Source organism: Manacus candei, unplaced genomic scaffold (genome assembly GCF_025592945.1).
Source record: "Manacus candei isolate 608988 ecotype Guabito, Panama unplaced genomic scaffold, ASM2559294v1 h1tg000071l, whole genome shotgun sequence".
NCBI classification, from domain to species: Eukaryota; Metazoa; Chordata; class Aves; order Passeriformes; family Pipridae; genus Manacus; species Manacus candei.
In genome coordinates this window covers 8867647-8928594 of record NW_026138119.1, presented here as the reverse complement: position 1 = coordinate 8928594, position 60948 = coordinate 8867647, and the positions used below count along the sequence as shown (strand labels likewise).

The window sequence follows — 60948 nt, the reverse complement described above, 5'->3', positions numbered from 1 at the left end:
GAGAGGTCAGAAGCCAGCTCTGTGTGGTGTCTGGTGCCTGGAACAGCACGTGGGATCCCCACCACCCCAGTTTTAGTCATGGGACGGTGACAAAGCCCTTCCACAGCAATATTGTCCCTTGTTTTGTGTCATTTGGGCAGCGTTGGATGCTCCTTTTGAACATCCGGTGTGTGATGAATAACCTTGTGTTTTCACACAGTCTCAATCAATAAATACAATGAGCTTGAACAGTCTGGTGCTGTGAGCTCTTTAAAATCATATCCTCTATTAGAGACCACAATCAATAGTATTTATTCCAGTTTAACACTGATTATGTTCTGCTCACTGCAGAAAGCCACCAGCAGCCCCAAGTGGGGACTGTTACCTTCTCCTGGTTTGCAGCACACCTGCCTTGCTCCATAAATGTTAGTTTTTAATTAAAGTGGATAAAATGCTTTAGAAAATGCCGTGTGCTTGTTTAAATACCAACCATCATTCATGGGAAAGGGGTTTTAATAGGGAAGCCTGGGCTTTTTTGTAATGAAATATAGATCTGGCTGCATGAGGTGTCTCACTTAGCTCCATGCAATCCATCCAGTGTCAGCCCCAAATTACATGTGCTCTCTAAATTAGAGGGAGAGGAGGAAAGGGATGCATGTGTGTGTATAGGTTGTCTCTCTAAATGAAATGTTTGGGGTTGATAACACAAATATTTATTGAAGTGAGGGAAATAGCACAGGAAACAAAACACAGCTGGGAGCTAAACCCCTTCCCTGGCAGCACAGTGTGTCCTCCTGACATGAGGATCAGCAGGGAGCTTGAGCTGCCCATTGGCAAAGAAAATTCCAGGAATTCTAGGTGTGGATGTAGCAGATGGGAGCATACCTGCTGTTTTGAATCTTAGCTGGTGGAGCACTGGAGAAAGACAAACTGAATTCCTCTTGAGCAAAATCAGGGATTGAGGCCTCGTCTACCAAGAAACTTGGACCAGAATTGGAGAGGTGGTTTGACCCATCACAAATGTGTTTTCCTGTACCAGTGACAGTGGCAAGACCAGGTTTCCTGGAGTGCTGGACCAGGTGTCTGTGGTTGGGACAGCAGAACTGATCCCATCCCTATTTCTGGGCTGGCTGCAATGGAGCTGGAGTTTAGACTCCACCAGGAACAGGAGGAGATGGCAAAGAGAAACTCCATGTTTGGTTGGTTGGTTTTGGTTTGGCTTTTTTTCCTTTTTATTGCAAATTGAGTTTATTGTGTTTTATGTTGAGCAGAACAACCAAGCTAACAAGCAGCAGGGCAGGAGCTGTGCTGCTGGTGCCAGGTGGGCTTGATACTGCTCCAAAGGGATGCTTCAGGCTGCACCAAGAGGTGGGGCAGGACATCAGTGTGATTTTTGGATATAAGGAGACAGGATATTGCTGGGCTCTGCTCTGTGGGTCACTGGGAGGGAATTCAAGGCTCCTGCAGCTCTCAGGGCTCGCTCTGACCTTGCTCTGGGGCAGGCTCTGCAGTGAAAGGCTGGCAGTGTGGAGCTGATTTGCTGCCCAGGCTCAATTCCCTGAGAAAGCAGCAGCTTGTCCACTGTTACCTGAAGTCTGCTGCTCCCCAAAATGTGGGGACTGAGGGCTGGAGGGTGGCAGCTGTGTGGATCAGCTCAGTGGTTCCTGCAGTGCAGGAATCAGAAGGGAAGCAGGATGTGAGTCTCACCCCTCGGGGAGCTCTGCTGCCGAGGCTGGAAGAGATGCAAGTTCTCCCACCTGCATCCCAGTCTTTCCAAGCCCTGACTCCACCACCACTGCAGTGTGTGACAGATTTTGAGACACCCAAGCTGCCAGTCCCTTTCTGGATTCCTCCTGGCCCAGAAATGTCTATAAAAGGCTCCTTCTGGGAAGAAGGGGTGCAGGGGAGCCTTGTTGCAGTTCCCAATAGGTCTCAAAGCCCAGTGGGTGTTTTTCCTTTGGTGCCAGTATTAATCCAGGTCAGATCTTGTGGTACCAACTTACCCTGGCTCAACCCCTGGGTGTCTTAGTGATCTCCTTGGCTTGGATCTGACTTTTGTCACTGGCTGTAAATTATTGTGAAATTAAAGCAGTGAGCTGTGGCCCAGGGATGTGAATTGGATGGCCAGACTTGCTTTGACTTGTTAACAGCAGCATTTGGCACTTCTTGTCCCATCTGTCTCTGGGAAGGCTCCTGCTCCACTCTCAGCCTGGGTACAAGGAGCAGCTGTGTAACTCCTTGTGCTCTGGGGAGGGCTCTGTCAGCTGCTAATTCCCAGTGTGGAGCAGAGATGATGGAAGGGATGTGGACAGGGGCATTCTGAGCACCTTCCTACAGCTGACATACACTTGGGAGCACCCAGGAGAGACCTGGAAGTGGAATAAGCCCTGGCACTGGTGTGTTTTTAAGTCCTGCTGGTGCCTCCCTGCATGTGGATGTGGACTGGGTGTAGCAGAGGCCTCTGGGTGCTGATCCCAAGCCAAATGGCTGTTTCTCTGCTGCTGCTTCTGTGCCTGATTTTAAAATTATGCCCTGGAATGTTCCTTGATGTTATAAATAGCCTGCTCCAGAGGCTGGGAGGCACATGCCTTTTCCCTCTGCAGCTCTGTGGATGTGGACACGTGCAGGGCAGTGCCCCAGCCCATGGTTAATGAACCTCCCAGGACAGGCAGTGCCCTCCCCAGGGCAGGGCTGTAACTCTCCCTCCCTGGCTGTGAGCAGGAGTTTGTTTCCCTCACTGATGTGAGCAGATGACCTGTAGTCCCTGTGCAGGAGTTACTCACTTGTGCCTCAAAGGAAATGAGAGCTCAGATTCCAGACACCCAAATCCACTCCATGGATCTGGTGCTTTCCTGCCCTTCAAACACTGCAGCACCACGAGCCCTGTTGGATCCCTGCTACCGTGGTGGGAATGCAGCTGGATCCAGCAGGGCTGAGCCTTTAGAATCCTTGAATTCCAAGGGCTGTGTATGGAAAACTGCATGAGCCAGTCCAGGGAGCTCAGGGCTTTGGGATACAGGGGGGAGCAGCCCATCCCTCAGCTCCTTGGTGTAATTTGTCTCTCTGGATTGCTCAGTGCTGGGGACATTCCTGCCTGTGTCCTTCACACCCAGAGCAGCCACGTCTTGTCCTGGCTCCAGCCCTGCAAAGTCATTCCCAAAGCCTTCTGGAAAGGACTGGGCAGCAGGTGGAGAGGAGCAGAAAAAGAAGCCACATGGCTTGTATCCACATCTTAGAGATGTAAAAGCCAGCAGCCTTCTCCTCCTTTGCCTTCTGCACCCCCCAAATAGTTTAAGGAAGTTTTGCTTGGCCTTTTCCAGGCTGTTGCTCCGTGCTGGTGGTTGTTCCAGTCCTGTGGATGGACTCATGGCTTTGCAATGCAAAAAAACCCCAAAAAACAAACAAACAACCCCCCACAAACCTCAGGCTACCTGTGTGTGTGTGTGTGTGTGTGTGTGTGTAAGATGATATATTGCTCTTGATAATCAATTTGTTACTGTGGTTGTTTCAGGTTAATCACGTTATTAATATCCTGAAACCTGCTGGGGTGTGACTTCATCCCATGGAGCCCGAGCTGAGCTCCTGTGCCCCTGCCCATGGCACAGTCAGGCAGATCATTGCAGCTCTGGAGCTCGCTGCCCACATGGCCCTGGGCTGCTTTGGTGGTGGCCAAGTGCTGCAGAGCTCATCCTGCCAGCAGAAGGCTCGATGCACGAAGCTGATGGATGAAGTAGTGGAAAAACAGATTGATTTCTCTTTTTCCCTGCAGCGAAGGGCTGTCTGGCAAATCACAATGGAAATCAAGGGGGATGGAGCAGGGTTTGATCTGGGGAGGGAAGAGCAGGGAGAGAACGGGGGGTAATTCAGGTAAACTGGGTGTTTTGCTGGGCTCTGCAATGAACTTTGTAATTAACAGTCAAAAACTGGGTCTACAGCGTGGCCAAACAGAGCAGCAGCCTTTGGGTCATGTCTGACAAACATCAGGGCCACGGGAGGGTTGTGCTGGCTGGGAGTTTATTTTTGGCTTTTTCCTGTAGCCCCACACGAGTGGAAGGGGACAGGAAGCACAGGGCTGTTGGAGCTTGGATTTTTCAAAGGCACTCAGACTAAATATAGAAATTGGTTATTAAGATTTTTTTTCCCGTGAACGCTGTAAACAAATTAGTTCCACCAGGCAGCTCTCTGCGTGCAGAGGTGCTTGTGTACCTCCGAAAAAACCCTGATTTTAGGAGCTATTTGTTGCCTGACTTCAGGCTCCGAGCTCTGCCGAGCTGGGAGGGAGGGAAGTTCACCTTCCTGGGGTAACTCAGAGCGTTTGGCTGAACTTCTGCAGCGAAGGCTCCATCGCTCCACTGACTTTATGGAGACAAATCTGCTCCATTTAGCAGGCAGGAGTGATGGGAGCAGTCCCACGAGGAACCTGCACACCAGCAGCTCTTGTTATACATCTCCTCAGGCCCCAGAGGCAAGTGGGATGTTTGCTCCAGCCCCCCACGGTGTCCCTTGGATGCTTCTCAGCACCGTTTTTGTTGGAACAGGTGAGAGGAAGGATCCCCCAAGCACCCCCAGCTCTCCCTCTGTGGCCTGGAAATGCATCAGCTGCTCGGTGTCGCTGCTGCAGTGTTTTGTTCTTGTCACACATTTCCATTTCTCTCGAGTTTATGATAAGCATCCAAATTAAACTGCGGCCTCAGACGTTTCTGATATTCCCAGGCAGTGCTGATAATGAGTCTGATGCTGTGGTTGTGTCATTTGCTCCAACATCTCCGAGCATCAAACAGTCTGTGTGCACAGGGGCTGTATCATCCATCACGAGCCCAGCAGTGGCACACAGTGACATTACTCAGGGGGTTGGGGCAGAGAAAGCAGAGCTGAAAAGCTGAAAGATCCTTTTAATGTGGAGAAAACAAGATTTTCTGTGTGTTTCTTCCCAGTGGAGCGACAGTAATACTCCTGTTCTTGCAGGAGCTCGTGAAGAACTGGCAGTTGCCTTCAGCACTCCAAGCTTTTGGGCTGGTATTTCTTATTTTGTGTACCAGGACCTGCTTTGTTTTGCTGCCATATCTAAAAATCCAGATGACCTGTACACTGTAGGGGTGTGGCTGAGTCCATAACAGCTCCTCCAGTGTGTTCCCTGGGGCAGGAATCCTGATGGCTCCGTGGATGTTGGGCACACCATGTCCCTCAGAGGGGCAACTGCCCCCTCAGTCAGGTGTCACACTAAGGAATCTTTCCAGACACGTCCTTTGTCCTTTGCAAGGGACATTTGACCTCTGATTAAGAATGGATGCCAGGAGGTGTCAAGGAAAGATGACTGGGAGGTTTCTTTTGGTACACAGGGAATTAATAAGGTCTGCTGACATTTCATCACAACAGGAGAACACATAAAGAGAGCTGCCAGCTTCTCTGGCTCCCATGAAAAGATCCTGATTTATGTGGAGCTCAGACTGGTGGGTGGAAGGATTTAAAGATCACAGCTGCCTGTCTCAAACGCTGCTCAGGCCAACAGAGGGACTTTGTCATGAGATAAGCACAGAATGAAGCAAAAGGGAGGCTCACACACCCTGGAAAATGCATGCAGACCAAAATTCCCCCTGTGGAAAACTGGCCACAGATCACTGGTCAAACAAAGCTCACCCCAAGCTGTGGGACATGTGGCATCTGTGACCACCAACACCCACCAAAGCCCCCCTGAAAAATCCTCTGTGGATACCTGGAACTTGGACTGTGAGTTAAAGCACCACCACGAGACCTTGAGACAGGAAAAAGGTGGTACAGCTTGTCTGGGGGGTTATCTCAGCCCAGGGTGAGCAAATCCCTTTGTCCTGCAGGTTTTAATGATGGCAAATCAGATGTGTTTATATAAAATTAATTATTCATTATGACAAATGAGCGGGCAAGCGAGCAGATGAAAGATCTTGATCAGAATTATTTATTACAGAGTGTAAAAGCTAAAAAGCTGCTAGTAGGGTATGATACAGCATCAAATAGTGTAGGGCACTATATCAAAGCAATTTTATTAAAGCAGCTGTATCAAAATAATTATATTAAAGCAATTGTGTCAAAGGTAGCAAAGAGAAGCAACCACTAAGCAGAGTTTGATGTAACTCACTATATGACCACAGCAGGTTTCTCTCTTTCTCTTGACCCCTGGGAGTGACCAGGAAGAGGTTTCCCAGCTCCACACACACTCCAAGAGAGTCTGTGGAAGAATCTGCCATATGAAAGTTGGACTGGGCTTTTATGAAGTGTTTGACTGCCAGTCACAGATTTCCAGGCCAGCCAGCAGCTTATCTGTCAAATCCTGCTTCAAAAAGCAGGATGTGTGTTTGGAGCTGGGTGAGCCAGGCTGATTTTAGGATAATTCACCACCCAACCAGTGTCAGCAATAACTCACCCCAAATAACTTGCACTGTTTGCGTTTCTCTGACTGGATTTTAGGTCTTGCCAGGGTAAATTATCCTGCCACAGAGGCATCTCTCACTGTTTGGGTCCTAACAGTGGGTGATGCTCCAGAAGGGAGTCTCCAGGCTCCCTGGTGAACACTGCTACCAGCTCCCCAGAGCAGTTTGCTTATCCCAAAGGAAGGTGTAACAAGAGCTGACACAGAAATATGGCTTCTTGAACTGCTTTTAAAAAAAAATCAATTCTTACCATATAAATGTGAGTCCATTGGGGTGTAATTCCATCACTGCAATCGGGTTACTCCAGGCTTTAAATTGTCCTTGATCACAAAGGAACTCCAAATGATGAATGAAACGTTCTTTGTTATTTTGGGGTATTTGAGCCAAGTTCTTGGTGTAGGTCAGGTACAGACAAGTTCCACAGGCTTGTTCACTTCAGGGTTTAATTGATTTCTATGTAAATCTACTGCTGTGCTGTACTTGGATTTCTAATACTCTGCTTATAAATTTAAAATATCCCTTTGAACTATTGCTAATTGGTAATTATTCACTGGTTGTCTTTTAGTGATCAATTAGTGATTGTTTATCAACATCTGGCAGCTGCATCATCTCAATGCCTTGAAGTGATTTGTGTTAATGAATTAAACCTCAGAAAATAGAGACCACTTTGGTTCCCAGGCATTGACACAAAACCTCCTCAAAAGAGTAACAATTGCACAGAATAACAGTTTAACTTGGGGAATGGAGAATAATAACATATCCAGTCGAAAGTGTGAGGGAATTTAGAGGGGGAAAATGTAATTACCTGATCTGGAAAGCAGCCAGAGACGGTGTTTAAAAATCTCATTCATCTGAAATGTGTCTGGGAATCCTTAATGACTGAGGGATCATAAGACATGGCACATGTTTGCTGGGCTTGCAAACTAAAAAGAGAATAAAAAAAATAATAAAGACAAGCTGTATTTTTTTTCCTGCTTCTAGAAACATCTTCTGCTATTTCAGGAACCTGTGTGACCCACACTTGGAATTATGACCCAGTGCAGGAAAAAAAGCAGAAGGAGGAAAGATGCAGCTCCAAAATGAAAAATAAGTCCTCAACACTTGCAAGAAAATAAAAAAAAAAAAAAAGCTTTTGGAAAAAGAAAGAAAATTAAGAAATGCATTTAATTTAATTTTCATTACTCTGACCTGTGGAAGAAGGCAAAGAAAATGCTTTTATTTCTTTATTTTAACAATTTATTTCCCCCTGTTAGAGAGCAGGACTAGCCTTAATCTTCTAAAGATATTCTTCCTCCAGTCTCTGCTGAATGTGAGGTACGTGAAATTTAGGATTAGTAAAGTTTATCATATTAAGAAATCAGTGCTGGACAAATAAGGGGATGCCATTATCAGTGTCAGTAATTGCTGCTTTCTTTAATAGCAAATTACAAGCTCCTGTTCAATGAATCTGAGGGAATAAAAGCCAAGTTCAGAAGTACTTGTGATGCTAATTAATTATAAATCCATTGCTGGCAGATTTAAAGCTGTACCAGCAGCTCTTATCCACACCTGGGCAGGTTTGAGGATTGGAAACTTTTTTTTTTCTTTAATGCAAGAAGGGAAAAGCAATTTTGAAAAGTTTTAAGGGACTGGAGAAGTTAATTAAACAGCTTTGGGATTCACACGTGTTGATTCACACATGACACACACCATGAGGTTTCAAGTAGTTTTTTGGGCAGTAATAAACTAGAAAGCAGCACAACCAAGCAAAGGATTGTTTTTAACAGAAACTGTTATTGCCTCATTTGTTAATGGTGGAAAACTCATCACATGTTTCCTAAAGCAATGCAAAGCTGAAATTTGGAGGGGTTTTTATCTGAAAACTCGGTGTGATCGTAGCCAGGGTAGTTCTAGGGTAGAAAAGGGCACTGTTATCATCATCACCTTGCAGAGAGAAGCTGTGAGTCTAAAAATCACCATCACCCAGGAGAAAAATAACCCCCCCAGTGCTGGCTGTGTTTGATCCCTGGTATCCCTTCAGAGCATCCAGCTCTGGGATCATCTCTGGGTTCAGCTCCAGTGCTTTAATTAGCAGCAGGGGACATCCCTGAAACAACAATTGCAGCAGCTAATGAGGATGGGGGGTTTCTGGATGGGACTGGGATTGAGGGCTGGGGGAGTCAGGGGGAGACCTTAATGATTTTAATGATTTTGTGGCCTTTGGCAAAGGTCTGAGGTGAGAGGGGGGCAGGGGCTGCTCAGGTTTGGGGTCAGATAAGAAGGATCTCATCTCTGGGTCGTTACTGTTTAAAAGCAGCCTGGGTCTGTCCCAGTTGAGCCCCAGCAGGTTTTTTGGCTGTGCTGTATTTTGGAATAGAGACAGAATATCAGGGAGGGTTGGAACTGGAGAAAGTCCCTTCCAGCCTAAGCCCTTCTCTGGTGTTTCTCTGATTTCCCATCCTTTCTGTGCTCGCTGATAACCAGCACAACTGAGCTGTGTCCTCTTGGCCAAACCTGCCCTGTCTGTGACAGATGATGTGGCACCAGATTTGCTGGATTTCCCTTCTGCCAGCACAGACCAGTCCTTTGCTCCCAGCAGCTCTTCTTGATCCTTTTGCCCCATCCCAGAATCCCAGGCTTGCTTCAACCCCCAAACTTGCAGCTCCTCTCCTGATATTTCCTTTTCTCTTTGTTTTCCTGAAGCAAATACACCCCTGGATGGACAGGCCTGCTAAGCCCATTTAGTTCATCGCTGGGCCCAGCTGAAGGTCACCCTGAAAACACTCAGAATTCCTACTGAGCACTATAAATATGCTTTTGATTCATCTTCTCCTGTCCCTTCCATCACGGGGGATGGAGGAGGTGGCCCAGCAGCCCCTCGGCAGCGATGAGTCACTGTCCTGGCTCTCCTGCTTCATCAGAGCACTATTATTCAACAATAATTGTAATTTATGCCTTGAAAGATGCCGGGGAAGCTGCACTCAGGGCTTTAAAATTGTCCCCAGGGTGTGATGGGTGAGGGTTGGGTGGCACAGGGTGAGGTGAGGGGATGTTTGGGGGCAGTGGGAGCCCCTGGAGAAGGGGGTTCTTGGTGGTTATAAACTCTCCTGTGTGTCAGTGGGGTCTGTGCTTGGGGTGGCACAAACACTGGAGGGGATGGCACAGCCCAGAGGGGACCAAGGCATCCTGTGGGGAGCACGATGCACGTGCTGGGACTGCCGCGCTTCCAACCAAGAAAATAAATAATTTTAAAATTAAAACTCATGAAATAAATAAAAATAAACCCCCAACACCGCCTTCCTGAAGGGGTTTAAGGTGGGTTACCTGCAGGTTTTATGGTGGGGGGGCAAAGAAACACCTCGGGACTGTCGATAAAGGGCGGTGGGACCTCACTGATCAGGTAGTAGATTAAATGAACCAAAGTCCTACATCCCATTCCCAAAAGCAGAAAACAGTTGACTTAGATTCAACAACTCTGATGTTCAAGAGCTTCTTAGGAACAATTCTCTTAGACCACACTCGGGGGCAACGCCCCTGGAGTGCTGTGCCCAGTTGTGGCCCCTCAGCTCAGGAAGGACATGGAGGGGCTGGAGCAGGTCCAGAGAAGGGCAACGAGGCTGGGGAAGGGTCTGGAGCACAAGAGCTGTGAGGAGAGGCTGAGGGAGCTGGGGGGGCTCAGCCTGGACAGGAGGAGGCTCAGGGGCGACCTTCTCACTCTCTGCAACTCCCTGCCAGGAGGGGGGAGCCGGGGGGGGTCGGGCTCTGCTGCCAGGAACCAGCAGCAGGACAAGAGGGCACAGCCTGGAGCTGCCCCAGGGCAGGTTTAGGTTGGCCATTGGGCAGAAGTTGTTTGCAGAGAGAGGGATCAGCCCTTGGAATGGGCTGCCCAGGGAGGGGGGGGAGTCCCCGTCCCTGGAGGGGTTTGAGCAGAGCCTGGATGTGGCATCAGTGCCATGGGCTGGGTGACAAGGTGGGGTTGGGTCACGGGTTGGACTTGATGACCTCAGAGGTCTTTTCCAACCCGTTTGATTCCGTGATTCTGTGATTCTGTCATACAGTTAAATTAAAAATCCCTCGGGGGGCGGAGCTTGGGGCGGGGGGGCGTGGCCTGGCGGGGGGCGTGACCTCCGCCGTGGAAACGTTACAGAGGGGGCGTGTCCCGCGCGATGGGGGCGTGGTCAGGCCGTGTCCTTATCTAACATGGTGCGCCCGTGGGCGTGTCCCTGCCGGTGTGGGCGTGCCCGGGCCCGTGTGGGCGTGTCCCCGTGGCGCCGCCCGCGGCCCCGGCGCTCGGTGGGTGCGGGAGCCGCCATGGCGAGCCAGTCGCAGGGCATCCAGCAGCTGCTGCAGGCCGAGAAACGCGCCGCCGAGAAGGTGGCCGAGGCCCGCAAACGTGAGTACGGCACGGCGCGGCTCCTCCAGGCCTCGCCGCGGGCGCTGAGGCGGCGGCGGAACCCGGGGTAGCCAGGCCGGGCCTGTGCCGGCGCGGCCGCCTCAGGCCTCGCGGCCCGGCCGCGGGTGCGCTGTGTGGGCTCGGTGTGGGCTCTGTGACCGCTGAGGGACCCCCGTGCCAGGTCTCGGAGCAGCCCTGTGACTCCTGGCCCCGTCACCGTCAGGCCCCGGCCTGGGCACGGCAGCGGCGTCACTTGGGGGTGCCTGCGCTTGTCTCTGTCCTTCCCACCTTTAACTCCTTTTTTCTTGGTGGAAACTGTGTTTCCCATCCGTGGTTAGGCGTTTCGGAGAGCTGAGAGGTATTCCTTGGCGATCCAAGTTAGATTTTATTGTTAAATAAGATAAATTCTGGTTACAAAGAGCCCCAACTTTGCAAATTTTTCCTACTTCAGACATACCTATATCTGTCTATATCTGTCTGTATCTAGCTATATCTGTATATCTATATCTATCTATATCTATGTCTATCTATATATCTATATCTATCTATATCTATATACCTATATCTATCTATATCTATCTGTATCTATCTACCTATATCTATCTATATCTATCTGTATCTATCTACCTATATCTATCTATATCTATATATCTGTATCTACCTTTATCTATCTATATATGTCTATCTATATCTGTATATCTGTATCTATCTACAGCTGTCTATCTGTATCTGTCTATATCCATATTTATCTATATCTGTCTATATCTATATTTATCTATCTGCCCTTACTTCTTGTTCAACCCCCTGACAGTGTTGCAAGAAGCAGACTTGTGTAGTTCACTCCAGTGATGATAAATCTTGGAGGGGAAAACGAGCTGGGAAGTCCAAGAGGGGAAGTTGAGGCAGTGCCCAGTTTTGCTCTGGGTTTCACAGTTGGTCTGGGGCAAAGCTAAGACTAAGTGTTCTTTTCTGCTGGGCTCTTTTGGGGTCTCCCAGAGAGGCTGCAGGCTCGGGTGGGTTGGGGCAGTGCCAGGCATGGGTACAGACTGGGAGAAGAACTCGTTGGGAGTGTCCCTGTGGAGGAGGATTTGGGGGTTCCCGTGGATGAAAAGCTGGATATGCACTGGCAGCCAGAAACCAACTCTGTCCAGGGCTGATCCACAGTGAGGGCAGCAGGACAGGTGGGATTCTGCCCCTCTGCCCCCTTGGGTGAGACCCCCCTGCAGAGCTGCTCCAGCCCTGGGGAACAGCACAGGGAGGACATGGAGCTGCTGGAGAGAGTCCAGAGGAGGCACCAGGATGATCAGAGGGATGGAGCAGCTCTGCTCTGAAGATAGGCTGGGAGAGCTGGGGGTGTTCAGCTGGAGAAAAGAAGGCTCTGGTGTGACTTTAGAGCCCCTTCCAGTGCCTAAAGGGGGCTGGTACAAAGGAGGGAGAGGGGCTTTTTTATATGGGCAGAGAGTGACAGGGCAGGGGGCAGTGGTTCTAAACTGCCAGAGGGCAGGGTTAGATGGGATACTGGGAAGGAATTCTTCCCTGTGAGCGTGGTGAGGCCCTGGCACAGGTTGCCCAGAGAAGCTGTGGCTGCCCCTGGATCCCTGGAAGTGTCCAAGGCCAGGTTGGACAGGGCTTGGATCAATCTGGGCTAGTGGGAGGTGTCCCTGCCCATGGCAGGGGTGGAATGGGATGAACTTTAAGGTCCCTTCCAAGCAAAACCATTCTGGGATTCATTGTATGAGTAAGGGCAGAGCTGACCATTGCCCAGGGCATCCAGTGCCCCAGAGAAGCTCTCATTGCTCAGAGGGGGAAGCTCCTGGCCGTGGTTTGGTGGGGTGACCCTTGTGCCCCCAGGATCACTGAGGGAGGCTTGGCTGGTGCCTCCTACACAGGGGGCTGCTGCAGTAGCAAACTCTGTGGTGATAGCTGTGCACTGGGGAGCTGCAGAGCTGTGGGCAACAAGCTCTGAGTGCTTTCTCTTCTGTCTTTCCCTTGTTTGATTCTCTGGAGCAGGGAAGAACCGGAGGCTGAAGCAGGCCAAGGAGGAGGCCCAGGCAGAGATCGAGCAGTACCGCCTGCAGCGGGAGAAGGAGTTCAAGGCCAAGGAGGCAGCGGTTGGTTTTCTACCTCATTCCCTTCCCTGCAGCCCCTCAGCCTCATGTTTGTGGTTCCTTGCCCTGAAACAGCCCTGGGGGTGGAGTGTGGTGCAGGAGCAGCACTTCCCTAAAGTGCCTTCCTGTGATGCAGGGCCACGTGGCACGGAAAGAACAGGGGGAGTGACTCAGAACAGGGTGTTGTGCATCTCAACAGCAGAACCACTGACAGGCAGGGAATTAGATTAATGCACTGGAATTAGATTAATGCACTCATGGGTTGGCTGGTGCCCTGATGGGTGGCAGCCCCCCAAACCTCCTGTGTGTAGCAGGGGCCCATTCCTCCCGTGACAGGCTGGTTTTTGTGGTGCTGGTGTGGTAGGAGCCACTTGCCTCGTAGCTGCTGCTCTTGCTGAAGCAGCTGTAAGGCTTGTGTTCTGCTTAGCACTGTTTCCTTCTGTATCCCATGGCTCTATCCTTCCCTTCTGAGCAAGAAGAAGTATTCCCAAAAGGCACAGAACTGAGGCCCTCCACCAGCTGAGGCTGCAGTGCCTGGGTGCCCCTGACAGTTCCAGAATCTTCAGAAAAATGCCCTGGCATCCTCCCCTCTGTCCATCCTCTAGATAGCACATTTCCACCTCCTCTGCTGCTGCATAATCACCTCAGTGGGTCAGGAATAATTTTAACCATTGCTTGTTAGCTTGGCTCACTGGGCATGTGATCCCAGGCAGTTCCCACAGACTTCACTGCCTCTCAGCTGGTTTGGTTTTACTCATCCTTTTCCAGAGGGAAGAATTTGACTCCCAGGGTGTCAGTCTCTTCTTCTGGGCCATTTTCTCTTTTCTTAATGGGAATTTTCTCTCTCTGTCCTTGCTGATGGGGCGAGAAGGACATTGTAAGCTGGGAGAGACCTCCCTCCCTGGGATGGTGTGAATTGTGCTAAAAGTAACTTAATGGTGTTACTTTTCTTGCCCTCTCTAGTGCCCAGGAGTTCCAGGTTCCAATTATCTGTCCAGCAGGGCCTTTATTTTGGGCACTCTTTAAATGCTCATGCTCTTAACTGCTAGTGAATAAATGCTCCCCTGAGTTGGAACAAGATGATCTTTAGGGTCTCTTCCAACCCAAACCATTCAGTGATTCTCTTTTAGAGAATAAAAGGCAGGGGCTGAGGCTGAAATACAAACTTGGACAAGTTTAGGGCAAAATCTGAGCAAAAAATCCAACAGTTCTTTTGGTGTTTTAACATAAACATGCACATTAATTTTCCCTCACCAAAGACTAATGGCTGAGATGCCCCGAGACAGTCCAGAAAAACCAAACACAGAGTTTGGTGTGGTGATTTCTTGGTCACACTGCTCACACAGGAGCTTCCTCTTTCCTTTGCTGCCTGCAGGCACTCGGATCTCATGGCAGCTGCACCACTGAAGTTGAGAAGGAGACCCAGGAGAAGATGAGTGTGATCCAGCAGAACTTCCAGAAGAACCGTGAGGTGGTTCTGTCCCAGCTGCTGTCCCTGGTGTGTGACATCAAACCCGAGATCCACGTGAACTATCGCATCAATGGGTAGTGGGGGAAGGAGGAAAACTGTGCTGGGAGTCGTGTCTGAGCTTCAGGTGGAATGTACAGCCCTTGGCCATCCCTTCCCTGTCCTTATCCATGTGTTAAATTATTGCAGTGAGCTGTTGGAGTTCTCTTAGTTTCTGTTTTGACCCGGGTTCAGAGCTTAATTCAAACATGAAATGGCCACATCTCACATCTGGGATAAGTTATTAAACAAATATAATCCAGTTGGCACATCAGTGCTGCCTGAAGGAGAAAGGAGAGGGAGATTCTGGCCAGATTGAAATGGAGAGCCCGTGTCAGTAATTGTTAAACGTGTGTAACTGTATTTTCATTGACCAAACTGCATTTTTCAGTGTGTTGTTAAACCTTTGCACAGGGTTGAAACCCTGGGGAAAGAGCTCTCTGGCTGTACAGTGCTTGCTGATCATTTTGAGGTGCTTGTGTTGAACATCCTCTGTATATTCTGCTGTTGCTTGAGGTCCAAGTCTGGCACTGTGACACCTGCAAGTAAAAACACTTCACTCCAAAGCCTCCTGTCAGTCTGGTCGTTCCTGCTAACGTGTCCTGGGAATGTTGACTTGTCCTGGGAATGCTGGCAGGTCTCAGTGAGCACCATGGGAGTCTGGACTCCTCAGAGTGGCCATCAAGTATTGCTAAAGAAAGAGTAAGAGAGGCAGCAACTCTCTGAAGGTCACAGCAGGTAAGTTCAAACCCATTACAGGGCTCCTCCTCTTGGCTCCAGTCTGATGCTTTACCTGCCAGATCATTCTGAAAACCTTCAGGAACAAATGTTCTTGTGAGCATTAGGGGGAAATAAAGTGGTGCCAGTTGATTGGAATAGTTTGATAGCCAGGTGCTGAGCAGTAATTATCCTTCTTTTGGTCCAGTACTGGTCACTGAGTGTTTGTACCAAGGTCATCCTGAATCCTGCAGCATCCTGGACCTGGGAGCAGTGGGAAAGAAGTGTTTTGGGGTTGTCCTGCATCACTTTCTAGCTCTTTAATCAAAAATACACACAAATATATCAAGGGGTTTCATGTTTTATTGGTTTCTTCCTCTCCCTGTCCCACCAGCAGAATGTTAACTGCAGCTTTGCTTTTTTTGTTGAGTTTAATTTCAGGCTTTTTGCAGAAAAGGGCCCTCAGTCAGTGTGTCCCTGATCAGATGCACAATTTGTGCAGTCAGGATTTCCACAAGGAACCTCATTGATGATGTTCTGTTCCTCAGACAGGACATCCTGTATTTCCACAGCCCCTCAGCACTGCAAAGCCTCTTGGACCTCTGGAGTTGGGTTGTGACTGGGAGGGGGGAAAAAAGCAGGATGGATGTGAATTCTGCAGTCACACTGAAGGAGCAGAGTGCTGTAGTGTCCCCTGGAATATTTTACAGTGCTGCACTGCACTCCTGAAAGGTTCTCTTCAGGAATTCAAGCCATTAAACAAGTAAAACTGAAACAAAAGCTTCCTGCAAAGTCAAACGTGCCAGGCTGGGGGAAAAAAACCCAACCAGGTGGGTACGAGGAGAGCGGGATCAAAGCAGTTTGAATCAGTGTGGTGGGATGACTGGAGAGGTGCTATGGCCTCATAAAAGGTTACAACCATGTTAATTCTGCTGTGTCCTTTGGAGATGAAACATTTCTGCCTGTGGAGAGCAGGTGCTCAGGCTGCAGCAGGACACTGCTCATGAAAGCCCTCCTGGCCTGGGGCTGTAATTAGTGATTTCATCCCCTTTGTTCCCAGTGACAGACTCCTGCTCTGGCCAGGAAGGCTGCAGTGTGTGCCCCACTTTCTCCTTTTGGTTCTTAAGTTTCCCTTTGTTAATGAGGACTTTATCCTTCCTCTCTAGAGCAGTGAGAGGCAGGAGAAAAAGGGAAAAATAACCCTCCCTGATTGTTTCTTCTTGGCAAATGTGCTGTGAAGTCACTCCCTTCAGAACATGCAGAAGTGCTGCAAGAATAACAATTTTCTGTAATATTTCCCTGAAACTTAACTGTTGAGAATAACTTTGTACTGAAGGAAGGGTTTCCAATTACTGCTCTCCAGGAAGGCTGGCTTTGTTAGCAGCATAGAGATTTTATTTCAAGTTGACATTCTTTTATCTTGCTCTGGGAAAGGTGTCTGAGTGCCTAAGCCAGGCTGTGCCAGGAAAATACTCTGCAGGGAACATTCTTCTGACAGAGATATAGAGTGGGAAATGTGGCTTCTTGCCTCTGAAATCTGATTTTCTAGATGTTCTGCAGTGAGTCTGATGAGTAGGAGTGAGACCCAAACCCAGCTGCTGGTACAAATCTGTCCCCAAATTTCCCCTGCTGCTCCTCTGCACAGAGAAGCTGTGGCTGCCCCATCCCTGGAAGTGTTCAAGGGATGGATAGAGCTTGGAGCATCCTGGGCTAGTGGAAGGTGTCCCTACCTGTAGCAGGGGTGGAATGAGATGAGATTTGAGGTCCCTGCCAGCCTAAACCAGTCTGTGGTTCTGTGATAATCCCTGATGTCTCTTTGTACCACAAGCCTCTCCTGTACCACAGAAAGAACCAGAAGCTGCTTTGGGCACACCCAGCACTGCCTGATACCTTTGATTTGAGGTCCCATCCCTGGAAATCCCACCTGAGTGCCAGGAATATCAGAGTCCTGGTGCTGGAGGGAGGTAAAGAATGATCAGCCCTCGTGTCTTGTTGCTGCAGTGTCAGTGAGGGGCTGCTGCTCTCCATTCCTCCCAGTTAAAACTGCTCACAAACGAACACCTTCCTGGGATCAGACCAGGAGTCACACAGTTCAGTTTGCCTCTGGTCACATCCCTGCTCATCAGCAACGGGTTGGAGTTGATTTTTGCAGAGGTTCTTTTCAGGCATTATCTGTCTATTTGTAGAATTAATACTTGTCGCCTTTCCCGTGCCATTGAGAAGGTGTGTCACCTGTACAGGCACCAGATGGACACATGACACGAACACCAGGACATGAGTGTCACCTGGATGGCTTAACATGCAGCCTGAGGTGCAATCAGGACACATATTTGTGCTGCTTGAAGCCAGAGTTCAATTTTGAAGGCAAGTCTGTACTGACAGAGCTCGCTCCCCACTCGGCTCCCACTGTCCAGTGAAGGTCTCTGTCTCCTCCTCACTGTGCCTGGTCAAGCAAGGAGTTGAAGAGCTCAGCACCCCTCTGGGAGGGGGACAGAGGGGAAATCCCCCCCAAGGAAGGTTGACTCCCTCTGCCCTGTGTAATGATGCTGGATATGTGTTTGGTCAGTTCAGAGCCAGGGTGGGTTTGATCCCCTGTGCCTTTGTTGCAGTTCAATCCAAAACCATGAGAGAAAGGGCTCGTAATGAACAGGAGGGATGAGGGGAGGGGTGGGCAGTGAGGGCAGGGGGGTCCCTGGCTGATCCCTCTGGGGGCTGTGGGCACAGGGCCAGGCAGTGCCCTGCTGGGACAGTCATTCAGCCCGTGTGACATGGCAGGGGAGCTGGCTCTGCCTGCCTTTGGGCTTCCTGGGGCATAAAAATCATCATTTTATAATGTTTAGAGGAGCATTTTGTGTGCTATTTACCTTTTTTTTTTTTTTTTTTTAATTTTTGGTTAGTTTTAGAGAAGTTTTTACCTCTAGAGATCTTCCCTGATCTTTTCCCTTCCTCCCTTCCCAGGGGTGCGGCCCCACTTCGAGTCCTGCATCCAAAACTCCTGGATGCAGTTTTTGGTGTCCTCTGTAGGTCATTTCCTTCTCTCTGCCTGCATTAAACTTGCTCAATTTTCCTCTTTCCCTCTTATTTTCCTCCTCTGGAATCTCCCATTTATCAGACATCACTAGTTCTTGCATTAATAAGGAGAGAGGCAAGCTCAGAACCCACTAATCCCAGCTGAGGTTTTGACTTCAAGGTACTGAAAGCCCTGTCAAGAACCCTCAAAATCAACGTTTTGGTGAAAAAGTTCCCCCAGCTAACCCAAGCAAGGGGCAGAGTGTAATCTTTCTTTGAGGTTGAAAGGAGAAAGTGCTAATTTCATGCAGAAAAGATTGTATCTGGGACTGGCATAGGAACAGAAAATAAATTGGTATTAAATTACATTCGTCTGCCTCAAAATAATCTAATAAAGCATCTTCTGGATCAATAGCTGAATCATTATCCAAGGCACACAGTGAGCTTTCCCTCTTCTAATTTGAGATGCAAGAAAGAGGTTTTTGCATTACCATACTAAAAAGAAGAATACTTTAAGTCTTCATAGGAAAGAGGCAGAAATAGGGGAAAAAAAGATGAGAACTACACTTTGTGCCTTAAGCAAGTGTCATTTCTCATTTGAAACTTGTAATTTAGGGGTATTGTGCAATAAATTTTTACATTTAATGACTGTCAATCTGTCAGCTTTGCTGAGCTGTTTGAGAGAAAAAAAACAACCAGCAACTTAGAGCCTGCAAAAGGACTTTGTGTGCAGGAAGGGCAAGACAAGGCTTTCAATAACTTTGTTTTCCTAATTAGGGCTCACTAGGAAAAAAATAAATAGGGAAAAGATGGCACAGTTCTCCACTGAAAATGCAGTTTCATCAAAAGAAAATGAGATGTGCCAGTGCTGGCTGCAGTGAGCACAGTCCAAATGAGGCTGATGGAGAGAGAAACTGTGACTGGGTGCAGAGCGTGGCCAATAAAGCAGGAATCCCGGTCAGGGCTGTGTTATCAGCCTCCCAAACACTGCAAAAAGAGTTCACTTTATCAAAACATCTAGCAAATGTAGAGGAGATATGGTCTTAGGGCAGGGAAAGCCAGACTAAAGTGTGTATGTCTTGTGTTTGAAGCAGTAGGACTTGCAGTAGGTAGCAAAGAGCAACCTCAGAAATGATGTTAAGGACATGATGGGGGGGGAGTTTATCCCTGAGGGCAGGAGGGGTCAAAAAAGTCTGGAAAAGCACTTCAAACAGCAGGTTTGTTTTTTTTTTTTTTCCCCTGGAATCAGGTTCCCTGTAATATATTCATTAATGCAGCATGTGGAACAGGGAGTACAAGGTATGTCCCAGGCACCAAGCTGGGAAGAGATACAAACAGTACAGAGGAACTGAATCCCAATTCCAAATGATCTTGAGGAATGGGAGAAATGATCTGAGACCAACAGCATGAGGCTCCCTTCAGAGGAGTGTAACACCAACCTGGGGAGGGGGAAATCAAATACACCAGCCTCAAGCAATCCATTACCTGCTACAGCACTGCAGGAATTGGGAAAATGGGGGGAAACTCCCCCAGAGCCAGCAAATAACTTGGTAAAGTCAGGTTGGGGCAACCTGGGCTAGTGGAAGGTCCTCTGCCCGTGGTTGGGGGGTGGAATGAGATGGGCTTTCAGGTCCCTTCCCCCCCAAAGCAGTGTGGGATTGGAGCCTCAGCGAGTCTGGTGATCCCAAACTTCCAGAGGAGCAGGAGTTTTCTGCTTGTGCTGACGTGCCAAGACCCCATGGGGTTTGTGGGCACCTCACAGGTGATTATTGATGTTGCTTTCAACTTTATTGCCCCCCCAGGGTTTGGCCTGGGGCATTTTCCCGTGGAGAGCTGACAGTGCTCTTTGGAAGCACTTGGGTGATCCTTCCCTGCTGGAATCTTTGTGTGGGTGAGGAGAGGAGGAAACAAAGCCAAAGCTTTTGATGAGGAGCATTTGCAAAAGAGCCCAGAGCTTTTCGTGGGTGGGGAGTGGAGCTGGTGCCAGCAGCAGGGTTTATCTGATTTTTCTCAATACCTGGATGGTGTTGCTGTGCCAGTTCCCAGCTCCCAGTGTCCCAAGATCCCATGTAAGCAGCTTTGGAGTCATTCCTGTGGCCTGTGCAGCCACGTGGTGAGATGAACACATCACTCAGCAATGCCTGGGGCAGGCAGGGCTGCAGAAACCCATCCCTCCAAGAGAAGGGTGGCCTTTGCTCCAGGAAGTGTCCACAGGCACTGCAATAAGCTGCTTTTTTTTATTATTTTTTTCAACCATTCGTTAAAACTAACAGTCCTCAAGACGCTGGATTCGCTCTGTTCCAACCCTCCATGGATCCTCCAGCTTTTGGTGAGCTCTGAAACCACAATTCCCATGCCAAGGAGCCTCCTTTTCGTGGTTTTTCTCAGCATTGTCTCTTTGCATGGAAGAAAAAACTTCTCCCTCACGTGAAGCTGCTCTGGAGGGTCCATCTGACCACGTGCCTGAGCCTTCTGCTTTTCTCCTGGAGCTGCTGGAGAGGAAACTTGCTCCCTATCAGCCCAGCCTCCTGGAATGAGGAGGTCTACAATTCCTGCCCTGCGTGTTATCCCTGTTCCTCTGGGCTTTGACGTGACCTTTTGCCAAATGTGAGTGACCTCTTGTCAGCCCTGAGATCTTCATTTGCCTCTTCTGGTGTCTCCAGCCCTGTCAGGGGTGTTTGGCTTTAATATTCCCACAGCAGCTAATCTGATGCAACTGTGGGATTTGTGCTTTGTTAGTTCTGCCTGGCTGATCGAGGAGGAGGAGGAGAGGAGTCTTCTGTGACACTGCACAGGCTTCAGGGTCCAGCTCCAGCTCTGGCCCCCCACCCTGCCAAAGGTGAGGATAATTCCTGGAGGGGGGAGGGTGTTTCTGCTCCCATGGCTGTGCCTTCAGCGTGGAAACACTTTTGAGGAACCACAGAGGGTTAAAACCACATTTCTGAAAGCAGCCCGGGGGAACAGTCACATGCACAAGGGAGATTTTGCAAGTTGGTGCTTGCAGCTCGGGGTGAGGAGAGGGAGGCAGGGGCACAGGCTGAGCTGTGCCTGGTTGGTCTGTGAGCCAGGGAGACACAGGCAAGAGAGGGAACTTTCCCAGCACAGGCTGGGGCTGCAGGACCAGAGACTTCCTGCTTGGTGGTGGCACCTGGGCAGTGCAGAGTGGGACAGTGGCACAGAAAGGCCAGGCAGGAGGAGGAGCAGGGGACTGAGCTGCCTTCCCAGGACCAGGAGCGAGCTGGACCAGGTAAGGCTCTGCTGGCAGCTCAGGAAATGAAGCAGGACTGGCTGAATGTTTCTCTGCTGTTTAGTGAGGGCTTGGAGGTGCCTGAAAAGGAGGGTCCACAGCCTGAAGGAGGCAAAGTCACCACAGAGACGTTGGCATTGCATAAAAAATAGGAAGAGATGTTGAGAGACAGAGCCTGGGAGTGCAGGAGATGAGAGGCTGCTCCTCCAGCTGGCACAGGAGGCACCAGAGGAAGATTTGGGGGGGACAGGGGGGCCCCACCTCCAAAATGGGCAGTTCTGCAGTAAAAGGCAGCAGAGCCACATGAGGTCTGTGCTGCACAAAGAGGCAAAAGCAAAGCTGCTTTGGGCACAGAGCTTGTCCTGGCTGGGAAAGGCTGTTCCTTCCTGCAGCTCCCTGATGGGCTGGGAATGGCTGAGCTGCCCTGGCCTGCTGCACCTTCACTGTCACCTCCTGGGGACTGTCCTCCAGAGACCTCAAATTCTCTAAGACATCTAAGCCACAGAGCCTTGATTCACCTCTAACTTACTGTGCCAGCAGCAGCAACAGGTTGTTTGATTTTAAGTAGGTTTTTCTTTAGTTTCTAATTAGATTTTCCTTTAGTTTCCTCTGTTCTTTCACTCTTTGCTGCTGTTTTCTCTGGGCTTTTCTGTCTTGATTTTTGTTTTCCCCTCTTGTCTGATTCTAACCTGAAAGGATCGATGGCAAAAGGGGGGAAGGAGGGAGAAAATTCACTGTCTCAATCCACCTTTTGGTGCTGGTTGATGTGCTCTGTAACAACATGGCTGCCCGTGATGCTGGTGGGAGGGCTGTGCTCAGAATTTCGGGGAATTGCTCCTCACCTGAAGAGCAGGTGCTGTGCCCACCCTGTGCACACACACACTGCCCACCTCCTGGGCAACATTTATCGTGGTTTGTCCCCTTTAAGGGTGAGTTTCCAGCCCTCTGAGGGGTTTTTCCCGCCAGCAGAACCTCTCCTGTTGTTTCTCTTGCCTCCTTTCCTGCCAGGGACTATCCTGGCTGTGTGCAAGGGGGGGGAACTGCAGCAACAACCCCCAGTCAGAGAGAAAACAACCCTCTTTGGAAGGAGGGTGGGTGAAATCCTTGAGGGACCCTCACACCAGGGGACAGCAACAGGCAGAGGTTAAAAAGAGGGTGATGTTTTTGGAGAGCTGGTGCGGATGTAGCCGAGCCACGTGAGGGGGAAGATAATTGAAAAAGTAAACTTCAGCGTCTTCCAAGCTTTAATAGCCACCCACAAGTCTTGGCAGTGGGTTAGAGGCTTACATCAGCAGGCAAACCCGTGGGCACAGTGCCTGCTGTGAGAACTCCCCCTGGCACTGAGGGGAGAGGAGAGCAGAGCAGAGACCCTCAAAGGCTTTGCTGCTCCGGGTGAGAGCTCCTGCTTGGCTCTGCCTTCAGCAGAGGCATTTTTTCTGCCTGATCTGCGCTGCTCCAGCCGTGAGGAGGGGATTTATACCCGGCACGGTGAGCGGGGTGCGGCGCTTCCAAGGAGGGGCTTTTCCACCGGCTCTGGCAGAGCAAGGAGCCCTCTGGCTTCACAGGGACAAATCCTGCCTGTTCTTGGCCAATTGCTTACAAAATACGAATGCTTAAGGATGTCAGGATAATTTAAGGAATATTTAAGGACAACCTTCCAGCTGTTAACGAAAAACCAAAAGGTAATTGCAGCAGGAGGCGAGTCTGTGCTTACTGTGCTCGGGGCTGCCCAGCACCTGCCAAGTGCAGGGTCCAAGGAGCAAAGTCACTGATGTTATCCCTTATTTGCTGTCTCTGCAAGATTTAGGATTTTCTTTTTCTCTTTTCAGGGCTAAAAAAAAAAAATGCCTCCTGGCTCGTGGAAAGCAGGATCTCGAGGCAGGCAGCAGTGGGAGTGGGAGTGAGGGTTTCACAGTCTGCTCCCCAGCCGGCTGCCGGGGGAGCTGAGCTGGTGCTTCTCAGCAGGGAGAGAGATAAATGCTGAATTTCTCACACCACAACAGAGAATCCCTCAGGGAGAGGCACCTCCAGCATGGCCCAGAAAAGCCAAACTGGTGGGACTGGGAAAAATGGGTCCTCCCTCCTCTACTGTAAGAGTGATTTAAAGGAAGAATCCCTGCAGTGGGTGACAGGTGAGTGGTTTGTTGATAAGGAGAGAGGCAGATCTGAGCACGGGGCCCTTAAAATAACCACAGACAAACTTTTTCCAAGATGCTCTTTAACAGCATCTCATTTGCCAAAGTGACTGAACAGTGTGGATGTTTCAGCATTTTGGGAAGGGGATGGAGACACTGACTTTTTAGGAATACCTGATATATAGGAATGAATGGACATCAACCTATTGAAAATCAGGACCCTGGAAGTCCTTTTCTCCTGGCCTTCCAAGACAAATTTGGGAAACTTGACTTGTAGTGTGGGCAGCAGGGGAGGGGGGGATTCTGCCCCTCTGCCCCTCAGGTGAGACCCCCCTGCAGAGCTGCTCCAGCCCTGGGGAACAGCACAGAGAGGACATGGAGCTGCTGGAGAGAGTCCAGAGGAGGCCCCAAGATGATCAGAGGGATGGAGCAGCTCTGCTGGGAGGAAAGGCTGGGAGAGCTGGAATTGTTCAGCCTGGAGAAGGGAAGCTTTGGGGTGACCTGATTGTGACCTTCCTGAACCTGAAGGGAGCCCATGGATGGAGAGAGACTGTTTCCAAGGGCCTGGAGAGACAGGACAAGGGGAAGTGGCTTCACACTGTGAAGAGAGTATGTTTAGATTAGATTTTAGGAAGAAATCCTTCCCTGTGAGGGTGGGGAGGCCCTGGCACAGGTTGCCCAGAGAAGCTGTGGCTGCCCCATCCCTGGAAGTGTCCAAGACTAAAGCCCTGGAGAACAGGAGAGCTGGGCCCAAGGCTGAGGCCATTTGCTTTGTTTTTGCTTTATAATCACCATCTCCACTGCTCTGTGCCAGGAGGAGATGAAGCTCAGAAAACAAACAGCACCTTGTGATCCTGGAGGTTCCAGGCGCTCCTGCTCTCCCCTTTTTGGCTCAGTGCAGTCACTCCCTGTTGGAATTGCCTCATTTCATGTGGCATCCCCTGCTCCTGAGCAGTGAGGAGATGAGGAGGAGGGAGGATGGAAATGAGGGAGAAGGGAAAGGTGAACATGTGGTGTTCCATCAGCACACAACAGCCTGGGAGAGCACGGAGTGTCAGCGGGAGCAGCCCGGGGGACACCCGGCTGACCCTGGAGCTGCAAAGGGGAAGGAAAGCTGAGGGGAACATTTCAGGGAAACAGGATCTGAGCTGAACAAACCACTTCCTCAGACCTGGACTCTTCCTCCTGCCGTAGCACAGCTTGTGTAAGCTCTAGGTGGGTGCCAGATGGGATGCCTGGAGATCACAGCTCTCCTGTGCTGCTCCAAGGCTGCTCCTCAAATCTAGGACAGGCTGTCCTCATGGTTTTTAGGCTCCTGGCTGTGACTGGGATCTCTAGCTTACACCTCTGAGGTGACACTGGGAAGCTGAGGGCCTCGAGCTGATCCCAGGAGCACTGCTGGAGTGGGGAACTGGGCACTGGAGGATGTGGGGGGGAGGTTCCAGGGTGGCCCTGCCACATCCCAGGCAATGTGGTTGCTGGAAAGCACTTTAATTTGATTGCTCCTGCTGTTGTTTGGGGTGGGTGGGGTGGGCAGGCCGAGGGGGGATCTCTAAGAGATCTAAGATCAGCTGATCTAAGATCAGCCTTAGCAACCCCCAGCAGCCTGAAGCCATTGTCCTTTCAGTCAGGGATTGGTGAGGCAAGACATTATCTGCCAGAAGATCAGAGCATCATGTTATCTCTTGTTATCTCTGCTCGCTCCTGGAACGTTTGGGGTTTCCTCCCTTTTTGTGGGTTGTCTCCTTACATCAGGCTGCTTCCAGAGCTCCTTAGGAATGTCCAAGGGGGATTCTGGATCCTTTTCCAACACATCAGGGTGGCCTCAGTTCCTCAGCCTTCCCTTTGCCACGTGTTTCTTGGCTGCTGGGAGAAAACCCCCCCTGCAGTGGGGTGCTCATGGCTCCTTTGGGCTCTTGCAGAACCCCTCAAAGACCAGGTGCTACTGGTGCTCAGCATGGACAACACCTGCTCCACCTCCTCCTTTGACATGGAGCTCTGTGCAGAGAAGCTGAAGGCCCTGGGGGTCCAGGTGAGCTGCCCTGGGGACGCTGTGGGAGTTTAATACCAGCTGGGTTGGCATCATTTGCATTCACAGCCACATCACAGAGGGCTTTGGGGTTTTTTTGTCTTGAGAGGTGCTTGTTTCAGTTGAGCTTCAGCTGCAAGTCAGCTGGGGTGATCTTGGATTAAATATCCATGAGGAAACTCTTTGAACACGGGTTGGAGTTAATTTTGCTTGCAAGTCACTCTGATGGGTCAGGGAATCCCTGGGACAATGTCTTGTCTTGTCCTTCCTTGTAAAAAGGCATTTTTCCTCCTGTGCCTTTTCCTACCCTTTCCAGGTAGATATTCCAGGCAGATTTTCCTCACTGCAAGTGGGGCAAGAACACAAGTTTTTGGTCTGTGAGAGCTGTGTGGGTGGGATTGGAGATGCTCTCTGTGGGAGGGGACACAGCCTCGGGTTGCAGTGCCAGGCTGGCCCCACCATGTTTGCCCAGGCTGGGTTTGGTGGGACTGGGAGCCCAAACTGGAGGGTGGCTCTAGTTCTGTGTTTGCTCCCTGAGCAGGTGCCATTGGATCAGTGGAAAGACTTGATCCAGGATGGTGTCCTGAAGCCTGAAGTGAGGAGGTACATGTTCTACAACTCACGGGCATTCCAGATTGCCATCGCCGTGGTGAGGACAGGGGGGATCTCCAGGCACTGCCCGAGGGGCACCAACACCTCCCCCTGGTTTCCTTGTGCCCAAGGAGGGGTTGGGCAGGGAGGAAATACTGGTTTTCACCATCCTAGTGGGTTCCTTTGGCACCAACCCCCTCCAAACACTGAGCCCCAATTCCTACACTATCAGTGAAAGGAGAAGAAGGCAGGTATAATGGCTGTACAAAAAAACCCAGGAACTAAAACAAGGAGCTGGATTTGATCACACCCTCAGCACCCTGCAGACAAAGTACTGGCCTTGCAGCAGATGGTGGGGTCTGTGGAGGAGCCTCTCTCACCAGAAGAAGATGAGCAGCTCTAGGCAGTCCCCTCAGTAACCAGAGTTAACTGGTCCATCAGTCTGAAATAGCAGCGGGACCAGAATATCTTCAGATTTTTAAAATCAAGTTAAAAAGCAGATCTCCCAGCTCACAGAATTTCTGTAGATGGAGTGCAAGGCACCTCCTCCAACCTCTTGCTGGTACAGTCCCACCAAAGCAGGTTGTCTGTGGCTGAGGCAGCTGAGATACCTACAACAGGCCTGGTTTTGAACTTTTTCTCCTTTCACTAATAGTGTAGGGATGGGGGCTCAGTGTTTTGAGGGGTTTGGTCCCTGTTTAGTGCAAGTAAATTATGTTATTACAAGCTGATGTACACATCATACTTGGTTCCAGGCAATCTCCTGCCCAAATACTTGCTGCCTGAAGTAAAGAAATTCAGTTTTTCCCATCTTTATGGAAAGACCAAGTTTGTCAGCCCTTAACATGGTCCTTGATGCCATTTCAGTGTCCACTGTTTGAGCTTTATTGTAATTGAGTGGTCCCTGCACCACCTTGACACAGGTCCTTTCTAAATACAGGACTATTAGAATTATTACTAATATGCCTCAGTGAGTGCATTTCTTCTCTAAATGGAAGAACTCAGTTGAAATCCTTCCTGGGTATGAATCATCATTAATAATTCACTCTTTCTGTCTTTGGTGACTGGTGATTTTTTGCAATAAACTAGAGCTCACTCAGTCCTTCCAGTCCTTTCTTTCCCTTATTTATTATTGGAAAGCACTTCTGTCCTTCCTCACCCTCTGAAAAATCTCGTGTGACTCAATTTATGACGAGAGGGAAGGGAGGGGGACTGCTGGTTTTCTTCTTTGTGTGACTTTTCTCACTTTCACGGGTTTGTGACTATCCCCAGTCTCTATTTAATTATTTTTTTTTCCCCAGATTTTCTACATGTCTCTCTGGACAAACCTTTACTCCACGGTCCAGCTGTGTTCCTTTGGACGCTCCTGGGTGTCCAGTGTGCTGGTGACACTGGCTGCTGTGGCAGTCACTGTACTGGTCATACTGGTCATTGATCGGCGCCAGAGGAAGGTGAGAGGAGGGAATTGTGTGTGGGAATGTGGGGCAAGAGGAGCAGGACTCCTGAGGGGAGTTTCTTCCCTGGATGCACACTAAGAATATAAATGATCCAGGGAGGAGGGAGTATTTTTACAGCGTTCAGGGATCAGGTTGAGGTGAGGGGTGTTGTACAGGCAAGGGAGGGGTTGTGGTGGCTGAAATGTTGGGGCTGCTCAGGTTGGCTCAAAGCTCCTGCTGTGGCTGGAGGTCACGGAATGGTTTGGGTGGGAAGGGACCTTAAAGATCCATCTCCTTCCAGGGACACCTTCCACCAGCCCAGGTTGCTCCAAGACCCCTCCAACCTGGCCTTGGACACTTCCAGGGATCCAGGGGCAGCCACAGCTTCTCTGGGCAACCTGTGCCAGGGCCTCCCCACCCACAAAGCCAAGGATTTCTCCCCAATATCCCCCCTGACCCTGCCCTCCCTGTGTGATGCCATTCCCCCTTGTCCTGTCACTCCAGGCCTTTGTGGAATTCCCTCTCCAGCTCTCTTGGAGCCCCTTCAGGTACTGAGAGGCTGCCCCAAGGTCACCCTGGAGACAAAACCCTTGCAAAGCACAGTTCCTGCTCCCACAGCTGGTGGGAAGGCACAGGGGCTCACCAGCAGCTGTGGACAGTCCTGGCAGCCTCTGCTGCCTCTGGAATTAATGGAATTGTTTATTCATGCTCTGGGGTCGAGGTCCCACAGCAGCTGCCTTGTAACAGAACAAAGAGGCAGCTCCCAACACACAGAAGTTGCAATAAAATGATAAACCCAAGGTAGAGTGGGCAGCAGAAGGAAGCAGGGAGGTGATGCTGGTGTGAGAGAAAGCACCCAGAGCCTCCACTGCTTGGTGGAGGAGTCACAGGAGTGTGGAAATTTCTATGGAGTTGCTTGAAGAATAATAGTGCAAAGGCTTCATTCAAAGTCCAGAGCGGGCTTTTTAAAGGGATTTTGGAGCAAATGATTCCTCCAAGAGGAAACCTGGCAAATGTAGGGGTGCATAGAGGTTCAGGAAAGGAGTCCTTCCCTCAGGGGCTGCTGGGGGATGGAAGGGAGAACATGACACTGGAAGTGAATTCAGCTTCAGAGATTTTGTCTATGACAGAAATAAACCTTAATGGAATTTCTGTCTGCTGGTGGTGAAGAGGCCAATCCTGATGGCTGGTGACACCCTGCCCTGCCCACACTCTGCTCATGTCAATGTTTTCCTGTCAGAAACCCAGGGTTTGGGATTATCCAGCTGCAGTTTGTAGCTTGACCCAACTTTTCTTTTGTAGAGATGTCATTTTTTTCTTTCATTCTCTCACAGATAAACGTGAACACGGATGTGAGGCTGGCAGCTGTCAATGAAATCTTTATCAAGCACAGTTTAATTCTGGGGATTACAGATGTCCTGGAGGGGCCACACAACATCCTACAAGTATCCTTTGTGTAGGGAATCGTTCATATCCCTCCTGGGGTGATGTGGAGGTATTTAGTGATGTTGTGATCCAGAGGGTGGGGTTTCTAGGATGTTCTTTTTATTGCATGGCCTGAGGAATGGGGTATTTTTATTTCTCCTGTAAGTGGTGATTGAGTTATGCCCAAAGTCAGTTGGGAATAATGGGTGTAAAGGATTGAAATGAGATTCCTTAGGGCAGACAATTATTCCTGGAAGTGTGTTATACTTAAGGGACAGTGATGATTCTCACTGTAAGCAGAGTGACAGCAATGTGCTTATGGCAAAAAAAAAACAAAACAAAACACCCCAAAAGAACCAGCACAGAGAAAACCAGAGTGTCCCCCCAAAAATCCAACATGGAGAAAACCAGACTCCCCATCCCTGGCTTCAGAGATACCTTTTCTGGACTAGCCAAAGATTTAGGGGAATCAAGAGAGTTTTAAGATCCCATTAAGGTGTAAAAGGAAGGTGAGGGAGAGATGTTCAAAGAGGTAAGAAATACAAATGGTGAGGGAAGCCAGGGTGGAGCACAGGGGCAGGGAAGGGAGCAGGGAATTCTGCAGGAGGGCTGGCAGGGACAAAGTCCTGCAGGATGAGGGCAATTACAAACCTGAATTACAATAATTGCAAACCTGAATTACACATTTATTCACGCCAGGATAGTTCCACACCTCAGTAAGTGAGGACTAATCCAAGGAGCCTTCACCTTTTTGTGTCCCAGAACTGCCTGAGAGCAGCAAATAATTTACAATTTCCCTGTCTGCTCAATGTCAGATCTATTTTAACCCTCTGGCTTTTCTGCTGTTCCTGGATCCCCTTGATGGTGGCAGGTTGAGGAGATGTCCAAGGGCAGACCTTTGGCTGCCTCTGAGCTGGCAGGACTTCCAAGTTGCTCTTGGAAGACTCTTCCCAGCAGTGTCTCTGTCCTGCAGACCAGCACCAAGTAGGGGAAATTTTGCAACAAATAAAGGGGAAATATTATCAATAGTTGGATGTAAACACAAATATAAATGGAATATAAATAATATAAATATAATGTGAATAATATAAATATAAAATACATTTAGGATATAGAAATAGAAAGAGAAACAAAGCCAAGAAAGCAGGAAGGGGGTTAGGGTTTAGGGGAGCTAAGTCTCTGTGCCCCACCAGTTTATTTGGATATAAGGCCACTGAGATGAGTGATGGGCAGTGACCCTGGGTTATCCCTGTTGTGCCCCCACCCCAGGCTGCAGGAGGGGAGGGAGGAGGACTGCACTGGGGTAATGTCCCCTTTCTCTGCCAGCCCTCTTCTTGTCCCAATAATTTGAAGTTTTGTCTTAGACCAGACATGGCTTAAAACCAGCCCTAAATGGCACTAGAGCCTCGTGGCTTGAAACGAGCCCTGTGATGTGTTTTTTGGCTCCTGGCTGTATCCTGAGCACCCCACAGGCTCTGCTCCCCGTGAGATCCCACCTCCCATCCCCACGGAGCTGGGAGGGGGGATGTGGAACCATTCCCTCCTTGACCTGCCCCTTCCAGCTGTGGTTTGTGCACTTCAGCCCCGAGCGCTGCCTGCGGGCCCTGTCCTGCCACCTCACCCACCTGCAGAGCACTGCACAGGTAAGGGGGTGGGCACAGCCTGGGCACAGCCTGGGCACACCTACAGGTCCAGCCCTGGGCCCCGGGGTTGGTGGGATGGGGGGGGAGAAGTGTTTTGATCCGGTTATTAGAATTATTAGAAATGCCTCTGCCTGAATTAAGGTGCAAACGAGACCAGCTGCCAAAGGCAGGAGTATGGATTTTATTTAACAGCACATGTGAATAATTTAACAGTTAATAATTTAACAGTACCAATTGATTTAATATTATTTAGTTAATTATTTAATTATTTTAATAATTAATTATTTAATTAATATTTAATATTAATTTAATTAATGTTAAATATTACTTAAATTAATATTAAATTTAATAATCAACATCTAACATTAATTAAATATTAATTATTAAATTTAATATTAATGTTAATACTTCACATTAATTAAATATTTAATTAATATTATTTAAGTAATATTATTTAATTAATGATTAAATAATGACCAATAATAATAAGCTACTAAGGATAATCAATTAAATAAATAAATAAAACGATTAATAATTATTAATTATTATAACAAATAATTTATTAATAAAATAATTAATTTTTAAATAAAATATTTTATCATAAAATAATAATAAGAGAATTAATAAAAATTCATAAATTATAGCAAATTGCTCTTAATTAAATAATAAATTAATAGTTATATTAATAGTTATGTTAATTAATTAATATCTTAATAATTAATAGTACCAATTGATAATTAAAACGGTAACAATAATTTAAAGAGTAAATGTGTAATTTCCTGTTATTTAACAGTAAACGTGAGGCAGGGAAAGAGAGAATGAAACAGGAAAAGGAGGAGGGGGGGAAGAAAGAGAGTGACAGAGAGATGAAAATAGAAAATTTATCATCACTCTGTGATGATTTTGACAATATTTAAGAGATTACCAACATTTCAGCCCAACACAGCAAGGACAACTGAGTGTTTGAGTGCCCTCCTGAGCTTCTCCTGCTGGGAACTGGGCACACTGGGAGGTGGATCAGCTGCACCTGCTGGTGCCCAGTTCAGCAGGAACTTGTTTTGATTTGTTTGTTTGCTATGTGGGTGTCTGGGTAATTAACTGCACAACTTTAATGAAGGAAAGTCATCAGGAACCAAAGAGAGGCCAATTTTGGAAGCACGTGTCCCAGCCTGAAAGAGCTGACACCTTGAGCTGTCCTCCTGGAATAAATGGGATGGCCTGAGGGAGAAGGAAATGCTGTACTGGGTTAATTGGATAAAAATGTTGTCCTCTTGGCCTCCAAGGGAATGTTTGTCTCTCTGTGGGTGTATAAACATCCCCTGAACTGCCCTTGGTGGCTGTGGGATGAGAGGTGAGGGGGTACAACCCTCCCAAAACCTCCAGGTTGCTCATCCCCCTGCTGAACCAACAGCTGCAGCCTGGGGGGATGGACAGTGACCCCCCCAAATCCACACACGGGGGGTTTTATAGACTTACATTTAAAACCTCAGATTTTAAAGACTCAGATCTTTAAAAACTCAGATTTTAAAGACAAGGCTCCCCCTGTCAGGCCGTGACCATCGTGCTGGGAACAGTCACTGCCACAAGAGCTCCTGGTTGTGGGATGGACACCCACTTCCAAGTGCTTGGGATGGTCAATCCCAGGAGTGAAAAACATGCAGGAGGAAATTCTTTAAGCCCTTTAAAGGCTGTTCTCAGCCACTGCCTTTGGAGAACCCGAAATCTTTCTCTTCCAGGCAGGATTGAGGCACAGGCTGGACAAGCTCTGTGTGGTCCTGGAGGCAGCAGTTCAGTCTGACCTGGGGACAGAGGATGAGGAGGCTCCACGTGAAGAGTCCCCTCTTTTATCCACTGGGGAGAACCTGAATAAAAAGCCTGTGACATGCAATGAGCTGCTCTGCCTCGTCCCTGAGGGCCCACCAGAGGTAAGGAGAAACATCCCTCCCTGACAGCCCGAGGCACCAAATCAGCTCCCCAGGCAGCTCAGCTCCAAAACTCATCCCAGCACCCACCAGCCATGGGAGACTGGAATTCCACACACACCTTCTCCAGCCCTGCTGCTGCTGAGCAGTTCAGTCAGCCAATGCTTAATCCTTGAGGAATTCATGGCTTGGGCTTTTCCTTCCTGGTGGCCAAGGGGTTCCAGTTTGGAAGACAAACTCTACCCAGGGTCTGTGCAGGGACCTGGTGCCCCTGTCCAGGCTGGGGATGAGTTATGGATGTGCCCAGCCTCTGTTCCCTGCACAGAAAGTGCCTTCAAAGACTTGTGCCACGCTGAGCAACAAATGTGTCCTCATTCCTGCTCAGCAAGGAGCTTCAAAAGGGATGATTTTGATTTATTTTCCAATTTTCTTCTCGCTGTGACTAAGTGAATTCTGTGCAGGTGCCATCCCTGCAGATTGAGGCTCTCTGGCTGTCTAGAGGCCAAAAAAAAAAAAAAAAGCCAGAGGAGACAGTGACAGAGTGGGCAGGTCTCCAGGCTCCCAGGCCACCCATGGGTCATTTTCTGTCCCTCCCCTGTGGGGACAGTGCTGACCAGAAGGGGATCTGGGACAGTTATATGTGCCATTGGCTGCTGTCCTGCTCCTCTCAGAGCAGGACAGCCCTTGAAGGAGGGAACAAATGGTGTTTGATACCACTCTCTCTGCCCAGATGCTCTGCCCTGACACCTCTTTGCTCGTTCCAGGCCATGGCCCAGCAGCTCCTGGTGATCTTCAGTGGGTTCTACGTCCGGCTCCTGGTCACGGGGCAGCTCCCTGGGGCCGTGGCAGGGGGGCACCTGGAGCACAGCACCGTGCCCTGTCTGTGCCAGTTCATCCAGACCACCGTGCTCGACTCACAGCAGAGCTGCTTCAGGGGCAGGTGACCCCCAGAGGGGGCTGGAAAACACCAAAATAAAAGCTGTCCCTCCACACCAGTGGGGCTGTGATCCCTCCTCCTGGATTTACCCAGATGGACATGTGGAAGTAGGACTCCAATAAAACATGCAAGACACTCACAGAAAAGCCTTGGAGACCTGCCTGCCCCTGGCTCAGGGGGAAGGAGCTGCCCCAGGGGTCACAACAACCCAGGGACAGGCTGGAAGTCCTGTGGGACATTTCTCACTGCTCTTACCTGGGGGGCTCAGAGAGTCACAGGGAACACCCACAGGTGCCTTTGGAATGAAGCATGTGGGAGTTTCCAGTACAAGGAAGACAGGGAAAGGCTGCCTGGAGGTGTTGGAGATGTGCTGCTTGCTCTGGGCTGTGTTGGTGTCACACACTTGTCAGGGACAGTGTCTCTGCCCTGTGACACGTGGGCACTGTCCCAGCTGATGGCTCAGCACACCTTCCACTCAGGAGCAAGCTGGGGACAGTGCTCAGTACCTGCTGCTTCTGCTGCCTCCACTGGGAAGGAGGTGATGGGCATGGAATCATGGAATCAGGAATCACAGAGCTGGAAGGGACCCACAGGGATCATCGAGTCCAACTCCTGGCTCTGCACAGGCCCATCTTCCAGAGTCACATCTCATAGAAACACAGAATGCTTTGGGTTGGAAGGGACCTTAAAGCTCAGCTCATTCCAACCCCCTGCCACGGGCAGGGACACCTTCCAGCAGACCACCAGAGCCCTGGGTGATCCTTGGGATCAAACCTTGGAGAGGGCACTGGGTAGGGCATCCTGGGGCACTGCTCTTTTCAGGCTCCCTTTTCTGCTCCATTTGCAGGCTGATTTCCTTTGTTTTTCCTTTCCTCCTCTCTCCACGCTCTCCATTTACACACAACACGTGAGAGGAGCCAGTGGAGAGCAGGAGCAGTGTGTCCATGGGATCCATGAGGGAATGGCAAAGGAAGCACTGTGGGTTGTGTGCTCAGGTGGTGCTGGTGTCCTCCTGTCCCACAGCCAGGCCCTTCCATGACATTCCATTTTATCCTTGCACTGCTGTGACCACCTAACCCCCAGTTTGGTGGTGACACCTGTCCCAGGGAGTGGCAATGTCAGAATAAAGAGCCCAAGGTGTTCATTTTCCAGCCTTGCTGTGGCTGTTCTCCACCTTCCAGCCTGCCTTCCCCCCTTCCCCCCCATCCCCTGCAGAGCCCCACAACCCCCAGGGCAGGGTTTGTGCCTCTCCCACCTTCACAAAGCCCAGCATGGCCCACACAAAGCCAGGAGGGTTTTGAAATCAAGGTCAGTAATTTGTGTACATCCCCTCCTGCCACCAAATTGTACCAGCAAAGGCCAAACCATTGCTGAGGGCAGCATGAGGCTGAGCCCTGGAGCTTTGGGAGCTCTCACTCAGCTCTTCCCAGGGGTGCAGGATGACTCTGTTCCCTCTCTTCTTATTTCTATCACAAGCAATAGCGAGGCAAGAGCCACCTCTGCCTACATGAGCAGCCAGAGGACCCTCAGCATCGAGTCCCAGCACCACAACGACAGCAAACCCGTTCCAGGACAGAACCCACCACTCTCCCAACCAGCTGCTTTTGATCCAACTTTACTTCTGGCTCAGTTGTCACAGGAGGGGGTTGGGCAGAGTCTCCCCCTCGAGTGTGGGGTTTGTGATTCTGCTGTCACTGCTCTGTGACACTGCAGGGGTTGGGGGGGTCCTGCTGTGCTCCTGCAGCCTCTGCTCTGGGGGAGCTGGTTGTCTGTTCAGGCTGGGCATGGGGGAAGGGGTCGTACAAAACATCCTGGGATTTCCACAGCCCTGAGCTCCCAGACTCCTCACTCCAGCTCAGGGACTGATTTGACCTTCACGGAAACTGTCTGATTTTATACCAGTATCATCAGGAGCACAGTTTGGTTTCACAGGATGAAATTCCAATTTGCTGCTAGGATGCAATGGCTTGAGCTCTTCTCCTGGTATTCCATGGCCCAGATGTGCCAGGAGCACCTGATACATATTGGGAATCTTCTTTTTTTGTCTGCCAGCTAGAAAATTCTGGTAACAGGAGACCAATTAGGGTGTTTTCTATCGTTGTGCTTCTGTGTTGAGAGCAGATACAGGAGGGATTTGCTGATATTTTCCAATCCCTGTGCTGCAAGATTCCCAGCAAATGGATTCCCTGGAGAAATCAGTGGGAAGAAATCTTGTGGCCTTCCTGGGAGGACCTTGAGGGCTTTTACTGTCAGGACCTGCACTGGATGGGTTTGATGTTCCTGGGAAGGGAGGCTGTTGCTTCAGGGGGTGCTGATACCTCTGCCTTTACATCTGCAAATGCACAACAAAAGGAGAAAAGAGGGGGATTTGGGATTAGCCAAGGGGAAAGGGAAAGGATTTGAAGTGACAAGGCTGGGATGTGAACAGGGAAGGTGCTCCAAAAACCATAAATAGCAGTAGGTGTGAGGAGTCAGGCCGGGTTTGTGACATGGAGAGCCCACCTTGCTGCAAGGAGGGGATAAAAAGCCACAGATTCCAAGCTGTGACCCCACCAGTTTCTCTGGATCATCCACATTTCCCAGCCAGCCCATTCCTCTGCTGAGCCACGTGCTCCTGGCACCCTGTGCTGGGCCAGCTCTCCCTGGGGCACCACAGAGCTCCTGGCTGGGGAATGCTGTGGGATAGAGGGATGTGCAGCCCCCCCATTGCCCTGGCACAGCTCCTGCAGCCACAGATCTGAGGGGCTGCTGTGCCCAACCCACACAGAGCCAGACCCTCTGCTCGTGCCAGCCTGGCATCTCCCCTGACTGCAATTAAACACCCAGCAATTAGCTGCAGTGAGGAGCTGAACCTCTTTGCTCACAGGAGGAGTTTGATTTCCCTCACTGATACACCCAAGTGCCTGCCCTGAGCTTCCCAGCTGGAGCCTCTGCTAAATCCTGGCTCCCACTGCAGGGTGATCAACAAACACCCTGTTTTTTCTTCATATGCACTTAATTAAGGCATTAGTGAAGGGAGACACTCCCTTTCCCTTCCCCATTAAAGATCTACCTGCTATTTTAGGGAACAGGTGATATTCTGGAGACTTTATAGGAATCCCTGGGCACGCAGTTTGCTTTCCTTCCCCTCCCCACAGCACATGGGAGCAGCAGGGAGGGAATGGCTCAGCCCTACATCTTCCCTGGAGTCTCCAGTGACAGCTCCTGGCAGAGGCAGGAGATCCCAGGCATGAGATGACCACTGTGGCAGCTGCCTGGGAATGTGCTCCTGCCTGGGAATGTGCCCCTGCCTGGGTGCAGCTCTGGGTATGTTTGCACAGGAGCAACCAGGAGTGACTCAGCCAAACCAGTACAACTGGTATTTGCAGGGCAGATCTCTCCTGTGCTGAGATTCCTCTGTCTGCTGTTCAAAACTGAGTTTACTTTGACAGTGAGGTTTAACACCTGAGCAAGGTGATGTAGGAGCAGCTCTGGGTGAACCTTCCTTGCCTTGACTGGGATGGGTGAGGAGCCAGGATGGCCCTTGCTGTACCCTCTGTGCCAAATTGGGACCAGCTGCTCTAGGGGTTTTGCATGAGTGATCTACAAAGTGTGCTTTAAACGAGCCAGGAAGGGGCTGGGGAAGACTGGGAAGCAAGGCCAGGGATCTCTTGCTGCCTGTGGGGGTGTGGAGATGTATTTTGGTGTTTAGCAGGGTGCATGAAACGACAAAGACTGTCCCAGGGACACACAGCCCTGGGGGAGCAGGTGACATCCTCTTGCCCCTCTGGTTCCCCCCCCACCCCCAAGTGTGTTTGTCCCCCTTCCAAAGGCTGTTATTTGCTCATCCCCTCTGCCAAGGGGCCGGGATGGAACCAGGACGTTTAACAGCAAAACCCAGCCAGGAAAGACAAAGCAGGGAAGGAAAGAAACTTTTGTAACTTCCACCTGTTCCTCCTCAGCTCAAGCGCCGGGCTCTGAGGAAGACTCTGGTCACCGGAGCACACGGAGGGAGGGGGCAGGGAGGTGTGGGGGTGCCCTGGGAGCCCCGGGGAGCCCTGGCCCCTCCGTCCCGGGTGTGTGGATGTCCCTGTCCCCCCGGGGTCCGGACTCACTCTGCCGGTGGCCGCGGGGCTCCCGGTGCTCCCGGCTCCACAGGGTCCTCACCTTCCTGGCCACATAGCGGCAGGCTGGGGGGAAAGGGGAGACCCCTGCTCACTGCAGGAACCTGAAACAACCCCAAAACGCCCTCCCCAGCGAGCCCAGAGCGGGACCTCTCGCTGAGCTGGAGGTCCGCATAGGAGGGGATCGTGGCGGGGCTTGCGGGACCCGCGGCAGGTGATGGCCAAAAGCAGCAGAGGGAATGGAGGGACTGGGTTTAACAGGCTAAAAGGGAGTTGTTAGTGTGTCTGGAGCCCTGGCTGTGTTTCCAGCTACTCCAGCCTTTTTCCCCCCACGAGCCCAAGCCATAAAACACGCGGAGTGTTTGCCCTGCGGGAACCCCTCCGAGCTCCCTCGCCTCAAACCAGAGGTTTCCTTACCGTCGATAATTACTCAAAACCATTTTTGTCGCGGGCTCAAGCAAATCCGTCCTTCCCGGCCGGCCTGGCTCTGCCTCCCTCTCCTCTCGCAGCAGCTCTGCAGTGTTGACTCACCAAGCCCGGCTCCCTCCTTCCCTCCCTCCCTCCTTCCCACGGGGATGCTGCTCCCGGACCGCCCGGTCAGGCGCGGGGCGGTGGCTCAGCCTGGCGCTGCCCCCGGGATCCCTGCCCGGGAATGCGATCCCTGCTCCTCCCGGGAAGGAGAAAGTGCTCTGAGTGTTGGCTCCGGGGGTTGAGCCGGCCGCGGTGGAAAGGGAAAAGTGGCCTGGCCGTGGCTGGAGGAGCTGCTGGTGGTGCCTTGTGGTTGCTGGAGGATCTGGGTTTGAGACGCGGGAGCCCATCAGCCGAGCTGGGTGGGATCACTGCGGTGGGCACTGTGCTTGTGCAAGGCAGGGGAGAAGAGTGGGATGTTTCTTCTCCTTTTCTGCTGTCATCTGGGTGCTGCAGGGACATGGATATCTTAGAATCACAGGATGTTTTGGGTTGGAAGGGACCTTAAAGATCATCTCGTTCCGAAGCCGTGCTGTGGGCAAGGATACCCCACACAATCCTTCCATTCCCCATCCAGACCTTTGCACCTTTTTACACCCTGTCCCAATGACTGAGGGGGGAGGAAAGGGTGACATCCCCAGCAGACAAGATGCAGGCAGAGGCTTTGCTTTCTCCAGGTTCCTTTGGGATCCCCCCTTCAGAGCACTGATGGATTTTAGCCCTCAGTGCAACCAGTTACTGAAGCAATGCAGGTTTTGTACATTTTCCAGACCTTGCTGCTGCTTGTGCTTGTCTGTGCTCCTTAATCTCAGCCAGGTGAGCTCTGAAAGCTTCTGCTTTGCCCTTTGACCAAGGCAATGTGTTTCCCATCTCCAAACCGAGCACTCGCTGATCCAGGCAGGTCAGACTTTGTTTTCCAAGGCCTTGCCTTGGGATTGTGTGAGGTTGGTCAGAGATGTAGCTGGTGGAGGGCAGGGATAGTCTCTGCCAGGGCTGCACAGCCCAGGCTGCTGCAGCACAGTCTGTGAGATCAGTGTGGGAGAGAGAGGAGCTGATGTCTCACCACCCACTCTGTCTTGATCCTCCGTGGTGGAAAGTCTGAGTAAGCCCTGATGGGCTGAAAACTGTAAAATACAGCATACAGACATTCAGCTCAGCTGGTGGCCTGTGGTGCTGCTCTGTGGTGCCAGTGACAGGCAAAAGCTTGAGTGGCCATGAAGAGCAACCTCTGCCTAAACCATCAGATCACAGAAGGGACCACAGAGGGTCATCTGGTGCCACCTCCCTGCTCCAGCAGGGCCATCCCAGAGCACATGGCACAGGACTGTGTCCAGATGGTTCTGGGATATCTCCAGTGAGGGAGACTCCAGTGAGGGAGACTCCACCTCATCTCTGGTCTCTGTTCAGCCACTGCACAGCAAAGAAGTTCTTCCTCATGTCCAGGTGGAACTTCCTGGGCATCAGTTCCTGCCCCTTCCTCCTGTGCCATTGCTGGGCCCCCCCGAGCAGAGCCTGGTCCATCCTCTGCCCCCTCTCTGCAGACCCTGCCAGGTATTGAGGAGGTCCCTTCTCGGTGTCTTTTCTTGAGGCTGAACAGCCCCAGCTCCCTCAGCCTTTCCTGGTCAGGGAGATGCTCCATCCCTTCAGCATCTTTGTAGCCTCTGTTGGACCCACTCCAGGAGCTCCACATCTCTCTTGAGGAGCCCAGAACTGGACACAGCACTCCAGATGTGGCCTCCATTGAAGCCTGCAGGAGCTTGTGATGCAAGATCTGTAGGTGTTAAAAAAGAATAATCAAGAGAAAACCTCCAATCCCTGAGGAACATCCTCCAGACCCCCCTCCTGAACCTCTCAACCTCCAACCCCCTCTGGAACGGGAAGGAACAATCCTTCCCATTCTCAGATGAGCTCCCCAGGATGAGGGGAATGATTGTACCTTGTGCTGAAGCACAGAGTGAAGGTGGCTGGAGGAATGAACTGCTCTTCTGAGGCTTTGCTGCTGGCAATTTGGCTCCCCCCGACTCCACACGTGGCCCTTGGGTGTTCTCCTCTGCCAAATGTCGCTGTGGAGCTGCCGCCTTGGGTGTGCAGGCACATCCCTCTAGATGGTGCTAAGATAAAGAGAAAAGAGGGGTGGTGAGAGGCCTGGGAGGAGGGATGTCCTCCTGGGCGTGGGCTCTGCTCATCTGGCCCTGCCAGAGGTCTCCTGGGTGAGGAGAACACCTCCCTCTCCTCTTGCTCCCGGCGAGGCTCCCTTGCCCTCCTCCAGGAGCTCTCCTGTGGTGCTCATCGTGTCCATTGGCAGCAAACACATCCCAGGCCCTTCTCCCACTTCTTGTTTCCCTTGCTGGTGCTCGAGACTCCACAAATTCGTCATGATTTTAATCAGTGCATCTTCTCCCACCCGTGCAGGGGATCAGACAAGTTGTTATTTTTAATGGCAAAAATCCATCTTGGCTGGTTTTTTCCACTTCAACCTTGTTTTACTGAGCAGCACAGCTAAGACTCATCAGCTGAGTCCTCTTCTATCTCATGCACCATTAACCAGAATCTTAACCAAATTCAAGCATGGATAATGTTTGATTTATTGATGTGGGCAATCAAAAGAGAATTCAGCCTGGCTGCCAGAGAACAGCAAGGATTAGTGTGAAGGGAAGTCTTTTAGGTCCACAGCTGAACAGATTTTACTGTGGAGTCCCAGAGGGGCAGTAAATGAGCTGTTGAAAGAGAGATGTTGTTATAAGAGACTTTTAAAAAAGAATAGCCACGTTCAGGTCTGGTTTTTTTTTTTCCCCACGAAGTGTAAATAGGGTGAAGAACAACTCTGTGAACCTCAATAGCACTGATGAGGTGAGCTGAGCTCCTCTCCCCGTGCCTTCTGCAGAGGGAGAGGATGTTCCTTCACTCTGAAGGTACCAGGGCACAACCAGGCAGCTCCTTGGCATGGACAGGCTTAGTTTGATTGGGATTGAGGAATCTTCAGCTCCCACCCAGGAATGTGACCACAGAGCAGCCTCACAGGGGGGTTTTGGTGCTGGTCCTGTGCACTCAGCTCTGACAGCTGCCCCTCTGTCACCACTTCCCTCAGTCACTGAGAGAGCCTGTTACATGTTTTAGTTGCTCCCCAATCTAGATTTGTTGGCCTGAGTGTTGTATGTGGTTTCTACTGATACAGGAGGACTGCTTTTGCCAAGTTTTCTTTCCAAGAATGGCTCAGCTCCATTTGTGATGAGCCCATAAACTGGATTAAGGGCTCACAGACAGATTTTCTAGTATTTGAAACCCATAATCTGGGCTGGGCTTTCAGCACAGCTCAGTGCCCCTGTAAGCAGCAAATTATGGTCGTTAAGTGCTCAGCACTTTGTGGTTTGTAGCAGGCTGCTCGAGGCCATGGTTTCTGTGGAGCAGCACCCAGAGCTCTGGGATCTTGGGAAAAGCAGGGCAGTGTTCCCAGTGCTGATGTGAGAACTGAGCTTTTCTGATGATGAGACTCCCCAGCCTCTTGATTTTCCTTTTCAAGAAGCACAAAGAGCTCTAAGGAATTAGTCATCAAGTCAATCCATGCTCTGCAGACAACCTGCCCCCCATTCAGGCTCTGATATTGCCCATGACAGAACATCACCTGAAGCTCAGGAGGGACTCCATCTCCAGCCAGCAGGCTGATGCCATTTCAGAGCATCTCTGCTGTGGCCACCTCTGAGACCTGTGGGGAGTCTGCAGAGAGCCCTCAGTTAAACCAGGGCTGTTCCAGGTGATGTGGCCACAGCTCAGTCAGACTCACAGACAGGTTTGGGTTGGAAGGGACCTTAAAGATCATCTCATTCCACCCCTGCCCTTCCACCAGCCCAGGTTGCTCCAAGCCCCCTCCAACCTGGCCTTGGACACTTCCAGGGATGGGGCAGCCACAGCTTCACTGGGCAACCTGTGCCAGGGCCTCCCCACCCTCACAGGGAAGAATTCCTTCCTAATATCCCATCAAACCCTGCCCTCTTTCAGTTAGAAACAATCTCCCTCTTATCCTGTCACTCCATGCCCTTGTCCAAAGTCTCTCCAGCTCTCCCAGAGCCCCTTAAGGGAAATGCCCACAATTTCCCCCAGTGTGTTGTGGATTTTCCCTCCCAGCCCTTCTCCCAGTGCTTCAGCTCAGCTCCGTGGTGGCACCTTCCTTTGAACACCAGTTTGCTCAGGAGGACATAACCTGGGGGAGATGGGTTTGGGGAGATGGGGGTGAGGATCTGGTCCAGTTCAGAAGAAAGGACAGGTGACATTTATCATCCAGGGGACTGCAAACCAGCTCAGGGGGCTCTGTAAACACGGTGCTGCTGCTGTTGACTTCTGTGCTGAAAATAGCCACGGATAAACTGATACCCTGTGTTGGAAAACCTCACTGGCATCAGGAGGAGTCAATGAATAAGCAAAGCATCAACAAGTCCACACAGGGCTTCCTGCAGAGCTCTTGGGATGGAGGGGTCTCAGAATCACAGAACCTGCTGAGCTGGAAGGGACCCACAAGGATCGAGTCCAACTCTGCCCTGCACAGGACCATCCCCAACACTCACACCACGTCTCAGTGCCCAGGAGGCTCTTGAGATGGTGATTATGGATGACAGAAACACGGAAAAGGATTTTTTTTGGAGCCGAAAGATGGCATCGTGTTTTTTTCCAGACGCCTCGTCCTTGGCACGGACGGTGGGGAATTTTGGTTGATTCAAACATTCCTCAGGTGGTTGTGGCTCTTGGTGACCTCTTAGCTGTGGCACTGGTGCTCATTTCTGCTGCTGGGCCCGTGCCACCAGCCCAGCCCAGCTCTTCCTCTCCCACCTGGATCCAGTCGTGGCAAACAGAACATTCCTGAGTAATTGGTCCTGATGTTCACAAGGCTGAGGAGGGGTGAAGGTGGCTGCAATGCAAAACCAGCCCCAAATCCTCTGCCTGTGCCTTTGGCAAGGTGACAGCCCTGCTGAAAGGAAACAGAGACACCAGCCCAACTCAGAAATAAATAACCATGCCACAGAAAGTGCCCAGCCCAGGGAGGGCTCCAGGAGGAGGGGGGGGCTTGTAAGAGCCCCAGGGCGAGCCAGCAGGTTGGCTTGTGCCCCGTGGAGCTCAGGCAGGTGTTGGCAGCGATGCCAGCCTGGCTTGGCACATCCCCAGACCCTCTGAGCCGAGACTGGCAAGGCAAGAGATCCCTCAGGGCACTTTCCACTGCCTGCTGGTTGCTCATCATTGCCATGGCACGGGAGCCGTGGCCTGGCCCGCTCTCTCTGTGCTTGGCATTCTTGGCAGGGCACTTCTGCAATTACTGGCACCCTCTGGAGGAGCAGCAGTTTGGGATGATCTGCCCCCAAAGCACAGGATAAAGATCCTGGTCCCCTGTAGCTCCTCTGGAGGCACATAAATGAGTGACTGAGCAACTCAGAGCTTCAAGGACTTGTGTTCTTGATGCCTGAGGGCCCCAGACAAAGCAGGCACACGTGGAGAACGGTGCTCAGAGCCCCGAGGAATTTGGATATTTTGGCCTCTTCCTTGTCCACACGGCCAGATACCCGTCAGGAAGGCTGCTGGGTGACCCAATTTGCTCTTGAGAAATGCTTTTTGCTTGTCTCTTGCCTCCTCAGAGGGCTCATGGACAGACTGTTCAGCCTTTTGTTGTTCCTGCTTCCCTCTGCCTTTCTGGGTGACCTGCTTGTCTCTCCCCTTCCTCTGGCCTCTGTCTGTCTGCAAGGAGATTTTGGGGGGGCTCTTACCACTTCAGAGTCTTTCCCCCATCAAATACAGAGTATTTGATATATTTAATATAGTATATTTAATATCAAATACAGAGTATTTGATATATTTAATATAGTATATTTAATATCAAATACAGAGTATTTGATATATTTAATGTAGTATATTTAATATCAAATACAGAGTATTTGATATATTTAATGTAGTATATTTAATATCAAATACAGAGTATTTGATATATTTAATATAATATATTTAATATCAAATACAGAGTATTTGATATATTTCATATAGTATATTTAATATCAAATACAGAGTATTTGATATTAAAAAAATGTGGAGCTTTTTAAAATACATATATATAGGTATTGATACCTTTGAACCTTTGAATTATTTGATACCTTTTGGATTTTTAGTTTGCTGGAGATTTTAGAAGTAGCTGTGTAGTAAATGTAGATTTTAATATAGTATTATTTTAATATAGTATTATTTGTCACATTTAAGTCTGTATATATGTATACAGACTTCATTTTTATATATTCCTGCCTCATTGCTGGGCAGCTGGAGAGACTTAAGCATGTTTTTTTCCTCTGAAGACTGAAACAAGAAGAGTACCTAATAGTGCACCTTTCACTGTGGCTCTCAGTGTTTCCTTTTCTTACTGTCAATTAATTCAGAAAACCCCTTTTTTGGTGTCTCTCTTAACCCTTTCCATCTACATCTCAGTTTATCAGCATTGGAGTTTATCACTAAATCCTTGTGTCTCTCCCTGATGGTATTTACCCTTATATTCTTATTTCTAGGTGTTGCATTGCTGACTCTGATTTTCTGAAAGGCTTCTTTTGCAACTGCTCTGGCTCTTCATAACACTCTCTATTTTTCTGAATGGGGAGGGTTTGCTCTTTTGCTTTTATTTTCTTTTATGAGCTGCCCACTCTCCTGCTTCTCTCTGCTTTCTTTCTGGTTTCAGGTTCTCAGTCAGTTCACTTTATGAACAAAAACTAAAACTGACTGTTCACATGATCTGAGACAATTCAGAAGCCCGAATGTGCCTCCTCTCTAAAAGCTGTTGTGTTTTTCACACCAGTGCAACCACCCCAGTACAAGCCAGTCCCCAGGTGGATTTAGTGGGATGTGGGAGAGGGAGGGAGATGTTTGTCCATCCCTGGGTGGGCTGGCACTGCCTGGAGCACGACACAGTGGGATGCAGGTGCTCTTCCTCCCTCCCTGCAGCATCCAGGTTCAGACTGAAAGAGGGGAAATTCAGGTTGGATATATGGAAAAAATCCCTCCTTGTGAGGGTGGGGAGGCCCTGGCACAGATTTCCCAGAGTTGTGGCTGCCCCTGGATCCCTGGAAGTGTCCAAGGCCAGGTTGGACCAACCTGGGATAGAGGAAAGTGTCCCTGCCCATGGCAGGGGGGAAGAACAAGATGATTTTTAAGGACCCTTCCAACCCAAATCACTCTGTGATTTGATGATTTCAGGTTCACCTTTCCCCAAGAACGAGAGCTCCTGACTTCAAGGGATGAACTATTTTTAGCTGAAGCCAAAAGCAGAATCAGGATCCTTAAATATTGAAGCAAAAAGTATTTCTCCTTGGATATTTCCACCATGTTTGCAGTGGGTCTCGTGCAGTGCAGTTTTTTGTTAGAATGGAATCATATCATCAGTGAAGTGCTACAGGGTGGCCAAATCAACAAATATTCTGACTTTTGGGGGGTTTTGTGAGCCCAGACTAATGTCTAATGATAAACCACACACTGCAAAGCTTCCAGTAATAAAGGAGAGCCCACAGTTTGGAAAGGGAAGTGCCTTGACTGACAGCACCCTGTCTTGTCACGTGGTTGGACCACAAATGTCTTAATTTTTCAGACTGAAATGAAGATAAAGCTGCATCCAGAGCCACCAGTGAGAGCAGGAAGGAATGGTTTCCCTCTTCCTCTGAGCAGGGTTTTTTCTCCCCTGGGTTTTTTGCCACCCATAGCCATGCTCTCTGGTGCTTGGGGCCCAGGTGAGACAGGAGATGAGGATCCTCTGGGCTGCAAATAGGAAATCCCAGGATGTTCTTGCCAAGGCAAGAAATTCCCTCTGGGTTGGGCTTTCCTGTTCAATTAGGCAGTTATTATTGACATGAAATGGTATTGAATTCCTCCTTCTCCCATGAATGAAACCATTGTTGGAGGTATTTGGGACGGGGTTGGTCAGGGACTGGGGAAAGTTTGAGTGGTGGAAAGGGATGAGCTGTGCCTGGCACAGGGAGCCACAGGGACATCAGTGCCAAAGCATTTACTAGGAGCAGGATGGACCATGTTTGTGCTTGGCTGTTGGCTCAGTTGCTGCTTTTAGTCCAGGAAAAAAAAGGCCTCTCTCTTCCTTTTAACATTGCCCTGTGTACCTGGGCAGAGCACCAGGATTGATGCATCAGCTCCAGGGTGTGTTTTGCTTAAAGCTCTTTCTCGTGGGTCAGGAACACTAGAAAGCCTCCAAAATAATTTCTTGGAGAAGAAAATAACTCACTAAAATTCATCCTCATGGGGAATTTTCCTCTAGGAGAAGCTGGGGTGAAAAATTGAGGGCAAAGTCAAAGACCACAGAGGTTTTTGGTGGTTTCTGAGCAGATTTTTGTCCAGTGCCTTGAAAGGGGATGGAGGAAAAGCTTGGTCCTTAGCCAGGGTACTGACTTACACCCCTGTTAGTGACAGAAATAAATGTGATTGACTTTGAGGGAACTACATCAGCTTGCAAACACTGCTGCCGTGGTCTGTCAGCAAATTAAATCAGAAGGGTTGCTGCAAGCTTAGGCAGGGCTGAGGTTTTTAGGGCAGGCCAGGGATTTAGCTGTTAATATCAATGGAACATTTAAAGAGAAATTTCTCTGGGCTGCTTTACAAATCAGCCCAGGGTGGCTGCAGGCCAGGCTGTTGGCTGCACACACCTGAGGGGACTTTACTCCTGGTGGTTTTGAGTCTCTGGCATCAGCTGCCCGGAGTTTAATATGGTTAGCCTGGATTTACAGCATTGTAAGTGGGGCTGAAATCAAGTTTTCTGTGCTTATTAGAGGGTGAAATTGAAGTCTTTGCAGCCAAAGCTTCTGCAGTACCGAAATCCCAGAGAGGGGCTTGAGAACCACTGAACAGATTTCCAGTGGGACTCGAGTCGTGGGTTGTGAAGCTTTGAAAATCCCAAACAAAGGCCTGGCCAAGCCCTCCAAGGCAAACTGCTTTCATCAGCCTCAGCACAGGCAGGTTAAGTCGATTAAACCACTTTCTAAATTAGTTTGGCTCAATCAGCACCCCACTGAGCAGGGAGATGTGGCACCAGGACGGTGCACAGGGGGTGGAATGGGATGGTCTTTAAGGTGCCTTCCAACCCAAACCATCCTGTGGCTCTTTGAGCAGAGCAGTGGGGCAGAAGCTGCTCCCATCCTGCTGCATGACCAGTATGTGGCACCCCAGAGGGCCCAGGAGCCCCCTCAGCCCCACAGTTCCCATCCCAGAGCTGAAGCCAGCGGGCTGACTGCAGGAAAGCTGCTTCCCATCAGAGGTTCTGCCTGATGCAAATTCCCCACAAAGGTCACAACTCGGAGGTTTTGCAGAGATTTCAGGTATCAGAGATATCAGAGATCCTGGATAAACAGCAATGATGTGGACTCCCCATCCCTGCAAGTGTCCAAGGCCAGGTTGGACGGGGCTTGGAGCAACCTGGGCTGGTGGAAGGTGTCCCTGCCCATGGCAGGGGGTGGGATGAGATGAGCTTTAAGATCCTTCTCAACCCAAAGCATTCTGTAATTCTATGATGCTGAGTGTGACCATGGAGATGGAACCTGCTCCCCTGCTCTGTGCAGTCACTCAGCCCTGTGGAGGTGCTTCTGGTGGAGGTGATGGTGGGTCTGGCCAAAGGGATGGTCAAAATGCCTCGAGTTGTTCGGCCCAGCTGAAGTTTTGTGGTGTGAGCTTGACCACAGCTCCAGAGAAAACAGGAAAAGCTGGGCTGAGCAACATGCTCTGTTTACCTGAGCCAGGGCAGGAAACTGGGATTAAGTGAGATCTCAAGACTTGCATCCTGTCACGAGTGCAGGGAACACAAAGCTGCTGCTGCTGCGGGTCAGGGACAGCAGCTTTGAGTCAGAGCTGCTGCCTGGGCCAGCCCAGTCTGCTGTCCCTGTGCATGGCAGGAACAGCCCCTTTGGAGGCAGCAGCAGCTGGTGGTGTCTGTCCTACCTCTGCAGCAACTTCTGGGTTGGGCTGATGGAGCCAGGAGCTTCTGCCTGATCCTGAGATGTGTCCCCGTGTCCCTGAGTTGGTAGGCAAAATGGATTAACTAATGAGAAATCAAGAGGAGATTCCCACACTGGATTCTGTCTCTGTATCCAGAAAAACAGTCTAGAACTCACCACCGGTGTTAATTGTGCAAGGTGAGTGAAAATGCTGAAATGTGTGTTGTGAGATGTGTCTGTGCTGCCCTGCTGGAGGCTGGGCTGCCCTTGGAGTGTCCCAGCCCCTCTCTTACCACAGGAATACTCCTGCACTTCCAGCCTCCCTGGCACTGTTCCCTGCAGCCTCTCCTCTCTGTTATCTGATGGCCATATCAAAGAGAACTTCTCCAGAAGCAGCTTTCCCAGGTTGGAGTGAGGGAACCCAGGGATAAGATGCTCAGAAGTCACTCCTGCAAGGGGCAGTTGATGTCTCCTGGGGTACAGAAGTGCCCAGGGGCCTCTGCCCGGGGCACGATCTGGTGATGCACAGGCTGGTGCAGGACCTGCTCTGCAGGGAAACTGGGGCCATCCTGCCATCCCTGCTCAGCAATTCCACATGGAGCAGCATCCCACAGGGCCAACCCTCCCTGGAAATCCTCAGCCTTCTCCCAGCCAGACCTGGGGGACGTGGCAGATCCTGTGGGAAGTTTCCCAAGCAGGCCCAACAGTCGGGTGCCCGGGGTAGGGCAGCAGGTCCCAGCTCTGCTCCTGCCTCTGCTCTTCCACAAGCAGCTTCGTTTTTCCATTTCTTGATCAGCCAAGGCATTTTCCTGGGCAGAGGCCTCACTTTGTGTGGTTGGGTGATGGGATAAATCCCAGAGCACGGGCACATGGCACTGCCCCGTGGCACAGACTCCATGGTGGGAAGCCAAGCACAGGGTTTGGGGGTCCTGGGGTGCTGCTGCTCCTCCCTGCCCAGCCCTGCAACCCTCTCCATGCCTGGATCCTTGCCAGAGACAAGGAATAGGGCAGGATTCTTGTGGGAGAGGGGAAGAAGGCTCAGCTGGGAGTTAAATGGCTGAGCTGGCTTGGGCTGTCACCTCTCTCAAAAGAGAGGTCTCAAAAGTTATTAACTTCATTTTTTTTACCTGCCTAGTAAAGATGCATTGACTCCTGGAAAACGTTATTTCTTCCTCAGCATAAATCTAAATAAAAAAATTCCTTAAAAAGGCAATTAATCATCTCCTTCCTGACTTTGGATTATTAAATACACACCTATTAAGAATTATGGTCCCATCTGCTGGCACTGTATGTTCAAACCCATTACTGTAAGTGGCTCATAGAAATAACCCCAACCAGCTCATATTTCCCCTTGTCCACCTTACACTGCTGTTCTTGTTCTTCTTTTGTGAGAACCACCCCCCAAAAAACAAAAAAATTGAGAAATGGGATAAAAAAATGACAAAGTACCAAGGAGATTAAATGGTGCTCTGATCTGAATTTTTGCCAGCACTGTATTTTCCTGGAGAATGGTTTAGAATTCATTTCCTCTGATAGGCTGGTAGATAGAGGGCTTTTATAAATTAGCATTCATCCATATTTCTGGTGGTAAAAGCTCTGTCCCTGATCCATCCCAGCAGCTCTGAGGTGTCACATCCACTGGCAGTGGAGCATTAGCACTGAAAATCTGGATTATAAATTACTGGGGTGAAAAGCTGCTTCAACATGTTTGGGAGGCAGAGAAAACCCGGCTGTGGTTTCCCTCTGCACATCTGATGGTGGGGAGAGAAGGTGTTGGGATGAAAAACTGAGGCAGAAGTCGTAGCAGTGAGGTCTTTGGTGGTTTCTTAGGTCCAGTGGCTTGAAAGGAGATGGAGGAAAAGCTTGGTTGGGATGATCTGGGCTCCTTCCAGGCATTATCCCAGGTTTTCACCACGACTGGGAGCTGTTCTCAAAACCCTCCCCGTGTTTTAGGGCTCTGTATCCTCCCATAAAGTACTTAAGGCAGTGACCCCCCTTTTTAACTGCTTTTAACTACTTGCCCAAAGCTGATTGTGCTGGGCTGGGAGGTGCCAGCTCCAAGAAGGATCAGGGAAAGGCTGGTCCTTGGGAAGCTCATACAATTTGTCCAGAAGGAGTAAAACCAACCCAGCAATGGACACTGTTCCTCCTCCAGGCAGCAGAGCCCCTTCCAACCCCCACAACTCTGAAACCTGGCACAGCAAGAGGAGCTGAGCTGCTGGATCCAAACCCACCCCAAAGCCCCTTTTTGGGGCAGGAGGAGCTCTGGGGAAGGACCATGGAGGGCTGGTGGAAGGACCATGGCACAGACGTGTTGGCAGCTGCTGGTGGGACGTGTGGTGTGGGGTTTTTTCTGTGCTGGGCTCCAGAGAGCAGCTGTTTTGGAGGATGTTCTTGGCTGCATGTGTCCCTGTGGAGAATTTTCCTTGTTTTCCAGCTGGCAGCATCTTTGTTTACTCTGATTTGGAAACGGGAAACAAATGGTCACTTGTGGAAACAGCCAGAGCTTTTGGGAAGCTGGGTAAATTTGGTGATTCTCTTGTAGCCATTGGCCCCAACTTATATATATATATATCTATTATATAATGTATGATATGAGGAAAGGCTGGGAGAGCTGGGGGTGTTCTCCTGGAGAAGAGAAGGATCCAGGGAGACCTGAGAGCTCCTTCCAGGGCCTAACAGGGCTCCAGGAGAGCTGGAGAGGGACTGGGGACAAGGGATGGAGGGACAGGACACAGGGAATGGCTTCCCACTGCCAGAGGGCAGGGATAGATGGGATATTGGGAAGGAATTTTTGGTTGTGAGGGCAGTGAGGTCCTGGCACAGGTTGCCCAGAGAAGCTGTGGCTGCCCCATCCCTGGAAGTGTCCAAGGCCAGGTTGGACGGGGCTTGGAGCAACCTGGGCTAGTGGAAGGTGTCCCTGCCCATGGCAGGGGGTGGAATGAGATGATCTTAAGGTCCCTTCCCACTCAAACCATTCTGGGGCTATATTTATACATAATTATATTTTTATATAATATATAAACTATTCTATATTTTCTTCCCCATGCTTGGCACTTGCCTTTGGGTTTTATTTCCTCCCACCATCCTTTCCTCTGAGTATCTCTGGCCGGGAAAGACACCAAGTTTTAGCACCCAGAGGTACCCATTCCCTCTTTTTGGGATAACTGGGAACCAAAGAATCTTGCAGAAGCTGCTCTTCCCAAAGAGGCTGCCAAGCCACATGGGGGATGAGTTTCCAAGCCTCTTTTTGTCCTGGATAAGACATTTTTTCCTTATAAACAGGTGACCTCATCCCAGTCTTGCTTATGTTGAGCAGAGCCAGGGGGCAGAGCAGGAGGTCACATTCCCAGTGACGTTCAGGTCCTTCCTCCCTTGTCCTGGTGCCAAGAGCGAGAGCTGGAGGCAGAGCTGGGCCCAGGCTTGGCTTTGCAGCCTGCTGGATTAATTTCTATTTATATCCCACATCCAGCACTGGGCCAGCATGAAAATTTAGCTGCTTGGAATAAAACAAGAGGCTCAAAACCAGCCCGGCTTCCCGGATCTGAGCTCAGCGCTCTGAGCTCCTTCAAGAGCTTTACATTCTCAGAGGAGGGGCTGTTCCAACAGCCCCTTCCACCTGGCAGTCTGGGAAATGAGGTTTATTTATGGAGCTGAGAAGCAAACAAGATGAGTTTCCTACAGCTCTTGTGCTTTAGTGGGAATTCCCAGTTTAATGATGGGGAGAGGGATGGAGGCAAAACAAGTGCTGGGGGAGCAGTGCCATGGAAAGGGCCCTGGGGGTCCTGGCTGATGGCAGGTTGGACAGGAGTCAGCAGTGCCCTGGCAGCCAGGAGGGCCAACCATGTCCTGGGGGGCACCAGGCCCAGCATCATCAGCTGCTCAAAGGAGGGGATTGTCCTGCTCTGCTCTGGGCTGGAGCAGCCTCACCTCCAGTCCTGGGGGCAGTTTTGGGGACCACGATGTCAGAAGGATCTGAAGTTGTTAGGGAGCATCCAAAGCAGGCCACAGAGATGATGAAGGGACTGGAGAGGCCATATGAGGAGTGGCTGAGGTCACTTGGCTTGTTCAGCTGGTGGAGATGAAAGTCAGACCTCACCGGGGTCTGCAGCTCCTCCCGAGGGGCAGCTCCAATCTCTGCTCCCTGTGAGCATGGACAGCACCCAGGGAAGGGCTGGAGCTGTGTCAGGGCAGGGTCAGGTTGGATCTCAGCAAAAGGTTCTTCCCCCAGAGGGTGGTTGGCACTGCCCAGGCTCCCCAGGGCAGTGGGCACAGCCCCAAGGCTGCCAGAGCTCCAGGAGGGTTTGGACAAGGCTCTGATGGCCAGGGTGGGATTGTTGGGGTGTCTGTGCAGGCCAGGAATTGGACTGGATGATCCTGGTGGGTCCCTTCCAACTCAGGATATTCCATGATCAGTTCTCTGTCAGGAGGCTGCATCACAGATTAGGTGCCCCTATCTCAGTGCACCGAGGGCAAAGCCAGCCTTTTGAACATTCTTTTTCTCAGACCTGAGGGACTTCTGGAAAAGAAATGTGCCTCCAGGAACAGGGATGATGCTTCACTGGGGGCAATGCTCAGGGGTGCTCTCAGTGAGTCATGAATGTGGTTTGAAGGAGTTGCTGTGCAGAGTCATTGCTAGAACAGACCAGTCACACTGTGGTGGCAGATGATGCACGTGGGACTTCCAGTGTGTGTGCTGGGTTTATCTGTGTTCCAGCTCCTTAGGAAATGGGTAGGAGTCTTAGGAAATCTGTAGGAAATGGGTGCCAAGGCCCTCCCTGTGTGTGTAGCCCATGAGGGGTCTGTGATGGCCTTATCCTGGTGCCTGGAGCACTGCTGGCCCAGCCACACCCAGGGGGGTCACACGGGTCAGGAGGGCTCAGGTGACAATAAGGCTGCACCACCAGGAGGCTGGAGAAGGGAAAAGCCTTTGTCTGTGCAGGTCTGTAGTGCTTGTCCAGAGGAACTGGGTCTACAGAGGGTCACAGAATTGTCATACAGACATGGAATGGTTTGGGTGGGAAGGGACCTTAAAGATCATCTCATCCCACCCCCTGCCATGGGCAGGGACACCTTCCACTAGCCCAGGTTGCTCCAAGCCCCTTCCAACCTGGCCTTGGACACTTCCAGGGATGGGGTAGCCACAGCTTCTCTGGGCAACCTGTGCCAGGGAAGAATTCCTTCCCAATATCCCATCTAACCCTGCCCTCTCTGTGTGAAGCCATTCCCCCTTATCCTGTCACTCCATGCCCTTGTAAATCATCTCTCTGCATCTTTGGGGTTTAGAGGAGCTGGATGAGTCCCCAGTGCCCTGCCAGCAAGGAGAGGTCCCTGCCCCATGAGGACCCATCACATGTGAATCACCAAAGGGAGAAAAACACACCATCTCCTCCTCAGCTGAGGGCAAAGTGAGGGGATCAGGAGTGAGATGTCGTTTGTGCTCACAGGTGATGAAAGCAGGAGCTCAGGCCAGGCCCACAGTGAGGAGTGTTTTAGACCACTCGTTGGTGGTCTAAAACCCCAGGAACCAACAAGTTTCTGGGTGTTAAAGTGCTTCCCAAATGATATGGAAGTATTTGGGGATGGAGAGAAGCCCAAAAAGGAAAGGCAGACATGAGGTTTCTCAAAACTTACAACAGATGCAGACCAATAAATGCCTTTATTGGATGAACAAAACTTTTTTGGGGGGATTATCATGGAATTATCCCCTATTTTTACCAGCTAAGAGTTAAAATCTGGGTTAAGAACTCTCCCCAGGTTCATACTGGATGAACAAGCTTGCACATCAGCATGTTAGACAAGTCAAATTCACACCTATAGCTAATTATGCCAACAGCAGAGCTCTTTAGGAACATGATTAGCATAATTGATCTGCTGATGAATAGAGTTGCCACTCTTCAGGTGTCAAAGCCCCCAGGTGTGATTTATGTCTCAGAGCTGAGATTGCTGATTGTTGTGTACCAACCTTTCAGTTATCTCATGTGCAGATGTTCAGACACCTCTGGCTTGTGTCAAAGCAGTGATCAGAGAACCTGAGCCAGCACTCCCAGCCAAACAAAAAGATGTATCAAGTCTCTTGGGGTGGTTCCAAAGCTCGGCAAAATGAGGGAAAATCTTGTGGGTGATGAGCTAAACTGACAGGATGATCCTGCTCAGCCCTTTCTGCTTGCAGAACTCCCTTACTGGGTGTGGAAGAGGGAAGAGAGCCCCAGGTTTCTGTGGCTGCTGCAGGGTTTGAAGGGGTAGAGTTGGTGCAGGTCCTTCCTCGGGCTACAAGGGATGGTTGAGGAAGGTCAAGGTTCAAGCAGATTTGATCTGTTTGGTGTGAGCTGATGGGATGTGATTGATATTTGTGACAGATGGGGGTGACTTGGATGAGAGATGGAGCTGAAATACAGATTGGGAAATTGGAATTTGCCCCCAGGTGCGGGGCAGGAGCCTCCTCCAGGCATTCCTGTGTAGGCAGGGGAGAGGGGAGGGCTGATGGAGAGGGGTCTGCAGAGCTCTTCAGGGTCTGTGATCCCCCAGAGGTGCTGCTTTGGGGGACAGGATGCCTCTGTTGGGCTCAGTGCTGAGCTCAGACAATTCCTTTAAAAGTGGAGTGAGAAGGAAATTGTGGGGTGCAGAGCTGGCTCAAGGGCAGCATGAACTAATGATGGGTTTGTGCATAATGTCACCAAGAGGTTACCATGAATCACCTGTGGGGACACAACTGTTTGCACCCACCTTCAAAAATGCTTTTCAGCTTTTTTGAAACCCTTCCAGCAGGAGGGTCAGTCAGGCAGAGCAGTGGCAGGAGGGAAAACAAGAACCCAAAGAGAAGTTCAGGCCTGGTGGGTTTGAATCCTTTAATGAATCCTTTAATGAAGCCATTCAGGTTGGTTGATTGGAAACCAACCATTGCTCACCTTCCTGGAACAGTGGGGCCTGCTGATCAAACTCCAGCTGAGCCCAACAGCTGGGAGCTCACTTCAGGCTCAGGGGATCCACAGTGTCCTGGTGGGTCCCAGGTGAGATCCATGGAATGGTTTTGGGGTCAATGCCAAGGATGGGCTGGGTGGGATGTCTGGTAAAAGGCTCATTTCTACTCTTCGACCCCAGTCTCCATCCCCCAAATCCTGGCCTTCCTCTTCCATGCCAGGGAGACTCACCCTCCACAGAGGAGCAGAAGAGGTGAATTTGTCAGCAATTATTGCAAGGCCTGTGGGTATTTATCTGATTTTTTTGGGAAAGAGCAAAAATGCTTTTTAAGGACGGCCAGGAAGATAAAACACCTTTGCAAAAATCCCCCAGACCCGGATACACAAAACTGTCCTTTTGGGGTTTTTTTAAACCCAAACCCCAATCTTGGGCTTAACCCCCTCTGCCCCCAAGTGACTGATGAGCCCTTTGTGCAGGAGCAGCACGATGGTGACGAAGATACAGCAGGGCCTGACCCCGAGGTGCCTCCAGTGCCTGCGTGCGGAGAGAACAAAGCAAAGAAAGCAGAAGGGGTGACAGGGTGACTAATTGGCCCCCAGGATGCTGCCTGAGTAAGCAGTCAGTCATTTCAGGATTCGGGGTGTGAAAAGCCCTTCCTCGTGTGGTTATGGTGACGGTCACAACGGCTGGGGCGTGCTGGGAACTCTCCCCAGCCCCGGCACAGCCACCATGCCCCGCTCGGTGACTTTTCCTGCCACCCCATCGTTTGTTTCCTGGCTGAGCTTCGTGCCCTGTTCTCTGGGAACTTTTGTTCTCTGGGAACTTTTGTTCTCTGGGAACTTGTACCTGCTCTCTGTGAAGCTGTAACCCAGGGAGCCCGAGAAGGACCGGGGGGACTTTCACCGGGACCGCAAAGCTACGAGTGACGGTTGAAAGTCGTCGTTGTTTGCTTTTCCTCGGCCAAAAAAAAACATGTTTGTACCTGACTGAATGGAAAGATGGGGCGGGTTTTTTTTTTTTTTCTTTTTTTTCTTCTTGCTTAATGTTTCCATGCATTTTCTGAAATGGCTGCTGAGGTCATTTGTGGTAACTGAGTAAGAGGAGTCAGGGGCAGAAACTCTCCCAAGGTCCCAACACTGTTGTTTTGGATGCATAAATTAAATGTCCTTGATTATTTTATTTTTTTTTTTAACTTTCTGGGTCAGAACTGAGCAAAAGTTGGAGAAAATTTCAGGATCTGCATGTCATCCTGACCTTATCCACTGTTTTTTTACCTGCACGTCCTGTCCCAGGGGAAGGCACAGCTCCATATCCTCCCTGGCACAGACACCATAAAATATCAGAGAATCTATTTTAGTCATCCGAGGTGTGAAATATAATTGCTGTTTCTAGACATCACAAGGGTTTAAAATTATCAGTTCTCATGGAATCTCTGCAGTGGGAGCTGAGCTTCATCTCCTTCCAGGCATGGTGACAACAAACCCAGGGAGACACTTGCTCACATTTAACGTAAGGAATTCGCTTGTCACTAAATTGACTCAGTTCTGACTCCTGTCACACAGTGCAGAGCAATAACCTTGCAGTGAAATGCTCATTAGAGGGTGAAAATCCAACCCTGTTTAGGTACAACCCTCTTGTTTGGTCTAAACTTACAGCAGGAAGTCCACACCCAAAATAGACACCAGGGCTTGGTGGGATCACCCTTATTCCTGAGCTTGGCCTTGGGACCAGACAAACCACTAAGCTCTGAGCTCCAATACTGGAATGTTGGTGCTTTCACCTCGTTTTAGAGGCAGAAGGAAGGCAGGTAAGATCTGGTTTGCAGTTATTTAAGTTTTACAGCAACAGGTTCCACTGTGTGAGAAACTGTCAGCAGCTGATTTCTTCTGCTGGACCAGACCACACCAGACATTTGTCCTTGGCCATGGGGAAGGCTCAGCACACAAACTCTGGGGACACAGCCAAGCCCATCAGTGACTGCCTGAGCTGGCCCTGGGCAGATCTGTGGATCAGCTGGGAAAGGGAGAGCCAGAGCCTCTCCACTTGGCTGACCCCCTCCCTCGGCTGGTGGGAGGTGGAGAGGATTGGCTTCTAACCAGGCTGGAGTGCTGCCGTGGAGGTTTCTCTTTTGCAGTGCTCAGAGACATCTCTGTGAGTGTGGCAGTGGCTGTGGAGGATGCTGTGGATGTCAAATGGTGCTGGAATGTGGCTTCTCCATGGGAGCATTTCCTCCTGCACGTGGCAAGAGCACGAGGGTCCGGAAGGTCTGTTTTGAAGCCCCTCTGGGGGGTTCTGTGTTTGAGTGCAGCCCTCTGGCATCCCTGAGATGTACAGGTACATCCTTGGAGGATGAGGACAGGTAGGAAGCTCTCAGGATGCTCCAAAGGAAGAACCATACCCTGGCTCATGGCTACACCTAAACAGTTCCTCAAAGGTACTTGACTTGCTGGTTTATAAACCCCCTGTTCCCTTCTCCCCTGGCAGCAGTGACTCAGCCAACCCTCAGAACAACAACAAACACTCTTGTGGGAGACACTTCAGGTCATCCTGTGGCTTCTGCAACGTCCCCAAGCTGCTGTGTGGGCCAGCCAGCCCTGCCCTGTGTGCTGGTGTTTTGTTCCCAGCAGAGGTCAGGGCTACCAGAGGTGAAGGTCTTCTTCCTATCACTGCCTGTGGGATCTGCTGGAGCAAAATATGCTGAGGGCTCTGCCCCTTCCCCTGAGCTCAGTTTGAGAGATGGATAATCAGGTGTAAAAAACACCACTGAGGGGAAACTCATTGTGTTGGAATGGAGAAATACCTGGGGAAAAGAGTGTCCAGCCAGAAGCCTGGTGTCTTGGCTGGTATCCCATGTTCCTAAATCCTGACTCACAATGATCAGGAATATCATGACTAGCACCAGCTCTGTCACACCTGCAGTTATACCCCCTTTTGGGGTAGAAGCACAGGCAATTTGTCCATCAGGTTGATCAGTGTTGCCTCTCACCCTTGGTGGAACAAGAGAGTTTTCTCCCCACGCTGCACGGGGCTTCCAGGAGAAATGGAGCATCTCCAGGCAAACAAACCCAGAACTAGATGCCAGTTTTGTAGAAGGCAATGAAGAGCAAGGCTGTAGGAGCTTCAGACCTCCACCCAGCCCCTGCCTAAACACAGAGCTGAGACCTTACAGGAGTGGGGGTTGAGCTGAGTCTTGCCTCAGTTGCCTCCAACACACAAAAAAAGCTGCCTTGCAGACACCTTGGTGTTGAGCAGGAGGAGGGGAGGTGTGTTTTGGGGACACAGGGCAGCAGTGCTGGGCTGGCTGGCTCACAGTGGGTTCCATTTCCCAGTTCTGGCTGTGACTGGAAGTTCCTCTAATGACAAAAAACGTGGTAAGGGCCCATCCTCACCCCCATTTAACTCTGCTCAGAGGAGTGTGGTTGGAGCAGAAATGAGCCTGGCACAAGGTTTAACTTTATTTTTAGCCTGACTGGAAGGAGAAAGCAGCAGAAATGTTGTAATTGAGCAATTTCCGGGCTCGTTTTGCAAACCCCAGATGATTCCATTGCTCAGGTAAACATGCAAAGTGCTCAGAGCTTTGCACCTCTTCAGCATTTCCCATCACCCTGTCGACCTTTAGCCACAGCAGATAGAGATGAAAGGCTGATTTAGGTGGGAAATAATGAATTTTTTCACCCCAGGTCTCTCCATCCTTCAGCCGCGACCCTGGTGGAGGGCGCAGGAACACCCTGGAGCTGGGAAGGTCTCAGGGAGTGGCAGATGTGTAAATGCCAGCTGTAAACACCCACTGTGGCATGGGCAAGACAAAGCTGAGCCCTCACGGGGCGAGCATGTGGCTGTGGCCTGACATTAAAGCTGACACAGGTTGAGAAATAACCCTCCCAGCGACGTCAGAGCCGGGAAACCCTCTGGGTTAGAGAAAGATCCTTCCCATTACAAGATGCACCCACTGTTCACTTGGCTCAGAAACCTCTCAGTCCCAGTGGCCGTGCCCTGCATGGCAAATATCCGTGGAGGAGGTTCAATTTTTGGAAGGGGAATGCCCAGAGTGAAATGGCAGCTGGGATGATCTTTGTAGGCCCAACAAGGCTGCTTCGGGCTTCTGCTGACTCTGGTGGTCTGCAGCCAGAGCTGGCAGTGACCATTTTGGGTGTCTGGTTGGTTTTTCTGCTGCAGGAAGACCCCTGTCAGCCACTACTGCTTCTCCTGGGATGGCCCAGGTGGCACCACGGACCAGGGTGCAAATTAAAAAGCCCATCCTAATTAATCTCATAGCTTAATAACTTCTCTCTCCTTGTTCCCACTTGCTGGGTGCTCTGTCTCTCTAGAATATAGAGAAATACACCTTCCAATTTTCTCCTGAGGGAAACACAACCCCCTCAAACAGCTGCACCTGGTAGCTCACACTCTGCTGTGCCCAAGCTGCACAACAGGGTGGGTGGAGGGAAATTTGTTAACTCCTTTCCTTAAAATGCAATTTTCCACCCAGAACAGCACCAAGGGAAATTTTTTGGGGTTGCACACCAGTCTCCTTTCAACAACATCTTGAGCTGCACAAGCTCTACCTGCCTTGTCAGAGAGGGAAACACTTGTTTCCTTCTGTAGGACATATGGATTCCTGCAGTACAGCTCCTGTGGATTGGGAGCTCTTTACAAATATTAGCTCAAGGAACTGCTTCAGTGTAGCTTTTTTTGTGGATACAGTCATTTGTTTAGGGAGCAGAAGCACTTACTCACACAGGGAACAGGCTGGCTGAGACCTAGACAGCTTTGCAAGTGAGTTGTTAATCCCAGAGTGAAAATTAAGCCCGACTCCAGCTCTTTGCCCATCTGCCAGGAGTGGTTCTGGCAGGCAGTGAGTGCAGAATCCCACCAGTGAAAGGGGAAAGCTCTGATCTGCTCCCATTTCACACCTCTTCTGAAGAAGGGCATTGCTGCCACAGCTGGGCAGTGGGGCCAAACCAGCTCAGGGAGGGACAATCTGAAGTTTAACCAGCCCAGTTGCCACAAACCCACCTGCTGGATGAGGGCAGAGCCAGCCCTGCAGGCTCCTCACGGGGCTTCCTCTGGGGCTGGGCAGTGAAGCTCTTCAGGGCTGAACCTCTGCCTCCATCACCCTCAGCACCTTGCCTTCTGTTCTGGGGGTCTTTTCTTCAGAGGTACCTCCCCTTCTCCATCCAGGCTGGTGAATGAGCAGAGCTGTCTTCCCATGGAGCATCCCACCCCACCTTCTCACTCCGTGGGGATGAAGGAAGTGAGGGCAGGAAACCCAGAGAGGCTCAGCCTGGCCCAGGGGGTCCCTGCACGGTGCTTTCCTGCTCTGTGCTGGGGCAGGAGAGGATGTGGGACCGTTCACAAGCTCCTAAAGCCACTGCCCAGATCGTTCAACTGCTCTGTTTTCCCTTCTCACCCACAAAAGCGACTGTGAGTGCTGATTCCTGCACTTTTAAGTGCCTGGCTTCGTCAGCTTGAGCCAAAACAAGGTGTGAAGCAGATTTTCTCAGCGTGAGACTCATCTGAGTCAGCTTTTCAGGTGTTCTGTGTCCACAGGCTGGACTTTGCACCTCAAATTCTGGCTTCCTGTCGCATTTTTACTGTTTAAAACAGACTGCAAAATACATTGTTGTGATTGTTTAAGCAGGAAAGGTTTTCTCCCCCCAGGGAACTGGACAGCTGAGCAAATAATGGATTTATTTTTTTTTTAAAACAAAGGAATTTTAGAGGTGGGTTTGTGAGAGGTGTCTCTCTGGGAAGAAGTTAGTGCTAGGACTGTGAAGACTGGAGAAATTCCATTGCTAATAATGATATGGAAGCTTTAATCATCAAGGATTTACTCTCCCTGCCTTAGGTAGCTGAGGTTATTTCCTTTATGCCATTTCCCATTTAAATTCTATTATAAATAAGTAGGGGATCTAAAGCTGAGTTCCCCAGAGGCCACTCAGGGAGACACTTTTCAATGAATGGTTGGCAGGGAGAGCTGGGGGTTTCCTTCCTGTGGCACAGTGCCCTGCCCAGGGACGTGCCCAGCCAACAGCTGCCCCTGGGGTGTTT

General features: G+C 50.3%; 2 protein-coding genes and 1 long non-coding RNA gene across 7 annotated transcripts; 2 read left to right on the top strand and 1 right to left on the bottom strand.

The window, feature by feature from the left end:
- Nucleotides 1–10602: 10602 nt before the first annotated feature.
- Nucleotides 10603–14936, top strand: ATP6V1G1 (ATPase H+ transporting V1 subunit G1). The gene is made up of 3 exons (XM_051808057.1): nt 10603–10755; nt 12766–12866; nt 14239–14936. Exons 1-3 carry the CDS (start codon nt 10674–10676, stop codon nt 14410–14412), a joined length of 357 nt encoding a protein of 118 aa, XP_051664017.1. The 5' UTR covers nt 10603–10673; the 3' UTR covers nt 14413–14936.
- Nucleotides 14937–19378: 4442 nt separating this feature from the next.
- On the top strand, nt 19379–33703 carry TMEM268 (transmembrane protein 268). 5 transcript variants are annotated; one of them, XM_051808024.1, is made up of 10 exons: nt 19379–19395; nt 20370–20935; nt 23173–23475; nt 25401–25510; nt 26049–26156; nt 27400–27549; nt 28869–28979; nt 30522–30602; nt 32339–32527; nt 33289–33703. In XM_051808024.1, exons 3-10 carry the CDS (start codon nt 23376–23378, stop codon nt 33466–33468), a joined length of 1029 nt encoding a protein of 342 aa, XP_051663984.1. In that variant the 5' UTR covers nt 19379–19395; nt 20370–20935; nt 23173–23375; the 3' UTR covers nt 33469–33703. The 5 variants fall into 5 exon arrangements, with proteins under 5 accessions (XP_051663984.1, XP_051663983.1, XP_051663982.1 ...); XM_051808023.1 differs by lacking the exon at nt 19379–19395 and having other exon boundaries at nt 20272–20703; nt 20836–20935; XM_051808022.1 differs by lacking the exon at nt 19379–19395 and having other exon boundaries at nt 20272–20935.
- LOC127480193 (uncharacterized) lies at nt 33399–38447 on the bottom strand. Its single transcript, XR_007907783.1, has 4 exons — nt 37982–38447; nt 37556–37630; nt 33717–35793; nt 33399–33481 (listed from the first exon to the last, which is right to left on the bottom strand). It is a non-coding gene; the product is annotated as an uncharacterized LOC127480193 (long non-coding RNA).
- Nucleotides 38448–60948: the final 22501 nt, after the last annotated feature.

What these genes read in the sequence shown, in the direction of transcription:
- ATP6V1G1 (XM_051808057.1), top strand. Translation starts at nt 10,674, where the DNA reads ATGGCGAGCCAGTCGCAGGGCATCCAGCAGCTGCTGCAGGCCGAGAAA. An exon ending in GGTGGCCGAGGCCCGCAAAC is followed by an intron (nt 10,756 to 12,765) that starts GTGAGTACGGCA and finishes TCTCTGGAGCAG; the next exon opens with GGAAGAACCGGAGGCTGAAG. An exon ending in TCAAGGCCAAGGAGGCAGCG is followed by an intron (nt 12,867 to 14,238) that starts GTTGGTTTTCTA and finishes TGCTGCCTGCAG; the next exon opens with GCACTCGGATCTCATGGCAG.
- TMEM268 (XM_051808024.1), top strand. Translation starts at nt 23,376, where the DNA reads ATGGCCCAGAAAAGCCAAACTGGTGGGACTGGGAAAAATGGGTCCTCC. An exon ending in TTGATCGGCGCCAGAGGAAG is followed by an intron (nt 27,550 to 28,868) that starts GTGAGAGGAGGG and finishes ATTCTCTCACAG; the next exon opens with ATAAACGTGAACACGGATGT. An exon ending in GGCCACACAACATCCTACAA is followed by an intron (nt 28,980 to 30,521) that starts GTATCCTTTGTG and finishes TGCCCCTTCCAG; the next exon opens with CTGTGGTTTGTGCACTTCAG.